The 72,089-nt window shown below is 46.7% G+C and overlaps 2 pseudogenes; one reads left to right on the top strand and one right to left on the bottom strand.

The window, feature by feature from the left end:
* LOC142281000 (U2 spliceosomal RNA) overlaps positions 1-175 on the top strand; it is a 205-nt pseudogene extending 30 nt beyond the window's left edge.
* Positions 176-37,010: 36,835 nt separating this feature from the next.
* Positions 37,011-37,217, bottom strand: LOC142281002 (U2 spliceosomal RNA; annotated as a pseudogene).
* Positions 37,218-72,089: the final 34,872 nt, after the last annotated feature.

The raw sequence follows: 72,089 nt of genomic DNA, 5'->3' as shown, positions 1-72,089 counted from the left end.
AAACAGAAAAAAAAAAAATTAAATCTGTTCTTATCAGTTTAATATCTGATACGTCCCCTCTCTGGGGACCATATATTAAATGGATTTTTAGAACAAGGAGATGGAAAAAATCTTGCTCTGTCCACTCCACGCATTGACCTGGTATTGCAGTACCTCCAGGACCGGTGCACCCCTTCTTAACCCAGTTTCCAAAAGCAGAACTCAATTCACCTGATTCAAATGAGCCCCATTAGTGAATTGAAAGAAAGCAAAAACTTTATATGCACCTCAATTTGGCCAATTCACTTTACACACTTTCACCCTTTTTTTTATCTTTCACACCTTTTACTTGCTTTATTGATGCAAAAAGCTGTGCCAAATAGCAAACTCATCTCCACTCAACTTGACCAACTCTGCTATGTCCCGTGCAGTATCTTATTCTCAGTCTTATCTAGATCATTTGCAATTGAATAGAATAGATCCCTTTTGGCTGCTTATGACTGTGTAAAATATGTAGTTTTACTGGGCTGGGATGAGAGAATCCATTGAAGCATGGTGTAGGGATTGTGGTTCCTGTGTGCTAAGAAGAGAGGCTGGCACCAGCCAGAAAGCCCCATTGCAGCCAATAATCACTTAATAACTTTTTCAACTTGTCATCATATGGGAGGCCTTCCATTCCTTGTAGTAGTCTAGTTGCCCACCTTTGAACTGACTCTAACTTCTGAATGTCCTTTTTAAAATGTGGAGCCCAAAACTGGTTCCCATATTCCAGATGTAGCCTTACAAGTGATTTATAGAGGTGTAACAATACGTTGGGATCACGGGATCTAATCTCCCTTTTTATACACCCTAAAATCTTGTCCCAAGCAGCATTCCATCAGCCTCTGGAAGGTTCCTGGTGCATTGCACAGCTCGAAGGGCATGCTTTTGAACTCGCAGAGACCCATAGGGGTGGCGAAGGCGGTCTTCTCCCGGTCTGCCTCAGCAACGGACACTTGCCAATAGTGACTAGTGAGATCAAGGGTAGAAAAATAATTTGCAGTTCTCAATGCAGCTAGCGATTCCTCAATACGGGGAGTGGTGCCGTCCTTCTTTTTTAACAGGATCAACAGAGCTGCCCAAAGGCTACAACTGTCACGGATAACCCCAGCCGCCTTCATGTTGCTCAACATGTCCTTGGTACACTGGCAATGTGAAGGTGGTATTGGCTTATAGCTCTCTTTGATGGGTGGGTATGCACCTGTGGGGATGTGGTGTTGGACCCCTTTTATTCCCCCAAAATCTAGCGGGCTTCCCACCGGTAACCCGCTCCCCAGCTTGGATGGATGCTGAGGGAGCCCCTTTTGCCCGCAGGCTCTGGCCCTGGGAACTGTAGCCTTGGCGGTGACTGTGCTTCCCTCTACGGTGTGAGCTGTTGCCTTCAATCGGGTCTTGACTGCTGGGAAACCCTGGAGGTTCCTGTCGCTAACGGATTTGACCGGTTTTACGGCGACTCCTAGCCTGGTCGGGGTCCGTAGGCCCTGCCGGATGGTGCTGGCTTCTCTTCACTCCCCGATCTGGTACCGGCGGGCCACCGCCCATCCCCGGTCCGTACGGTTCACTCCAATCAGCCTCTCCTGCAGAAGGTCACCACCGTCTGCCAACCTTGCTGAGTGCCCGGGCCACACACCCGGACACGGTCAGCCTCCTCTCCTCTTCACTTCTCTAACTCCAAAACTGATCTCTAATCTGACTCCTTTTCCCGCCTCCAGGACTGTGAACTCCTCGGTGGGTGGGATCAACCGCCTGGCCCACCCCCTGGTGTGGACATCAGCCCCTGGAGGAAGGCAACTAGGATTTGTGTTTAGCTTCGGTGTGCCTAGCCGGAGTGTAGAGTGTGTTGGTGTAGTACCTGTGACGACCTGGCTTGTCCAGGGCGCCACATTCCCCTATAGTAAAATGCAGACCGTCCGCGGGCTGCCCGTCCATCACCGGTTTTATTTTCACAACTGAAAAAGAATAAAACGGTAAAACATGTAAAAGCATCATAAACATTTTACAACGGTACAGCTTCCGCTCTTCTCCCACCCAAACAACCTGGCCCTGATGCTGCCCCTAAGAAGCGGGCAGCACCCCTTGACCCCAGTCCAGCACCAAGTTGCCCGAGCGGGTTCTGTGTCTTTCAGGGGGCCCACGTCCAAGGGGACCCCTGAACCCCCGGAGGATCGCCACCGGTTACGGTAGTGGCGGGCCTAGGCCATCCCTTTCCTCCAGGCCCATCCTCCCAAATCAGCCTCTCCGGAGGCGGTAACGGTGTCAAGCCAACAAACATTTTTATTTACATTGCACTAAGTTTGTGGTTGCCCTGCAAGTTCTCGGGCTTGTCCGTAAGCAGTTCCTTACGCAATGGTTGCACAGTCCCTACGGGGACAACAGTTGCCGGCAACGGCCGGTTTAATCACGGTTCAATCAGGTAAACTTCTTTGGTTGATCATCTTTACTTATCATTTAAAACTTTCAAACTGGTACACTCAACACATAAAGCCCCCCCCTTTTAAAGAGTAGTTTCCCTGTACCTAAGTGGGGGTCTACCTAGGTTGGGGCGAGTGGACCTTCGGGGTCCGGTGTCAGTGGTGACAGGCAGTGGGGCAGAGGGAACAGTCAGTTCCTCCTCCCTGCTATCATGTGGGGCAGGCGGAGGCGTAGGGGAGCTGGGTACAGGTACATCCCTGGGCACTGGCTCGCGGTTAACCGTTTCCATCATTTCTTCATCCACGGGTTGTGGGAACAGTATCACTGGAAGGATCACCGCACCGTTCTGTGTAGGCCAGTCTGCTGGAAAATCACCCATCATGGTGTGGATTACCTCTTTTTCCTTCTCCACTGGACTGGGAACTGGAGCCTCATCCGCTACTCTCAATGCTGGTGGGCACTTCTTCAGGTGGTCTCGGGAAACCGTGGCCAAAGTCCCCCCCTGGTCACGGCTGATCTGGTAGGCCTTCCCATTCTCCCATCCTGTGGGCTGGACTAGATACGGGGTTTTTTCCCATTGATCATCCAGCTTGTGGGCCCTTCTTTTCCGCTTCAGCACTACATCCCCAGGTTGGAAGGAACCGGCAGGCGCCTTCTTGTTGAAGCACTGCTCCTGTTGTCCCCGACTCCGGCACAAGTTCTTTTCAACATACTCCTGGACCTGTCGGTACTGTGTCCTCCGCCGAGTGTCCCATTCAGCTGTCGACAGGAGTGCTTCTGAAGCTTCCAAGCCCATTTCCAGATCCACTGGTAGCCGGCCGGGACGAGCTCTCATCAGGTATGCTGGAGTGCATTTCGTAGAGCTGGAAGGGATGTTGTTGTACATATCGACCAGGTCAGGTAGCTTCTCCAGCCACAGGTTCCGCTCTTCCAGTGGTAACGTCTTGAGGAGGCCCAGGACCAAGTGGTTCATCTTTTCACAAATGCCATTGGTTTGGGCGTGGTAAGGCGTGGTCCGGATTTTCTTGCAGCCGTACAACTGGCAGAATTCCTGGAATACCTCTGCTTCAAAGGCCGGACCCTGGTCGGTAAGCACCCTCTCCGGGTACCAATGCGGTCAACAGAAATAAGCCTGGAAAGCCTTAGCAGCGGTGCGGCCGGTTAAGTCCTTAACTGGGACAACCACCAGGAACCTCGAGTAGTGGTCTACGATGGTCAGAGCGTAGGTGTACCCACTTCGGCTGGGGGTGAGCTTTACATGGTCAAGGGAAACCAGCTCCAGCGGTTGGTGTGTAATGATCGGGTGTAGGGGTGCCTTCTGGCTGGCCTCGTCCTTCCTTCTCAATGCGCAATGGCCACATTCTCGGCACCAGGCCTCCACAGATTCCCGCATTCCACTCCAATAGAACCGCTCTCTTAACAACATCTCTAGCTTCTTCCACCCGAAGTGCACTGCACCATCATGGTATGCTTGCAGGACGGTGGGCACGTTAGCCTGGGGAATCACCAGCTGGCGGATCTTCTCGTGAGTCTTTGGATTAATCAGCTCGCGATACAACTTCTCCTGGTGTAGGTATAGCCGGGTCCGTTCTTGCCACAGACGTTGGGCTTCGGCAGGGGAAGCAGGGTCTATCCCAGCAGAACCCTGTTCCACTAGAGTCTTGACCAGGCGGACAGCAGGTGCCTGGTCCTGAGCTTCCTGCCAGTCCTGTCGGGGCAGCGGATCCAGGTTCACCCGTTGTTGGTAGACGTGCACCTTCTCAGTGAATGGCCGGTGAAATGCAGGCAACTCGATCTCTTCGAGGTCATCATCCTCTGGCCCCTCTTCCGACAGGTGGGGCATCCGGGAGAGTGCATTGGCATTGACGTTGGTACGGCCGGCCCGGTACTTGATGGTGAAATCGTAGTTGGCTAACCTGGTCACCCACCGCTGCTCCAACGCGCCCAGCTTGGCCGTATCTAGATGGGTCAGCAGGTTATTGTCTGTGTACGCGGTGAACTTGGCTGCTGTCAGGTAATGGCGGAACCGCTCGGTGATAGCCCACACCAGTGCCAAGAGCTCAAGCTTGAAGGAGATGTAGTTCTCAGGGTTCCTCTCAGTCGGTCGGAGTTTTCGGCTAGCATAAGCTATTACCTTTTCCCTTCTGTCTTGGACCTGGGATAGAACAGCCCCCAAGCCCACATTGCTGGCGTCGGTGTAGAGGATGAATGGGCGGCTGTAGTCAGGGTACGCTAGGATTTCCTCTCCGGTCAGGGCTGTTCTCAGCTGGCGGAAGGATTCCTCATGCTTTTCTTCCCACACCAATGGGGCTACTAGGGATCTACCACCCTTGGTCTGTCCTACGAGGAGGTCTTACATGGGGGCAGCCATCTTTGTGTACCCCTTAATGAAGCGACGGTAATATCCCACCAGGCCCAGAAACTGCCTCACTTCCCTCACTGTGGTCGGTCTCGGCCAGTCATCATAGTATCAGAGTTTTAAGGTTGAAGGGAGACTCTAAGTCCATCTAGTTCAACCCGTAGCCTAACATGTTGATCCAGAGGAAGGCAAAAAACCCCAATGTGGCAAACAAGTTCCAATGGGGAAAAAATTTCCTTCCTGACTCCACATCCAGCAATCAGACTAGTTCCCTGGATCAATACCCTGTCATAAAATCTAATATACATAACTGGTTATATTAAATTTTTCAAGAAAGGCATCCAGGCTCTGCTTAAATGTTAGTAGTGAATCACTCATTACAACATCATGCGGCAGAGAATTCCATAGTCTCACTGCTCGTACAGTAAAGAATCCTCGTCTGTGATTATGATTAAACCTTCTTTCCTCAAGACGTAGCGGATGCCCCCGTGTTCCAGTCGCAGGCCTAGGTGTAAATAGATCTTTGGAAAGGTCTCTGTACTGTCCCCTCATATATTTATACATTGTGATTAGATCTCCCCTAAGCCTTCGTTTTTCCAGACTAAATAACCCCAAGTTTAATAACCTGTCTTCGTATTGCATCCCCCCCATTCCTCTAATAATCTTGGTCGCTCTTCTTTGCACCCTCTCCAGTTCAGCTATGTCCTTCTTATATATCGGTGACCAGAATTGTACACAGTATTCTACGTGCGGTCGCACTAGTGACTTGTACAGAGGTAGAACTATATTTTTTTCATGAACACTTATACCTCTTTTAATACATCCCATTATTTTATTAGCCCTGGCAGCAGCTGCCTGACACTGTCCACTAAAGTGAAGTTTACCATCCACCCATACACCCAAGTCTTTTTCTGTGTCTGTTTTACCCAGTGTTCTACAATTAAGTACATAATCATAAATGTTATTTCCTCTACCCAAGTGCATGACCTTACATTTATCTACATTAAACTTCAATTGCCACTTCTCAGCCCAATCCTCCAATTTACATAAATCTCCCTGTAATATAAAATTATCCTCCTCTGTATTGATTACCCTGCAGAGTTTAGTATCATCTGCAAATATTGAAATTCTACTCCGCATGCCCCCAACAAGGTCATTTATAAATATGTTGAAAAGAAGCGGGCCCAATACTGACCCCTGTGGTACCCCACTATGAACTGAGACCCAGTCCGAGTACGTACCATTAATAACCACCCTTTGTTTCCTATCACTGAGCCAGTTTTTAACCCAGTTACACATATTTCCCCTATCCCCATTATTCTCATTTTATGTACCTTTTATGTACCTTATGTAGTCTTGGATGGCGGTGATCTTCTCGGGGTTGGGGGCGACACCTTCCGCACCAACCACATGTCCTAGGTACTGCACTCTGGGTTTCAGCAGATGACACTTTGAGGGCTTCAACTTCATCCCATACTTGGCAAGGGACGCGAACACCTCGGCTAGGTGCTCCAGGTGGGCTTCATACATCTGTGAGTACACAATCACATCATCCAAGTACAGCAAAACGGTCCCATAGGCAGTCTTCTCTCGGTCTTCCGGTGCCACGGCCACCTGCCAGTACCCGCTGGTGAGGTCAAGGGTGGAGAAGTAGTTAGCGGTTCTCAGCGAGGCCAGGGACTCTTTGATGCGGGGCAGAGGGTAAGCATCCTTATGCGTTATCTGGTTAATCTTCCGGTAATCCACACACATCCGCATGGTGCCATCCTTCTTCTTAACCAGCACCAACGGAGCGGCCCAGGGACTACAGCTGTCCCTAATAACCCCTGCCTCCTTCATGTTCCTCAACATGTCTTTGGCGCATTGGTAGTGCGCAGGGGGAATAGGCCTGTATCTCTCTTTAATAGGGGAGTGTGTACCGGTAGGGATGTGGTGTTGAACCCCTTTAATCTGCCCAAAATCTAGAGGGTGCTTGCTAAAAACCCGCTCATACTCCTGTACCACCCGGTATACCCCTTCCTTGTGGTGTATGGGGGTATCATCAGTGCCGACATGTAGCTCTCGATACCACTCGCCTAACTCCCCCAGGGATGAGTGGGAACCGGCAGCAGGCGGTGTGACCGGGGGAACGGCTTCATGGATCGTGTGGGGATCTAGAGTGAGCAATTTGGCAAGGGTAGCGTACTGGGTGGTGCATGAATGCACACATATTGGTTTTATAATCTTATTGTATTACTTTATATTCTTATTTCACTTGTGCATATCTCCACCATAATCCTGGCTAAGAAATATAGCTTTTTTTGGGGTACACAGGTAGTAAGGTCTTCTTTCTATTTCTTTAGGGGTGATATAGCCTGGTGGAACTCTAGACCTCTAACATTATATATGCACCCTTTTTCTTTATGGTTCTTGGACACCTTATAACATTCTTCCATACATATATATCTTTCTCATAAATTATAAATAATTAGGCATTTTTATATATTTTATTACATTTTCATAAATAACTTTTTACAAAGCATGGGGGACATTCTCACATACATATAATTTTCATGTACGCATTCTGAAAATTTACGCATAAACCGTACACACTCCTTTTTGTAACAATTTCTATAACTCATTCGCTGAACTCTCATCCCGGATATTCATTCTTACACCGAATTTCCTGTTATAACACAACATTCATGATTTTTATTCAATTTATTTTTATTTTTAGGTTTATTAGTAGTGATGAGCGAGTACTAAAAAGCTCGGGTGCTCGAAGCTCGGGCCGAGCCTCCCAAGATACTCGTGTACTCGGCCCGAGCACCGAGCCCAATGTTATCCTATGGGAGACCCGAGTATTTTTGTGAAATGACCACCGGCAGCATGTAGAAACCCTAAAAATGGCACAAAAGTCTCCGAAGAGTGCTCAAATGACATGGCACAGCATGGGGAAGACCCCTTGAAGCATTTATCACTCAAAAGTCACAGCTGTGAATAATTTTGTCCGCGTTTTACGCCATTTTTACGGACTCACCAGAAAACCTTCCAAAATGACACCAAAATGATTTTTCATAGCGGAAATGTTAAGGGCACATACCCAATAGTGAGATAGAGCTAATGTATGTTACTTTTTGAGATCAATACATGAAAGATTTTACGTAAAACATTGTGTGGCACTCCGATGTCCCTGAGAAGAGACGTACATAAAGGCCTCTGAGTCTAATGTGCCCATTTTGAGGAACTGAGTCTTTGTAGTATTTTCCTTTGCCAGGGCAGTCCAAAATTGTGAGGTTCACCAATGCCCCTGCATACAGACGTGCATGATGGCCTGTAAACCTGAAGTGCCCATTGTAAGGAAGTGGGTCTATTGTAGTATAGCCCAAAGGCAGGGCAGCCAAAAATTGGGAGGCTCCACGTTGTCCCTGGATAGAGACGTGCATGAGGGCCTCAAAACATTAAGTGTCCAGTGTCAGGAAGTGGGTGTATTATAGTATAGCCCTTAGGCAGGGCAGCCAAAAATTGGGAGGCTCCACGTTGTCCCTGGATAGAGACGTGCATGAGGGCCTGTAAACCTGAAGTGCCCATTGGAAGGAAGTGGGTCTTTTGTAGTATAGCCCTTTGGCAGGGCAGCCAAAAATTGGGAGGCTCCACGTTGTCCCTGGATAGAGACGTGCATGAGGGCTTGTAAACCTGAAGTGCCCATTGGAAGGAAGTGGGTCTTTTGTAGTATAGCCCTTTGGCAGGGCAGCCAAAAATTGGGAGGCTCCACGTTGTCCCTGGATAGAGACATGCATGAGGGCCTCAAAACATTAAGTGTCCATTGTCAGGAAGTGGGTGTATTATAGTATAGCCCTTAGGCAGGGCAGCCAAAAATTGGGAGGCTCCACGTTGTCCCTGGATAGAGACGTGCATGAGGGCCTGTAAACCTGAAGTGCCCATTGGAAGGAAGTGGGTCTTTTGTAGTATAGCCCTTTGGCAGGGCAGCCAAAAATTGGGAGGCTCCACGTTGTCCCTGGATAGAGACGTGCATGAGGGCCTCAAAACATTAAGTGTCCATTGTCAGGAAGTGGGTGTATTATAGTATAGCCCTTTGGCAGGGCAGCCAAAAATTGGGAGGCTCCACGTTGTCCCTGGATAGAGACGTGCATGAGGGCCTCAAAACATTAAGTGTCCATTGTCAGGAAGTGGGTGTATTATAGTATAGCCCTTAGGCAGGGCAGCCAAAAATTGGGAGGCTCCACGTTGTCCCTGGATAGAGACGTGCATGAGGGCCTCAAAACATTAAGTGTCCATTGTCAGGAAGTGGGTCTTTTGTAGTATAGCCCTTTGGCAGGGCAGCCAAAAATTGGGAGGCTCCACGTTGTCCCTGGATAGAGACGTGCATGAGGGCCTCAAAACATTAAGTGTCCATTGTCAGGAAGTGGGTCTTTTGTAGTATAGCCCTTTGGCAGGGCAGCCAAAAATTGGGAGGCTCCACGTTGTCCCTGGATAGAGACGTGCATGAGGGCCTCAAAACATTAAGTGTCCATTGTCAGGAAGTGGGTGTATTATAGTATAGCCCTTAGGCAGGGCAGCCAAAAATTGGGAGGCTCCACGTTGTCCCTGGATAGAGACGTGCATGAGGGCCTCAAAACATTAAGTGTCCATTGTCAGGAAGTGGGTCTTTTGTAGTATAGCCCTTTGGCAGGGCAGCCAAAAATTGGGAGGCTCCACGTTGTCCCTGGATAGAGACGTGCATGAGGGCCTCAAAACATTAAGTGTCCATTGTCAGGAAGTGGGTGTATTATAGTATAGCCCTTTGGCAGGGCAGCCAAAAATTGGGAGGCTCCACGTTGTCCCTGCATAGAGACGTGCATGAGGGCCTCAAAACATTGTTCCCATTGCAAAGGAGCGGGTCTCCTGTCGTTGTAATGTCCATTCTGCAAAGAATGGGCGAAAAAATTTACCACTGGGGGTATACCTGAAACAAAGGCCTAACTCTTGTAACGGTCATCATGGTGGCGCATGAGGAGAAGGAGGAGCAGTCCAGCGATTATCCAAAGTCCAGAAGTGTGTACCCATGGGTGACTGGAGGTACATGGCAAATTCCCGTTACAAACTTTAAATTCCGCTCTCATTTGCTGGTGGTGTGGTGAAGTCTGGCCCAATCCAACCCTTGTTCATCTTGATCAGAGTCAGCCTGTCAGCATTTTCAGTTGACAGGCGGGTGCGTTTATCTGTAATGATTCCACCTGCGGCACTAAAAACACGCTCTGACAAAACGCTAGCGGCAGGGCAGGCCAGGACTTCCAAGGCGTAGAGAGCCAATTCATGCCACGTGTCCACCTTGGATACCCAATAATTGTAAGGCACAGAGGAATGTCGGAGTACAGTTGTTCGATCTGCAAGGTACTCCTTGAGCATCTGGGCAAACTTAGGATTTCTTGTGGCACTACCCCGCACCTCAGGGGCTGTGGTACGTGAGGGGCTGAGAAAACTGTCCCACATCTTAAAGACTGTTCCCCTACCTCTGGCGGATTGGACTTGTGCCTCTCTCGGCTGTACGCCTTGGTTGTCCACTGATTCCTGACCTATGCCGCTAGCGTTTTGTGAGGGGAATGCTTTGCCTACTTCCGTGACTATGGCCTTCCGGAACTGCTGCATTTTGGTTGACCTCTCCGCCTCGGGAATAAGAGACATAAAGTTCTCCTTGTAGCGTGGGTCTAACAGTGTTACCAACCAGTAATGATTGTCGGCCAAGATGTTCTTAACGCGAGGGTCACGAGACAGGCAGCTTACCATAAAGTCAGCCATGTGCGCCAGACTCTTAACAGCCAGGACTTCAGTAGCCTGACCAACACGTTGACTGAACATGCTGTCCTCCTCCTCCTCCTCCTCCTCCTCATCTACCCTGTCCTCTGGCCAGCCACGCTGAACCGAGGATATGACTGGTGTGCATGTCATATCCTCAATTTGGCCGAGATTTGCTCCATGTCTTCATCCTCCTCCTCGTCATAGTCCTCCACTGCACGTTGTGATGAGACGAGGCTGGGCTGTGTGTTATCACCCACACCCACTACTGTTTCTTGCTGCAACTCATCGCGCTCCGCCTGCAATGCATCATGTTTGGTTTTGAGCAGAGACCGTTTTAGAAGGCAGAGTAGCGGTATGGTGACGCTAATAATGGCGTCATCACCACTCACCATCTTGGTGGAGTCCTCAAAGTTTTGGAGGATGGTACATAGGTCGGACATCCATCTCCACTCCTCAGGTGTTATGTGTGGAGTTTGACCCATTTCCCGACGGCTTAGGTGATGCAGGTACTCAACAACTGCCCTCTTCTGCTCACATATCCAGACCAACATGTGCAGAGTTGAATTCCAACGCGTGGGGACATCACACACCAGTCTGTGAGCCGGAAGATGCAAACTGCGCTGAAAGCCGGCAAGGCCGGCTGAAGCAGTAGGTGACTTTCGAAAATGTGCAGACAGGCGGCGAACTTTTACCAGCAGATCAGACAGCTCTGGGTATGACTTTAGAAACCGCTGAACCACGAGGTTGAGCACATGGGCCACGCATGGAACATGTGTCAGCTGGCCTCGCCTCAAAGCCGCCACCAGGTTCCGGCCATTGTCACACACGACCTTTCCTGGCTTTAGGTTCAGAGGTGTGAGCCAGTGATCTGCCTGCTGTTTCAGAGCTGTCCACAGCTCTTCTGCATTGTGGGGTTTGTCACCTATGCAGATTAGCTTCAGCACAGCCTGTTGCCGCTTCGCCGAGGCAGTGCTGCAGTGCTTCCAGCTTGGGACTGGTGTGGAGGGTACAGTGGATGAGGATGCGCAGGAGGAGGAGGAGGCTGAAGAGCATGACATTCCGGAGCTGTAGAGTGTGGGTGAAACACTGACTGAGGTAGGGCCTGCAAACCTTGGTGTGGGAAGGACGTGTTCCGTCCCTCGCTCAGACTGGGTCCCAGCTTCCACAATATTAACCCAGTGTGCCGTCAACGAGATGTAGCGGCCTTGCCCACAAGCACTTGTCCACGTGTCTGTGGTTAGGTGGACTTTGGGTGAAACAGCGTTGTTCAGGGCACGTGTGATGTTTTGTGACACGTGGTTATGCAACGCGGGGACGGCACACCGGGAGAAATAGTGGCGGCTGGGGACCGAGTAACGTGGGACAGCTGCCGCCATCAGGTCGCGGAATGCTTCTGTCTCCACCAGCCTTAAAGGCAACATTTCCAGCGCAAGCAGTCGCGAAATGTTAGCATTTAGAACTGTGGCATGTGGGGTGTTGGCAGTGTATTTGCGCCTGCGTTCAAAGGTTTGCTGAATGGATAACTGAACGCTGCGCTGGGACAAGGACGTGCTTGATGATGGTGTTATTTCTGAGTAGGCAACTGCAGGTGCAGGACCGGAGGAGGCTTGTTCGCAGGCAGCATGGACAGGGGATTGGCTCGCATGCACAACCAGCGAAGACGTAGCAGTGACATTAGCAAGCACTGCTCCTCGACTCTGTTGTACTTCCCACAAAGTCGGGTGCTTGGCTGACATGTGCCTGATCATGCTGGTGGTGGTCAGGCTGCTAGTTTTGGTACCCCTGCTGATGCTGGCACGGCAGGTGTTGCAAATGGCCTTTTTAGAATCATCTGGATCCAACTTAAAAAACTGCCAGACTCGGGAAGACCTAACATTTGTACAGGCACCTTGTGTCGTGTTGTTGTTCCGGGGAACGGTTGCCTGACTTCTGCCTGGAGCCACCACCCTGCTTCTTACTGCCTGTTGGGATGCTACGCCTCCCTCCCCCTGTGCACTGCTGTCCTCGCTCTGCATATCCTCCTGCCAGGTTGGGTCAGTTACTGGATCATCCACCACGTCGTCTTCCTCTTCCGCACCCTGCTCCTCCTCCTGACTTCCTGACAATTGTGTCTCATCATCGTCCACCCCTTGTTGAGACACGTTGCCAACTTCGTGAGAACGTGGCTGCTCAAATATTTGGCCATCTGTACATACGATCTCCTCATGACCCACTTCAACATGAGCTGGCGAGAGGCCAGAATGTGCGAATGGAAACGTGAACAGCTCTTCCGAGTGTCCAAGTGTGGGATCATTAATGTCCGAGGACGTGTACTCAGCCTTGTGGTAGGAAGGAGGATCAGGTTCTGAAATGTGCGGTGCAGTATCACGGCTACTGACACTTGACCGTGTGGAAGACAGAGTGTTTGTGGTGGTGCCAATCTGACTGGAAGCATTATCCGCTATCCAACTAACAACCTGTTGACACTGGTCTTGGTTCAAGAGCGGTGTACTGCTGCGGTCCCCAAGAATTTGGGACAGGACGTGCGAGCGACTAGATGTGGCCCTTTGTTGTGGCAAAATTAGAGCTTGCCCACGACCTCGGCCTCTGCCTGCACCACCATCACGTCCACTTCCTTGTTCCTTGCCAACGCCCTTGCGCATTTTGCAATGCTTTGCTGACGTGTATTCACTAGACTTGGGCGTTATATCAAAGTTTGTGCAAATTGTGCACCTGTACGCTGCCACCGACAGGCACACACGTGCGGTTTTTAAATGCAAGCACGGACGCACTAAGAACCTAACAGGTTTTAGGAGCAAAAATTAATGACGAGAACTCTGACACTATCAGCCACTGCTGACTGACGTGTATTATACACTACACTTGTGCGTTATATAATAGTTTGGTAAAAACGCACACAAGTGCACCTGTACGCTGCCACCGACAGGCACACACGTGCGGTTTTTAAATGCAAGTACGGACGCACTAAGAACCTAACACAGGTTTTAGGAGCAAAAATTAATGACGAGAACTCTGACACTATCAGCCACTGCTGACTGACGTGTATTATACACTACACTTGTGCATTATATAATAGTTTGGTAAAAACGCACACAAGTGCACCTGTACGCTGCCACCGACAGGCACACACGTGCGGTTTTTAAATGCAAGCACGGACGCACTAAGAACCTAACACAGGTTTTAGGAGCAAAAATTAATGACGAGAACTCTGACACTATCAGCCACTGCTGACTGACGTGTATTATACACTACACTTGTGCGTTATATAATAGTTTGGTAAAAACGCACACAAGTGCACCTGTACGCTGCCACCGACAGGCACACACGTGCGGTTTTTAAATGCAAGCACGGACGCACTAAGAACCTAACACAGGTTTTAGGAGCAAAAATTAATGACGAGAACTCTGACACTATCAGCCACTGCTGACTGACGTGTATTATACACTACACTTGTGCGTTATATAATAGTTTGGTAAAAACGCACACAAGTGCACCTGTACGCTGCCACCGACAGGCACACACGTGCGGTTTTTAAATGCAAGCACGGACGCACTAAGAACCTAACAGGTTTTAGGAGCGACAATTGCTGAGAAGTCTGACACTATCAGGACTGTTTTAGACTGTGTACACCAGCCCCAGATATGATGAAGGCTGGTATACGGTCACCACTAGGAATGACTATATACCCTGCCTGCCTGCCTGCCTGCCTGTATACTGCTACAATAGTCCTGACAAGGACTCTTTTGGTCACTAGCCTGTATTCCAACCTGGCTATACCCTGCCTGTATACAGCAACAATAGTCCTGAGAAGGACTCTGCTACTGTACTCCGACCTGGCTATACCCTGCCTGCCTGTATACAACTAGAATAGTCCTGAGAAGGACTTTTGGTCACACTGTTTGCAGCCCTGCTACGGAAATAGCTATAAAGGGCCGCAAACCTTTCCCTGAAGCAGCGACCCTCTCCCTGCACTGACTGTCTGGATAGCTGTGAGCAGAGCACAGCGCGCCCGCCGGTATAAAGGCTCGGTCACGCTGTGCAGGCCGGCCAATCACTGCAATTCCACAACTAACAGGGCTGTGGCATTGCAGTGGTCTGCCAGCCAATCCCTGCATGAGGGCTGGCTCTCAAAAGAGCGCCAACATGCAGGGATGAAGACCACGAGTACAGCACGAGTATCGCGAGATTACTCGGTCCCCGTCGAGTAGACCGAGTACAGTGATACTCGTGCGAGTACCGAGTAGTAACAAGCATGCTCGCTCATCACTATTTATTAGTAAAATGGCTTACACTCCCCTTTTCTCCACTTTTTTCTTCACTACTTTTATAAAGAAATTTTTCCTTTCTTTATTCTTAATGCAATTTTATATAGCAACACCACCATTTTTTGCCACGAACATAATTTTTCTTGTCCGTCATCCCGTTCACCCTTACAGGGTTGTGGACAGATGCACTTGTCACTACACTTCTAAGACTCAATACAGGGTCTGGAGCTCAATGCTCCCTTTTTGTTTTTTTTTTCTTCTTTTTTTTCTTTTTTTCATTTTGTCCTTCTTCTTCTTCTTTTTCTGATTTTTGTCTCAAAAAGCTGATGAAATTTGAAACACTATACCCCAGTGATTTTATAAATGTTTCTCAATATATCACTTGAGAACTTTTATGGCCGGTATTGTAACAGTTGACCATCCCGGCAGTATTTGAAATACAGCAGTCAGTCCTCTGACGTAGCTCCATATGTGTATATATAGAGGTTCTTCCTCCTTTGATTGCATACTGTTCTTTTTTTGCCCTGATGAAGGAGACAGTGATCTCTGAAACACATTGACCGGAAAAAAGAATAAAGAGATGAAATAATTAACATCAGTTTCCTTTGGTGACAGCGCGGCACGCACCCGATTTTCCTCCTATACGTTATTGCTCTTCTACTAGGGGCTGCGGCTGTCGCCATTTGTAACGTGCATTTAGGGGTTGTGACTGGCACAACCTTAATAGGTGAGTGCAACTACTATTAATTATTTGTTACCTTACCAGGTAAGACCCTAATTTGTGCGTCTGCTCCAGAGTTATTTCCCTGATTATTAATATCTGACAGGCAGTGATTGATCCTGCATTCTCACCTTCCTCTCTGTTGCACATTCTTATTGTTCCTATATGCTCTCTATTTCCATCAGACTTTTTTTGTCCTTCGGTGGGGCTCTAACATATGTGCACCATTTATTATTTATTTTTATGGATTCCTTTCTTTTTTCATGCTAGCGTTCATTATGCAGTAGTCATTCATGATATATCTTATATTTGTGAATCCATTAGGGCTCTATATGTCTGGTGCATCACATTGGGTCTTTTCAGTGCACAATAGGCACCTTTTTCTGTTATGCTCTGCTGCCACCTTATGGACATCCTATCAGTGATGCCAGAAAAAAATGGACATGTCTCCGTGCAGCAATCACGGACACGCGGGTACGCCGCACGGAGACACGTGCAGTGAAAAATCACTGATGTGTGAGCAGACCCATTCATTATAATGGATCTGCGTATCTCAGTGATTCTGTTATGTTTAAAAAAAAGCACAAACGTACCAGAATCACTGACGTGTGAAACAGGCCTTATAGTGTTTTGATTTATGTATGTATTATACAACTTCTGTGGATCTTGTATGAGTGACTTTTCTTCATTTTATTGGATTGTTTTAAAATATTGAAATAAAGTCACGCTTCCTATGCATCCTTTTGTATTCTGATTGGCTACTATAATACAGTTTTTAGGCACTGAGATCGATACCAGAGGCATGGTCTTCCGCTTACCAGAGGATAAGCTCAAAAGGCTAAGGGACATAATAGAAGGGTTTAGTGCTGTTAATAAGGTGGCATTAAGATAAATGAAATATATCTTCTCGGTCTTCTCGTTTTCTTGCTGAGTTGTGCCAATGGACAGAGTTTTTTCTAGACATTTGCTATTGGAAACTCAGGGAACCAAAGCTCCTGGATAGAGTTGAGCGCGGTTCGTGGTTCGTGGTTCTCCAGTTCTAGGCTCGAGTGATTTTGGGGCATGTTCTAGATCGAACTAGAACTCGAGCTTTTTGCAAAAGCTCGATAGTTCTAGAAACGTTCGAGAACGGTTCTAGCAGCCAAAAAACAGCTAAATCATAGCTTGGTTTCTGCTGTAATAGTGCAAGTCACTCTGTGAATCAAACTATTATCACATTTCAGTGTATAGTGTGCGTGAACAGCGCCTTCAGATCACTGCTGTTTCTATAATGGCGATCGCCATTTTTTTTTTTTTTTTCTTGTCTTCCTTCCCTAAGTGCGCGCGTCTTGTGGGGCGGGCCAGCATGTCAGCCAATCACAGACACACACACAGCTAAGTTGACTTTGAGCCAGAGAAGCAACGGCATGTGTGATAGGATCTGCATGTCACATGTCCCTGCATTATAAAACCGGACATTTTCTTCACGGACGCCATTATCTGCCTTCTGCGTCTTTGGTGTCAGACATCACTGTCGCAGCTCCGTCCTCCTGAGTCCTATAGCCGATACAGCTGTATGCGCTGCATACACAGCGTTAGACAGCATAGGGAGAGCACTTTATAGCAGTCCTTTTAAGGGCTCAAACCGGCAGGGTCAGAGAGCCATAGGTGACAGGTCCTGCAAACAGCAACAGCATCTGTGTAGCCAAGGTCAGGGATTTCCTCCCTGCATTTCACCATTAGGAGGGAATAGAAAGGCAGGCTTCCATTCCTCTACCCAGAGCACCACAATCCTGCCACTGTACCCTCCTGTCCTCTGCACACTCCAACTCATTATAACTAAGCCATTATACTAGCAAACACTCAGTGTACCTAGTGGCATCCTATCTGTGGCTATTGGACTTTGCTATAGTCCCACTAGTGCAAAGACATTTGCAGAGCACGTCTGCCTGCATTGCACACTCCAACTTTTTTAAACTAAGCAATTTTACTAGCAAACACTCAGTGTACCTAGTGGCATCCTATACGTGGCTATTGGACTTTGCTATAGTCCCACGAGTGCCAAGACATTTGCAGAGCGCATCTGCCTGCGTTGCACACTCCAACTAATTTTAACTTAGCCATTATACTAGCAAACACTCAGTGTACCTAGTGGCATCCTATACGTGGCTATTGGACTTTGCTATAGTCCCACTAGTGCCAAGACATTTGCAGAGCGCATCTGCCTGCGTTGCACACTCCAACTAATTATAAGTAAGCCATTATACTAGCAAACACTCAGTGTACCTAGTGGCATCCTATCTGTGGCTATTGGACTTTGCTATAGTCCCACTAGTGCAAAGACATTTGCAGAGCACGTCTGCCTGCATTGCACACTCCAACTTTTTTAAACTAAGCAATTTTACTAGCAAACACTCAGTGTACCTAGTGGCATCCTATACGTGGCTATTGGACTTTGCTATAGTCCCAGTAGTGCCAAGACATTTGCAGAGCGCATCTGCCTGCGTTGCACACTCCAACTAATTATAAGTAAGCCATTATACTAGCAAACACTCAGTGTACCTAGTGGCATCCTATCTGTGGCTATTGGACTTTGCTATAGTCCCACTAGTGCAAAGACATTTGCAGAGCACGTCTGCCTGCATTGCACACTCCAACTTTTTTAAACTAAGCAATTTTACTAGCAAACACTCAGTGTACCTAGTGGCATCCTATACGTGGCTATTGGACTTTGCTATAGTCCCACTAGTGCCAAGACATTTGCAGAGCGCATCTGCCTGCGTTGCACACTCCAACTAATTATAAGTAAGTCATTATACTAGCAAACACTCAGTGTACCTAGTGGTATCCTATCTGTGGCTATTGGACTTTGCTATAGTCCCTCTAGTGCCAAGACATTTGCAGAGCGCATCTGCCTGCGTTGCACACTCCAACTAATTATAAGTAAGCCATTATACTAGCAAACACTCAGTGTACCTAGTGGCATCCTATACGTGGCTATTGGACCTTGCTATAGTCCCACTAGTGCCAAGACATTTGCAGAGCGCATCTGCCTGCGTTGCACACTCCAACTAATTATAAGTAAGCCATTATACTAGCAAACACTCAGTGTACCTAGTGGCATCCTATACGTGGCTATTGGACCTTGCTATAGTCCCACTAGTGCCAAGACATTTGCAGAGCGCATCTGCCTGCGTTGCACACTCCAACTAATTATAAGTAAGCCATTATACTAGCAAACACTCAGTGTACCTAGTGGCATCCTATCTGTGGCTATTGGACTTTGCTATAGTCCCACTAGTGCCAAGACATTTGCAGAGCGCATCTGCCTGCGTTGCACACTCCAACTAATTATAAGTAAGCCATTATACTAGCAAACACTCAGTGTACCTAGTGGCATCCTATACGTGGCTATTGGACCTTGCTATAGTCCCACTAGTGCCAAGACATTTGCAGAGCGCATCTGCCTGCGTTGCACACTCCAACTAATTATAAGTAAGCCATTATACTAGCAAACACTCAGTGTACCTAGTGGCATCCTATACGTGGCTATTGGACCTTGCTATAGTCCCACTAGTGCCAAGACATTTGCAGAGCGCATCTGCCTGCGTTGCACACTCCAACTAATTATAAGTAAGCCATTATACTAGCAAAAACTCAGTGTACCTAGTGGCATCCTATCTGTGGCTATTGGACTTTGCTATAGTCCCACTAGTGCAAAGACATTTGCAGAGCACGTCTGCCTGCATTGCACACTCCAACTTTTTTAAACTAAGCAATTTTACTAGCAAACACTCAGTGTACCTAGTGGCATCCTATACGTGGCTATTGGACTTTGCTATAGTCCCACTAGTGCCAAGACATTTGCAGAGCGCATCTGCCTGCGTTGCACACTCCAACTAATTTTAACTTAGCCATTATACTAGCAAACACTCAGTGTACCTAGTGGCATCCTATACGTGGCTATTGGACTTTGCTATAGTCCCACTAGTGCCAAGACATTTGCAGAGCGCATCTGCCTGCGTTGCACACTCCAACTAATTATAAGTAAGCCATTATACTAGCAAACACTCAGTGTACCTAGTGGCATCCTATACGTGGCTATTGGACCTTGCTATAGTCCCACTAGTGCCAAGACATTTGCAGAGCGCATCTGCCTGCGTTGCACACTCCAACTAATTATAAGTAAGCCATTATACTAGCAAACACTCAGTGTACCTAGTGGCATCCTATACGTGGCTATTGGACTTTGCTATAGTCCCACTAGTGCCAAGACATTTGCAGAGCGCATCTGCCTGCGTTGCACACTCCAACTAATTATAAGTAAGCCATTATACTAGCAAACACTCAGTGTACCTAGTGGCATCCTATCTGTGGCTATTGGACTTTGCTATAGTCCCACTAGTGCAAAGACATTTGCAGAGCACGTCTGCCTGCATTGCACACTCCAACTTTTTTAAACTAAGCAATTTTACTAGCAAACACTCAGTGTACCTAGTGGCATCCTATACGTGGCTATTGGACTTTGCTATAGTCCCACTAGTGCCAAGACATTTGCAGAGCGCATCTGCCTGCGTTGCACACTCCAACTAATTATAAGTAAGCCATTATACTAGCAAACACTCAGTGTACCTAGTGGCATCCTATCTGTGGCTATTGGAATTTGCTATAGTCCCACTAGTGCCAAGACATTTGCAGAGCGCATCTGCCTGCGTTGCACACTCCAACTAATTATAAGTAAGCCATTATACTAGCAAACACTCAGTGTACCTAGTGGCATCCTATACGTGGCTATTGGACCTTGCTATAGTCCCACTAGTGCCAAGACATTTGCAGAGCGCATCTGCCTGCGTTGCACACTCCAACTAATTATAAGTAAGCCATTATACTAGCAAACACTCAGTGTACCTAGTGGCATCCTATACGTGGCTATTGGGCCTTGCTATAGTCCCACTAGTGCCAAGACACTGAGTGTTTGCTAGTATAATGGCTTACTTATAATTAGTTGGAGTGTGCAACGCAGGCAGATGCGCTCTGCAAATGTCTTGGCACTAGTGGGACTATAGCAAGGTCCAATAGCCACGTATAGGATGCCACTAGGTACACTGTTTGCTAGTATAATGGCTTACTTATAATTAGTTGGAGTGTGCAACGCAGGCAGATGCGCTCTGCAAATGTTTTGGCACTAGTGGGACTATAGCAAAGTCCAATAGCCACAGATAGGATGCCACTAGGTACACTGAGTGTTTGCTAGTATAATGGCTTACTTATAATTAGTTGGAGTGTGCAACGCAGGCAGATGCGCTCTGCAAATGTCTTGGCACTAGTGGGACTATAGCAAAGTCCAATAGCCACGTATAGGATGCCACTAGGTACACTGAGTGTTTGCTAGTAAAATTGCTTAGTTTAAAAAAGTTGGAGTGTGCAATGCAGGCAGACGTGCTCTGCAAATGTCTTTGCACTAGTGGGACTATAGCAAAGTCCAATAGCCACAGATAGGATGCCACTAGGTACACTGAGTGTTTGCTAGTATAATGGCTTACTTATAATTAGTTGGAGTGTGCAACGCAGGCAGATGCGCTCTGCAAATGTCTTGGCACTAGTGGGACTATAGCAAAGTCCAATAGCCACGTATAGGATGCCACTAGGTACACTGAGTGTTTGCTAGTAAAATTGCTTAGTTTAAAAAAGTTGGAGTGTGCAATGCAGGCAGACGTGCTCTGCAAATGTCTTTGCACTAGTGGGACTATAGCAAAGTCCAATAGCCACAGATAGGATGCCACTAGGTACACTGAGTGTTTGCTAGTATAATGGCTTACTTATAATTAGTTGGAGTGTGCAACGCAGGCAGATGCGCTCTGCAAATGTCTTGGCACTAGTGGGACTATAGCAAAGTCCAATAGCCACGTATAGGATGCCACTAGGTACACTGAGTGTTTGCTAGTATAATGGCTAAGTTAAAATTAGTTGGAGTGTGCAACGCAGGCAGATGCGCTCTGCAAATGTCTTGGCACTAGTCGGACTATAGCAAAGTCCAATAGCCACGTATAGGATGCCACTAGGTACACTGAGTGTTTGCTAGTAAAATTGCTTAGTTTAAAAAAGTTGGAGTGTGCAATGCAGGCAGACGTGCTCTGCAAATGTCTTTGCACTAGTGGGACTATAGCAAAGTCCAATAGCCACAGATAGGATGCCACTAGGTACACTGAGTGTTTGCTAGTATAATGGCTTAGTTATAATGAGTTGGAGTGTGCAGAGGACAGGAGGGTACAGTGGCAGGATTGTGGTGCTCTGGGTAGAGGAATGGAAGCCTGCCTTTCTATTCCCTCCTAATGGTGAAATGCAGGGAGGAAATCCCTGACCTTGGCTACACAGATGCTGTTGCTGTTTGCAGGACCTGTCACCTATGGCTCTCTGACCCTGCCGGTTTGAGCCCTTAAAAGGACTGCTATAAAGTGCTCTCCCTATGCTGTCTAACGCTGTGTATGCAGCGCATACAGCTGTATCGGCTATAGGACTCAGGAGGACGGAGCTGCGACAGTGATGTCTGACACCAAAGACGCAGAAGGCAGATAATGGCGTCCGTGAAGAAAATGTCCGGTTTTATAATGCAGGGACATGTGACATGCAGATCCTATCACACATGCCGTTGCTTCTCTGGCTCAAAGTCAACTTAGCTGTGTGTGTGTCTGTGATTGGCTGACATGCTGGCCCGCCCCACAAGACGCGCGCACTTAGGGAAGGAAGACAAGAAAAAAAAAAAAAAATGGCGATCGCCATTATAGAAACAGCAGTGATCTGAAGGCGCTGTTCACGCACACTATACACTGAAATGTGATAATAGTTTGATTCACAGAGTGACTTACACTATTACAGCAGAAACCAAGCTATGATTTAGCTGTTTTTTGGCTGCTAGAACCGTTCTCGAACGTTTCTAGAACTATCGAGCTTTTGCAAAAAGCTCGAGTTCTAGTTCGATCTAGAACATGCCCCAAAATCACTCGAGCCTAGAACTGGAGAACCACGAACCACGAACCGCGCTCAACTCTATCCAGGAGCTTTGGTTCCCTGAGTTTCCAATAGCAAATGTCTAGAAAAAACTCTGTCCATTGGCACAACTCAGCAAGAAAACGAGAAGACCGAGAAGATATATTTCATTTATCTTAATGCCACCTTATTAACAGCACTAAACCCTTCTATTATGTCCCTTAGCCTTTTGAGCTTATCCTCTGGTAAGCGGAAGACCATGCCTCTGGTATCGATCTCAGTGCCTAAAAACTGTATTATAGTAGCCAATCAGAATACAAAAGGATGCATAGGAAGCGTGACTTTATTTCAATATTTTAAAACAATCCAATAAAATGAAGAAAAGTCACTCATACAAGATCCACAGAAGTTGTATAATACATACATAAATCAAAACACTATAAGGCCTGTTTCACACGTCAGTGATTCTGGTACGTTTGTGCTTTTTTTTAAACATAACAGAATCACTGAAATACGCAGATCCATTATAATGAATGGGTCTGCTCACACATCAGTGATTTTTCACTGCACGTGTCTCCGTGCGGCGTACCCGCGTGTCCGTGATTGCTGCACGGAGACATGTCCATTTTTTTCTGGCATCACTGATAGGATGTCCATAAGGTGGCAGCAGAGCATAACAGAAAAAGGTGCCTATTGTGCACTGAAAAGACCCAATGTGATGCACCAGACATATAGAGCCCTAATGGATTCACAAATATAAGATATATCATGAATGACTACTGCATAATGAACGCTAGCATGAAAAAAGAAAGGAATCCATAAAAATAAATAATAAATGGTGCACATATGTTAGAGCCCCACCGAAGGACAAAAAAAGTCTGATGGAAATAGAGAGCATATAGGAACAATAAGAATGTGCAACAGAGAGGAAGGTGAGAATGCAGGATCAATCACTGCCTGTCAGATATTAATAATCAGGGAAATAACTCTGGAGCAGACGCACAAATTAGGGTCTTACCTGGTAAGGTAACAAATAATTAATAGTAGTTGCACTCACCTATTAAGGTTGTGCCAGTCACAACCCCTAAATGCACGTTACAAATGGCGACAGCCGCAGTCCCTAGTAGAAGAGCAATAACGTATAGGAGGAAAATCGGGTGCGTGCCGCGCTGTCACCAAAGGAAACTGATGTTAATTATTTCATCTCTTTATTCTTTTTTCCGGTCAATGTGTTTCAGAGATCACTGTCTCCTTCATCAGGGCAAAAAAAGAACAGTATGCAATCAAAGGAGGAAGAACCTCTATATATTCACATATGGAGCTACGTCAGAGGACTGACTGCTGTATTTCAAATACTGCCGGGATGGTCAACTGTTACAATACCGGCCATAAAAGTTCTCAAGTGATATATTGAGAAACATTTATAAAATCACTGGGGTATAGTGTTTCAAATTTCATCAGCTTTTTGATACAAAAATCAGAAAAAGAAGAAGAAGAAGGACAAAATGAAAAAAAGAAAAAAAAGAAGAAAAAAAAAACAAAAAGGGAGCATTGAGCTCCAGACCCTGTATTGAGTCTTAGAAGTGTAGTGACAAGTGCATCTGTCCACAACCCTGTAAGGGTGAACGGGATGACGGACAAGAAAAATTATGTTCGTGGCAAAAAATGGTGGTGTTGCTATATAAAATTGCATTAAGAATAAAGAAAGGAAAAATTTCTTTATAAAAGTAGTGAAGAAAAAAGTGGAAAAAAGGGGAGTGTAAGCCATTTTACTAATAAATAGTGATGAGCGAGCATGCTTGTTACTACTCGGTACTCGCACGAGTATCACTGTACTCGGTCTACTCGACGGGGACCGAGTAATCTCGCGATACTCGTGCTGTACTCGTGGTCTTCATCCCTGCATGTTGGCGCTCTTTTGAGAGCCAGCCCTCATGCAGGGATTGGCTGGCAGACCACTGCAATGCCACAGCCCTGTTAGTTGTGGAATTGCAGTGATTGGCCGGCCTGCACAGCGTGACCGAGCCTTTATACCGGCGGGCGCGCTGTGCTCTGCTCACAGCTATCCAGACAGTCAGTGCAGGGAGAGGGTCGCTGCTTCAGGGAAAGGTTTGCGGCCCTTTATAGCTATTTCCGTAGCAGGGCTGCAAACAGTGTGACCAAAAGTCCTTCTCAGGACTATTCTAGTTGTATACAGGCAGGCAGGGTATAGCCAGGTCGGAGTACAGTAGCAGAGTCCTTCTCAGGACTATTGTTGCTGTATACAGGCAGGGTATAGCCAGGTTGGAATACAGGCTAGTGACCAAAAGAGTCCTTGTCAGGACTATTGTAGCAGTATACAGGCAGGCAGGCAGGCAGGCAGGGTATATAGCCATTCCTAGTGGTGACCGTATACCAGCCTTCATCATATCTGGGGCTGGTGTACACAGTCTAAAACAGTCCTGATAGTGTCAGATAGTGTCATTAATTTTTGCTCCTAAAACCTGTGTTAGGTTCTTAGTGCGTCCGTGCTTGCATTTAAAAACCGCACGTGTGTGCCTGTCGGTGGCAGCGTACAGGTGCACTTGTGTGCGTTTTTACCAAACTATTATATAACGCACAAGTGTAGTGTATAATACACGTCAGTCAGCAGTGGCTGATAGTGTCAGAGTTCTCGTCATTAATTTTTGCTCCTAAAACCTGTTAGGTTCTTAGTGCGTCCGTGCTTGCATTTAAAAACCGCACGTGTGTGCCTGTCGGTGGCAGCGTACAGGTGCACAATTTGCACAAACTTTGATATAACGCCCAAGTCTAGTGAATACACGTCAGCACAGCATTGCAAAATGCGCAAGGGCGTTGGCAAGGAACAAGGAAGTGGACGTGATGGTGGTGCAGGCAGAGGCCGAGGTCGTGGGCAAGCTCTAATTTTGCCACAACAAAGGGCCACATCTAGTCGCTCGCACGTCCTGTCCCAAATTCTTGGGGACCGCAGCAGTACACCGCTCTTGAACCAAGACCAGTGTCAACAGGTTGTTAGTTGGATAGCGGATAATGCTTCCAGTCAGATTGGCACCACCACAAACACTCTGTCTTCCACACGGTCAAGTGTCAGTAGCCGTGATACTGCACCGCACATTTCAGAACCTGATCCTCCTTCCTACCACAAGGCTGAGTACACGTCCTCGGACATTAATGATCCCACACTTGGACACTCGGAAGAGCTGTTCACGTTTCCATTCGCACATTCTGGCCTCTCGCCAGCTCATGTTGAAGTGGGTCATGAGGAGATCGTATGTACAGATGGCCAAATATTTGAGCAGCCACGTTCTCACGAAGTTGGCAACGTGTCTCAACAAGGGGTGGACGATGATGAGACACAATTGTCAGGAAGTCAGGAGGAGGAGCAGTGTGCGGAAGAGGAAGACGACGTGGTGGATGATCCAGTAACTGACCCAACCTGGCAGGAGGATATGCAGAGCGAGGACAGCAGTGCACAGGGGGAGGGAGGCGTAGCATCCCAACAGGCAGTAAGAAGCAGGGTGGTGGCTCCAGGCAGAAGTCAGGCAACCGTTCCCCGGAACAACAACACGACACAAGGTGCCTGTACAAATGTTAGGTCTTCCCGAGTCTGGCAGTTTTTTAAGTTGGATCCAGATGATTCTAAAAAGGCCATTTGCAACACCTGCCGTGCCAGCATCAGCAGGGGTAGCAAAACTAGCAGCCTGACCACCACCAGCATGATCAGGCACATGTCAGCCAAGCACCCGACTTTGTGGGAAGTACAACAGAGTCGAGGAGCAGTGCTTGCTAATGTCACTGCTACGTCTTCGCTGGTTGTGCATGCGAGCCAATCCCCTGTCCATGCTGCCTGCGAACAAGCCTCCTCCGGTCCTGCACCTGCAGTTGCCTACTCAGAAATAACACCATCATCAAGCACGTCCTTGTCCCAGCGCAGCGTTCAGTTATCCATTCAGCAAACCTTTGAACGCAGGCGCAAATACACTGCCAACACCCCACATGCCACAGTTCTAAATGCTAACATTTCGCGACTGCTTGCGCTGGAAATGTTGCCTTTTAGGCTGGTGGAGACAGAAGCATTCCGCGACCTGATGGCGGCAGCTGTCCCACGTTACTCGGTCCCCAGCCGCCACTATTTCTCCCGGTGTGCCGTCCCCGCGTTGCATAACCACGTGTCACAAAACATCACACGTGCCCTGAACAACGCTGTTTCACCCAAAGTCCACCTAACCACAGACACGTGGACAAGTGCTTGTGGGCAAGGCCGCTACATCTCGTTGACGGCACACTGGGTTAATATTGTGGAAGCTGGGACCCAGTCTGAGCGAGGGACGGAACACGTCCTTCCCACACCAAGGTTTGCAGGCCCTACCTCAGTCAGTGTTTCACCCACACTCTACAGCTCCGGAATGTCATGCTCTTCAGCCTCCTCCTCCTCCTGCGCATCCTCATCCACTGTACCCTCCACACCAGTCCCAAGCTGGAAGCACTGCAGCACTGCCTCGGCGAAGCGGCAACAGGCTGTGCTGAAGCTAATCTGCATAGGTGACAAACCCCACAATGCAGAAGAGCTGTGGACAGCTCTGAAACAGCAGGCAGATCACTGGCTCACACCTCTGAACCTAAAGCCAGGAAAGGTCGTGTGTGACAATGGCCGGAACCTGGTGGCGGCTTTGAGGCGAGGCCAGCTGACACATGTTCCATGCGTGGCCCATGTGCTCAACCTCGTGGTTCAGCGGTTTCTAAAGTCATACCCAGAGCTGTCTGATCTGCTGGTAAAAGTTCGCCGCCTGTCTGCACATTTTCGAAAGTCACCTACTGCTTCAGCCGGCCTTGCCGGCTTTCAGCGCAGTTTGCATCTTCCGGCTCACAGACTGGTGTGTGATGTCCCCACGCGTTGGAATTCAACTCTGCACATGTTGGTCAGGATATGTGAGCAGAAGAGGGCAGTTGTTGAGTACCTGCATCACCTAAGCCGTCGGGAAATGGGTCAAACTCCACACATAACACCTGAGGAGTGGAGATGGATGTCCGACCTATGTACCATCCTCCAAAACTTTGAGGACTCCACCAAGATGGTGAGTGGTGATGACGCCATTATTAGCATCACCATACCGCTACTCTGCCTTCTAAAACGGTCTCTGCTCAAAACCAAACATGATGCATTGCAGGCAGAGCGCGATGAGTTGCAGCAAGAAACAGTAGTGGGTGTGGGTGATAACACACAGCCCAGCCTCGTCTCATCACAACGTGCAGTGGAGGACTATGACGAGGAGGAGGATGAAGACATGGAGCAAATCTCCGGCCAAATTGAGGATATGACATGCACACCAGTCATATCCTCGGTTCAGCGTGGCTGGCCAGAGGACAGGGTAGATGAGGAGGAGGAGGAGGAGGAGGAGGAGGACAGCATGTTCAGTCAACGTGTTGGTCAGGCTACTGAAGTCCTGGCTGTTAAGAGTCTGGCGCACATGGCTGACTTTATGGTAAGCTGCCTGTCTCGTGACCCTCGCGTTAAGAACATCTTGGCCGACAATCATTACTGGTTGGTAACACTGTTAGACCCACGCTACAAGGAGAACTTTATGTCTCTTATTCCCGAGGCGGAGAGGTCAACCAAAATGCAGCAGTTCCGGAAGGCCATAGTCACGGAAGTAGGCAAAGCATTCCCCTCACAAAACGCTAGCGGCATAGGTCAGGAATCAGTGGACAACCAAGGCGTACAGCCGAGAGAGGCACAAGTCCAATCCGCCAGAGGTAGGGGAACAGTCTTTAAGATGTGGGACAGTTTTCTCAGCCCCTCACGTACCACAGCCCCTGAGGTGCGGGGTAGTGCCACAAGAAATCCTAAGTTTGCCCAGATGCTCAAGGAGTACCTTGCAGATCGAACAACTGTACTCCGACATTCCTCTGTGCCTTACAATTATTGGGTATCCAAGGTGGACACGTGGCATGAATTGGCTCTCTACGCCTTGGAAGTCCTGGCCTGCCCTGCCGCTAGCGTTTTGTCAGAGCGTGTTTTTAGTGCCGCAGGTGGAATCATTACAGATAAACGCACCCGCCTGTCAACTGAAAATGCTGACAGGCTGACTCTGATCAAGATGAACAAGGGTTGGATTGGGCCAGACTTCACCACACCACCAGCAAATGAGAGCGGAATTTAAAGTTTGTAACGGGAATTTGCCATGTACCTCCAGTCACCCATGGGTACACACTTCTGGACTTTGGATAATCGCTGGACTGCTCCTCCTTCTCCTCATGCGCCACCATGATGACCGTTACAAGAGTTAGGCCTTTGTTTCAGGTATACCCCCAGTGGTAAATTTTTTCGCCCATTCTTTGCAGAATGGACATTACAACGACAGGAGACCCGCTCCTTTGCAATGGGAACAATGTTTTGAGGCCCTCATGCACGTCTCTATGCAGGGACAACGTGGAGCCTCCCAATTTTTGGCTGCCCTGCCAAAGGGCTATACTATAATACACCCACTTCCTGACAATGGACACTTAATGTTTTGAGGCCCTCATGCACGTCTCTATCCAGGGACAACGTGGAGCCTCCCAATTTTTGGCTGCCCTGCCAAAGGGCTATACTACAAAAGACCCACTTCCTGACAATGGACACTTAATGTTTTGAGGCCCTCATGCACGTCTCTATCCAGGGACAACGTGGAGCCTCCCAATTTTTGTCTGCCCTGCCTAAGGGCTATACTATAATACACCCACTTCCTGACAATGGACACTTAATGTTTTGAGGCCCTCATGCACGTCTCTATCCAGGGACAACGTGGAGCCTCCCAATTTTTGGCTGCCCTGCCAAAGGGCTATACTACAAAAGACCCACTTCCTGACAATGGACACTTAATGTTTTGAGGCCCTCATGCACGTCTCTATCCAGGGACAACGTGGAGCCTCCCAATTTTTGGCTGCCCTGCCTAAGGGCTATACTATAATACACCCACTTCCTGACAATGGACACTTAATGTTTTGAGGCCCTCATGCACGTCTCTATCCAGGGACAACGTGGAGCCTCCCAATTTTTGGCTGCCCTGCCAAAGGGCTATACTATAATACACCCACTTCCTGACAATGGACACTTAATGTTTTGAGGCCCTCATGCACGTCTCTATCCAGGGACAACGTGGAGCCTCCCAATTTTTGGCTGCCCTGCCAAAGGGCTATACTACAAAAGACCCACTTCCTTCCAATGGGCACTTCAGGTTTACAGGCCCTCATGCACGTCTCTATCCAGGGACAACGTGGAGCCTCCCAATTTTTGGCTGCCCTGCCTAAGGGCTATACTATAATACACCCACTTCCTGACAATGGACACTTAATGTTTTGAGGCCCTCATGCATGTCTCTATCCAGGGACAACGTGGAGCCTCCCAATTATTGGCTGCCCTGCCAAAGGGCTATACTACAAAAGACCCACTTCCTTCCAATGGGCACTTCAGGTTTACAGGCCCTCATGCACGTCTCTATCCAGGGACAACGTGGAGCCTCCCAATTTTTGGCTGCCCTGCCAAAGGGCTATACTACAAAAGACCCACTTCCTTCCAATGGGCACTTCAGGTTTACAGGCCCTCATGCACGTCTCTATCCAGGGACAACGTGGAGCCTCCCAATTTTTGGCTGCCCTGCCTAAGGGCTATACTATAATACACCCACTTCCTGACACTGGACACTTAATGTTTTGAGGCCCTCATGCACGTCTCTATCCAGGGACAACGTGGAGCCTCCCAATTTTTGGCTGCCCTGCCTAAGGGCTATACTACAATAGACCCACTTCCTTACAATGGGCACTTCAGGTTTACAGGCCATCATGCACGTCTGTATGCAGGGGCATTGGTGAACCTCACAATTTTGGACTGCCCTGGCAAAGGAAAATACTACAAAGACTCAGTTCCTCAAAATGGGCACATTAGACTCAGAGGCCTTTATGTACGTCTCTTCTCAGGGACATCGGAGTGCCACACAATGTTTTACGTAAAATCTTTCATGTATTGATCTCAAAAAGTAACATACATTAGCTCTATCTCACTATTGGGTATGTGCCCTTAACATTTCCGCTATGAAAAATCATTTTGGTGTCATTTTGGAAGGTTTTCTGGTGAGTCCGTAAAAATGGCGTAAAACGCGGACAAAATTATTCACAGCTGTGACTTTTGAGTGATAAATGCTTCAAGGGGTCTTCCCCATGCTGTTGCCATGTCATTTGAGCACTCTTCGGAGACTTTTGTGCCATTTTTAGGGTTTCTACATGCTGCCGGTGGTCATTTCACAAAAATACTCGGGTCTCCCATAGGATAACATTGGGCTCGGTGCTCGGGCCGAGTACACGAGTATCTTGGGAGGCTCGGCCCGAGCTTCGAGCACCCGAGCTTTTTAGTACTCGCTCATCACTACTAATAAACCTAAAAAATAAAAATAAATTGAATAAAAATCATGAATGTTGTGTTATAACAGGAAATTCGGTGTAAGAATGAATATCCGGGATGAGAGTTCAGCGAATGAGTTATAGAAATTGTTACAAAAAGGAGTGTGTACGGTTTATGCGTAAATTTTCAGAATGCGTACATGAAAATTATATGTATGTGAGAATGTCCCCCATGCTTTGTAAAAAGTTATTTATGAAAATGTAAATAAAATATATAAAAATGCCTAATTATTTATAATTTATGAGAAAGATATATATGTATGGAAGAATGTTATAAGGTGTCCAAGAACCATAAAGAAAAAGGGTGCATATATAATGTTAGAGGTCTAGAGTTCCACCAGGCTATATCACCCCTAAAGAAATAGAAAGAAGACCTTACTACCTGTGTACCCCAAAAAAAGCTATATTTCTTAGCCAGGATTATGGTGGAGATATGCACAAGTGAAATAAGAATATAAAGTAATACAATAAGATTATAAAACCAATATGTGTGCATTCATGCACCACCCGGTACGCTACCCTTGCCAAATTGCTCACTCTAGATCCCCACACGATCCATGAAGCCGTTCCCCCGGTCACACCGCCTGCTGCCGGTTCCCACTCATCCCTGGGGGAGTTAGGCGAGTGGTATCGAGAGCTACATGTCGGCACTGATGATACCCCCATACACCACAAGGAAGGGGTATACCGGGTGGTACAGGAGTATGAGCGGGTTTTTAGCAAGCACCCTCTAGATTTTGGGCAGATTAAAGGGGTTCAACACCACATCCCTACCGGTACACACTCCCCTATTAAAGAGAGATACAGGCCTATTCCCCCTGCGCACTACCAATGCGCCAAAGACATGTTGAGGAACATGAAGGAGGCAGGGGTTATTAGGGACAGCTGTAGTCCCTGGGCCGCTCCGTTGGTGCTGGTTAAGAAGAAGGATGGCACCATGCGGATGTGTGTGGATTACCGGAAGATTAACCAGATAACGCATAAGGATGCTTACCCTCTGCCCCGCATCAAAGAGTCCCTGGCCTCGCTGAGAACCGCTAACTACTTCTCCACCCTTGACCTCACCAGCGGGTACTGGCAGGTGGCCGTGGCACCGGAAGACCGAGAGAAGACTGCCTATGGGACCGTTTTGCTGTACTTGGATGATGTGATTGTGTACTCACAGACGTATGAAGCCCACCTGGAGCACCTAGCCGAGGTGTTCGCGTCCCTTGCCAAGTATGGGATGAAGTTGAAGCCCTCAAAGTGTCATCTGCTGAAACCCAGAGTGCAGTACCTAGGACATGTGGTTGGTGCGGAAGGTGTCGCCCCCAACCCCGAGAAGATCACCGCCATCCAAGACTGGCCGAGACCGACCACAGTGAGGGAAGTGAGGCAGTTTCTGGGCCTGGTGGGATATTACCGTCGCTTCATTAAGGGGTACACAAAGATGGCTGCCCCCATGCAAGACCTCCTCGTAGGACAGACCAAGGGTGGTAGATCCCTAGTAGCCCCATTGGTGTGGGAAGAAAAGCATGAGGAATCCTTCCGCCAGCTGAGAACAGCCCTGACCGGAGAGGAAATCCTAGCGTACCCTGACTACAGCCGCCCATTCATCCTCTACACCGACGCCAGCAATGTGGGCTTGGGGGCTGTTCTATCCCAGGTCCAAGACAGAAGGGAAAAGGTAATAGCTTATGCTAGCCGAAAACTCCGACCGACTGAGAGGAACCCTGAGAACTACATCTCCTTCAAGCTTGAGCTCTTGGCACTGGTGTGGGCTATCACCGAGCGGTTCCGCCATTACCTGGCAGCAGCCAAGTTCACCGCGTACACAGACAATAACCTGCTGACCCATCTAGATACGGCCAAGCTGGGCGCGTTGGAGCAGCGGTGGGTGACCAGGTTAGCCAACTACGATTTCACCATCAAGTACCGGGCCGGCCGTACCAACGTCAATGCCAATGCACTCTCCCGGATGCCCCACCTGTCGGAAGAGGGGCCAGAGGATGATGACCTCGAAGAGATCGAGTTGCCTGCATTTCACCGGCCATTCACTGAGAAGGTGCACGTCTACCAACAACGGGTGAACCTGGATCCGCTGCCCCGACAGGACTGGCAGGAAGCTCAGGACCAGGCACCTGCTGTCCGCCTGGTCAAGACTCTAGTGGAACAGGGTTCTGCTGGGATAGACCCTGCTGCCCCTGCCGAAGCCCAACGTCTGTGGCAAGAACGGACCCGGCTATACCTACACCAGGGGAAGTTGTATCGCGAGCTGATTAATCCAAAGACTCACGAGAAGATCCGCCAGCTGGTGATTCCCCAGGCTAACGTGCCCACCGTCCTGCAAGCATACCATGATGGTGCAGTGCACTTCGGGTGGAAGAAGCTAGAGATGTTGTTAAGAGAGCGGTTCTATTGGAGTGGAATGCGGGAATCTGTGGAGGCCTGGTGCCGAGAATGTGGCCCTTGCGCATTGAGAAGGAAGGACGAGGCCAGCCAGAAGGCACCCCTACACCCGATCATTACACACCAACCGCTGGAGCTGGTTGCCCTTGACCATGTAAAGCTCACCCCCAGCCGAAGTGGGTACACCTACGCTCTGACCATCGTAGACCACTACTCGAGGTTCCTGGTGGTTGTCCCAGTTAAGGACTTAACCGGCCGCACCGCTGCTAAGGCTTTCCAGGCTTATTTCTGTTGACCGCATTGGTACCCGGAGAGGGTGCTTACCGACCAGGGTCCGGCCTTTGAAGCAGAGGTATTCCAGGAATTCTGCCAGTTGTACGGCTGCAAGAAAATCCGGACCACGCCTTACCACGCCCAAACCAATGGCATTTGTGAAAAGATGAACCACTTGGTCCTGGGCCTCCTCAAGACGTTACCACTGGAAGAGCGGAACCTGTGGCTGGAGAAGCTACCTGACCTGGTCGATATGTACAACAACATCCCTTCCAGCTCTACGAAATGCACTCCAGCATACCTGATGAGAGCTCGTCCCGGCCGGCTACCAGTGGATCTGGAAATGGGCTTGGAAGCTTCAGAAGCACTCCTGTCGACAGCTGAATGGGACACTCGGCGGAGGACACAGTACCGACAGGTCCAGGAGTATGTTGAAAAGAACTTGTGCCGGAGTCGGGGACAACAGGAGCAGTGCTTCAACAAGAAGGCGCCTGCCGGTTCCTTCCAACCTGGGGATGTAGTGCTGAAGCGGAAAAGAAGGGCCCACAAGCTGGATGATCAATGGGAAAAAACCCCGTATCTAGTCCAGCCCACAGGATGGGAGAATGGGAAGGCCTACCAGATCAGCCGTGACCAGGGGGGGACTTTGGCCACGGTTTCCCGAGACCACCTGAAGAAGTGCCCACCAGCATTGAGAGTAGCGGATGAGGCTCCAGTTCCCAGTCCAGTGGAGAAGGAAAAAGAGGTAATCCACACCATGATGGGTGATTTTCCAGCAGACTGGCCTACACAGAACGGTGCGGTGATCCTTCCAGTGATACTGTTCCCACAACCCGTGGATGAAGAAATGATGGAAACGGTTAACCGCGAGCCAGTGCCCAGGGATGTACCTGTACCCAGCTCCCCTACGCCTCCGCCTGCCCCACATGATAGCAGGGAGGAGGAACTGACTGTTCCCTCTGCCCCACTGCCTGTCACCACTGACACCGGACCCCGAAGGTCCACTCGCCCCAACCTAGGTAGACCCCCACTTAGGTACAGGGAAACTACTCTTTAAAAGGGGGGGGCTTTATGTGTTGAGTGTACCAGTTTGAAAGTTTTAAATGATAAGTAAAGATGATCAACCAAAGAAGTTTACCTGATTGAACCGTGATTAAACCGGCCGTTGCCGGCAACTGTTGTCCCCGTAGGGACTGTGCAACCATTGCGTAAGGAACTGCTTACGGACAAGCCCGAGAACTTGCAGGGCAACCACAAACTTAGTGCAATGTAAATAAAAATGTTTGTTGGCTTGACACCGTTACCGCCTCCGGAGAGGCTGATTTGGGAGGATGGGCCTGGAGGAAAGGGATGGCCTAGGCCCGCCACTACCGTAACCGGTGGCGATCCTCCGGGGGTTCAGGGGTCCCCTTGGACGTGGGCCCCCTGAAAGACACAGAACCCGCTCGGGCAACTTGGTGCTGGACTGGGGTCAAGGGGTGCTGCCCGCTTCTTAGGGGCAGCATCAGGGCCAGGTTGTTTGGGTGGGAGAAGAGCGGAAGCTGTACCGTTGTAAAATGTTTATGATGCTTTTACATGTTTTACCGTTTTATTCTTTTTCAGTTGTGAAAATAAAACCGGTGATGGACGGGCAGCCCGCGGACGGTCTGCATTTTACTATAGGGGAATGTGGCGCCCTGGACAAGCCAGGTCGTCACAGGTACTACACCAACACACTCTACACTCCGGCTAGGCACACCGAAGCTAAACACAAATCCTAGTTGCCTTCCTCCAGGGGCTGATGTCCACACCAGGGGGTGGGCCAGGCGGTTGATCCCACCCACCGAGGAGTTCACAGTCCTGGAGGCGGGAAAAGGAGTCAGATTAGAGATCAGTTTTGGAGTTAGAGAAGTGAAGAGGAGAGGAGGCTGACCGTGTCCGGGTGTGTGGCCCGGGCACTCAGCAAGGTTGGCAGACGGTGGTGACCTTCTGCAGGAGAGGCTGATTGGAGTGAACCGTACGGACCGGGGATGGGCGGTGGCCCGCCGGTACCAGATCGGGGAGTGAAGAGAAGCCAGCACCATCCGGCAGGGCCTACGGACCCCGACCAGGCTAGGAGTCGCCGTAAAACCGGTCAAATCCGTTAGCGACAGGAACCTCCAGGGTTTCCCAGCAGTCAAGACCCGATTGAAGGCAACAGCTCACACCGTAGAGGGAAGCACAGTCACCGCCAAGGCTACAGTTCCCAGGGCCAGAGCCTGCGGGCAAAAGGGGCTCCCTCAGCATCCATCCAAGCTGGGGAGCGGGTTACCGGTGGGAAGCCCGCTAGATTTTGGGGGAATAAAAGGGGTCCAACACCACATCCCCACAGGTGCACACCCACCCATCAAAGAGAGCTATAAGCCAATACCACCTTCACATTGCCAGTGTACCAAGGACATGTTGAGCAACATGAAGGCGGCTGGGGCTATCCGTGACAGTTGTAGCCTTTGGGCAGCTCTGTTGATCCTGTTAAAAAAGAAGGACGGCACCACTCCCCGTATTGAGGAATCGCTAGCTGCATTGAGAACTGCAAATTATTTTTCTACCCTTGATCTCACTAGTCACTATTGGCAAGTGTCCGTTGCTGAGGCAGACCGGGAGAAGACCGCCTTCGCCACCCCTATGGGTCTCTGCGAGTTCAAAAGCATGCCCTTCGAGCTGTGCAATGCGCCAGGAACCTTCCAGAGGCTGATGGAATGCTGCTTGGGACAAGATTTTAGGGTGTATAAAAAGGGAGATTAGATCCCGTGATCCCAACGTATTGTTACACCTCTATAAATCACTTGTAAGGCTACATCTGGAATATGGGAACCAGTTTTGGGCTCCACATTTTAATAAGGACATTCAGAAGTTAGAGTCAGTTCAAAGGTGGGCAACTAGACTACTACAAGGAATGGAAGGCCTCCCATATGATGACAAGTTGAAAAAGTTATTAAGTGATTATTGGCTGCAATGGGGCTTTCTGGCTGGTGCCAGCCTCTCTTCTTAGCACACAGGAACCACAATCCCTACACCATGCTTCAATGGATTCTCTCATCCCAGCCCAGTAAAACTACATATTTTACACAGTCATAAGCAGCCAAAAGGGATCTATTCTATTCAATTGCAAATGATCTAGATAAGACTGAGAATAAGATACTGCACGGGACATAGCAGAGTTGGTCAAGTTGAGTGGAGATGAGTTTGCTATTTGGCACAGCTTTTTGCATCAATAAAGCAAGTAAAAGGTGTGAAAGATAAAAAAAAGGGTGAAAGTGTGAAAAGTGAATTGGCCAAATTGAGGTGCATATAAAGTTTTTGCTTTCTTTCAATTCACTAATGGGGCTCATTTGAATCAGGTGAATTGAGTTCTGCTTTTGGAAACTGGGTTAAGAAGGGGTGCACCGGTCCTGGAGGTACTGCAATACCAGGTCAATGCGTGCAGTGGACAGAGCAAGATTTTTTCCATCTCCTTGTTCTAAAAATCCATTTAATATATGGTCCCCAGAGAGGGGACGTATCAGATATTAAACTGATAAGAACAGATTTAATTTTTTTTTTTTTCTGTTTATCAGTAGGACTTCAAAATAACAAAGGTGATCGCCTCCCGTTGCCTGGGAACCGTCCAGGCACAAGAGGGCTATGTGTCACCAGAAGGCGCACACACTTCCTCAAGGCCGGCAGACGTGCAATCCCAGGCACCTTCCAGTACCGACCAAGGTAGCGTCCTCCAAAACTACACTTGATCTTAGCCAAAAGGCCGAGAAGCTATAACCCGAATTGGTTACGGCCTTGAGTGGCACCCTGGCCTATACCGGACACATCTTAGGGAGAGGGAGACAAACCCACGCCTACAGAAGACATTTTGTCACCCAAGCCAACCCTTGAAAAGGCTGTTTTGCAGAGCAAAAACAAGAAGAATGGTGCTTTTTGCAGCCGCCGCCCACTGCAATGAATCTGAATAACTCCTCCTTTTGGACACAAGCACCTCCCCTCCCCCTTGCAGTCTTTCCAATTCATGATACAAAAAGACGGACGGACAGGACAGGACAGGACAGGCTGCCTGACTTTCCGTCACTGCCACCCTTTGCCATCCTTGCCCGTAGAAAGCCCTTTCATCATCCCCAAACCCTAATCTTTTCCCTTCTCTTCCCAGATGCGTCTCACTCCCTTTCATTAGGAAGTGAGCGCAGCCTTTTCTCCGTTCTGCACATGCGCGACGTTAAACACAAATGCGCAGGCGTGCGTTCCATTACTCTCACTGCATTCCACTCCCATACAGGAAGTGGGCGCAGCTATTACTACGGTCGCACATAAAAGAACCCACGGCCACCACTGCACATAGCTGACTCCACCACAGGACACCCACTTCTACACCAACGCAGGTAAGACAGGATCGGCACCTCTATGCTCCCGTTACAATCAGGCTCAGTCACCATGTGATAACGCTCTCAACTCTTTAGTTGCAGGCTCCCCTTGCTTCACCTCCACTGGCTGTGCTGCCATTTCCTCTCCCACCTGGAAGGTATACTTTATTCCACTATTTTCCTGTTTCTCTCTTCCCCCTTTTCCCATAACCTACTTTTATCTGCATTTGTGGGGTATCTATATGCTATTTACATCATAGTTTTATTCATTAATATGGAAGGGAAGAGTGCCCATGAGAGTGTTGAACTGCGGAGAGCAAGAGATTAAGCTGCTCCGATTTGCCACCATTGATAAGCTGTTCTCAGTAGATACACATGCTATCCAAACAGCAGCATCCACCATTGCTTCAGCCCACCCATTCAGTGACAGCTCACCAAGTCAGCCAGAGGAGTGGTGTAAGGAATTACACGTAGGCACTGACTCCACACCTTCACATCACAAGAAGGGGGTCTACAGGCTAGTGCAAGAATACGAGCAAGTCTTCAGCAAACATCCGCTAGACTTTTGAAGAATAAAAGGGGTCAAACACTACATCCCCACAAGTGCACACCCACCCATCAAAGAGAGATATAAGCCAAAACTACCTGCACATTACCAGTGTACCAAGGACATGTTGAGCAACATGAAGGAGGCTGGGGTTATCCGTGACAGTTGTAGCCTCTGGGCAGCTCCGTTGGTCCTGTTAAAGAAGAAGGACAGCACCACTCCCCTGTATTGAGGAATAGCTAGCTGCATTGAGAACTGCAAATTATTTTTCTACCCTTGATCTCACTAGTCGCTATTGGCAAGTGTCCGTTGCTGAGGCAGACCGGGAGAAGACCGCCTTTGCCACCCCGATGGGTCTCTGCGAGTTCAAAAGCATGCCCTTCGAGCTGTGCAATTTGCCAGGAACCTTCCAGAGGCTGATGGAATGCTGCTTGGGACACCGAAACTTTGAAACGGTACTGCTATACCTTTATGATGTTATTGTTTATTCTAAAGCAAACAAGATTTTAGGGTGTATAAAAAGGGAGATTAGATCCGGTGATCCCAACGTATTGTTACCCCTCTATAAATCACTTGTAAGGCCACATCTGGAATATGGGGTAAAGTCCTGAGCAGGTTGATAACCATTGGTTTGAGCATGGTAGGGTGTAGTGCGCATCTTCCTGCATCGGTAAAAGCTGCAGAAGTCCTTGAAGATTTCCGCTTCAAAGGCTGTGCCTTGATCTGTGAGGACTCTCTCTGAGTAGCCATGAGGTCTGCATAAGTGTGCTTGGAAGACCTTCGCTGCAGTATGGGCCATTAGATCTTTGACTTGTACCACAACCATAAATCTCGAGTAGTTGTCTACCATCGTAAGTGCATACGTGAGCTCGCCTCGATATTCTGCAACAAAACTCCCTTTTTCGATTTCAGTTTCAGCAAACACTCCTCTTCCTGTAGAAAATATTTATCATTACCTAAGACAGTCATTCTAATGCATGACAATATTAAGGCAATTTAGTTAAAACTTGTTTTAACTCACCTTTAAGGGGATTGATGTATTTCATGGTCAATCCAGGTTTGTCAGTGATGGCACTGACATAATGTATGGCGTCTTTTTCGGGCGTTATCCTTTGCCTTTTCATTGTGAAAATCCAGTTGCCTATATCAAAGCAAATTCTACTACTTGTAAAGTATGCAGAAAATGAAATGTAGAACATATAACATCAACTGCTTAGGAACGCATCATAGGTTAGTACTTAAAAGGATATTGTCATGTTCTAGTCATAATGCAAGCTGGACATTTTTCATGTTACCCTGTAATCGCCGGCCTGTTCTAATGCTCACAAGCCAAGATATAGGCTCAGCTGCTAAGGCTTCCCTCTGCCTTCTGAATGAAACTTGAATATGTCTGGGTCACTGTGTATATAGCAGGTGCTCAGAAAAAATAAGAGTCAATTCAATAGAAATAGCTCTGGCACACTATAGTGATCAATAACGTAAGAAAAGAACTCTTGGAATGCTGAAAATTCTTTATTTGTGCAAAAGGATAATTCATCCAACGTTTCGACCTTGTTTTTAGGTCTTTATCAAGGATAAAGTTATCTAAGATCATAAAGGGTTACAAAACCATATAAACACGTAATTAGTACATAGTACAACATAACAGTACAATATATTGCTACTTGAGAGTACAATGGGTCAAATGACCATGATGCACATACAAAAAATTTTTCCAAAGCCATAGTGAAAACATTTGTACTGAGGAAAGAAAATTTCCACATGACCTATCTGGAGAAACATTCTGGATCAAACAACCAAAAATAGTCAAGCAGGTAAATACACACCTATATGGATAACAGGATGATATGTGTTCAATTGTATAGCGTCATTGCCATTAAGGTACAAATGGAAAACTTGCAATCCTATATAGTGAAGGAAATGAACACATATCATATCAAAGAACACAGGAACATGGGTGTGAGAAAAACCTCAATGTTTATACTTTGTTCTTTATAATGGTGTGAACATGTATATGTCTCAGTACCTTATGCACTTGAGAATTCTAGTGAGTAGATCATGAAAGCCTATTTCAGAACTGGAATCGGTAAATAATTGTAGGTGGAATCTAAATGAAAAGATGGTACAAGTGTTATCATGACACGTGGGCTATAACACAATGGACCGTGTGACAAAGAAGAAAGGAGAGAAAGAAGAGGAAGAAAATGCAACTACCTGTAACATTACGTGATAGTCACTGGTAAGTATCACTTGACAATTCAAGTGAAAAAGGATTCCTTTATTAAAGGGTTCTCAGTCGCCTCAGGATCATGAAATACTAGGGTAAATGATATGAGAATGGGTAAGAAGCACCACTAAAGGAAATATGAGATGCAGGACATATATCTATAAACCCCTGAACTACATGATAGAAATAAAAAGAAGAAAAAAGAAAAAAAAGAAGAAAAGAAGAACACATAGAATGCGGAAAGAGAATGGGTACAACTACCTGAGTTACTGCAGGGAGGCCCCTGGTTGGTATTGTGAGGGTTAGTGGAATTCCTTCACTGAAGGGTTCTCAGTTGCCTCAGGTTCGTGAAAAATGCTATAGACAAATAATGCCCGGAGAAAAGGGGTTCATATACAGCGAATAATGGTAATACAAGGTACATGTGTCACATGTAATAGTATATATATATATATATATATATTGTACTAAGCTCTACACCAGAAATAGAAAGTAGTCCCTCTGCCTTCTGTCTAGGTGCCCTGAGTTATGTCCTGTAAACTGTCACAGGGACCCAGACACACATGTGTAGTAGGGGAATATCCCTGCTGAGATGCCAGTGCTAGAGCACTCGTTTGCTGTGGAGTTGAACGCTATGTGAGCAGTTCTTACCTTCAATGAGCAGAAGTCTCTTTTTTCAGATTTCAATATCTCTGTGGGTATCTGGCAGAAATATGGAATACTCTTTACTGCTAAGACCCTGTACACCACTCCCACTAAAGGGGGCTTTACACGCTGCGACATCGCTAATGCGGAGTCGTTGGGGTCACGGAATTTGTGACGCACATCCGGCCGCATTAGCGATGTTGCTGCGTGTGACACCGATGAGCGATTTTGCATCGCTGCAAAAACGTGCAAAATCGCTCATCGGTGACATGGGTCTCCATTCTCGATTATCGTTACTGCAGCAGTAACGATGTAGTTCGTCGCTCCTGCGGCAGCACACATCGCTCCGTGTGACACCGCAGAAACGAGGAACCTCTCCTTACCTGCCTCCCAGCCGCTATGAGGAAGGAAGGAGGTGGGCGGGATGTTCCGGCCACTCATCTCCGCCCCTCCGCTGCTATTGGGCGGTCGCTCAGTGACGTCGCTGTGACGCCGCACGGACCGCCCCCTTAGAAAGGAGGCGGTTCGCCGGTCACAGCGACGTCGCCGGGCAGGTAAGTATGTGTGACGGGTCTGGTCGGTGTTGTGCAGCATGGGCAGCGATTTGCCCGTGTCGCGCAACAGATGGGGGCGGGTATCCACACTAGCGATATCGGGACCGATATCGCAGTGTGTAAAGTAGCCTTTAATAAACTGTGTAAAGGATTTTAAGTAAAAATCCACAATAAACCAGCGCTAGATGGGTTTTTATAATTTTATTAATAGACCACAAATAAAAAAATTTTTGCTATCCTTGTTTCAAGACAGAGTATTTGATAATATACAATACACTGATTATTACTAAAACCAAGGACCACATAAAACAAGGACCACATAAAATAAAAAATGAAAGTAATGAGAATAAAATTCTTTTGTATAACCAATTAACTTCGAGGTGATACAATATTCACATTGATTTAGTTTTACCAGTCTAATGTAATGCCCCGGCCGGTGGCATATATTTTGTTTGGTTAATAATTTAGACTTATACAATGAAAGATGTACTATACCACCCCTGGCTAACTTACAAGTTTTAAGTTGTACAATATAAGTTTGCGACGTTATATTCGCCCCCAGGGCCTGGGGGAATAAACCTCACAACAACTTGACCGCAAAAAACACCCCGGATTTCTCCGTTGATTAGGCTGGAACCGCTATGTACAGGATTGACCTGTTAGACTTCCAGAGCGGACGTTTTGAGGCCAGTGGCCGCGACTAGTGCTGGCTCTGGGGGAGATGTATGGTTACCGACATCCCTCTTTACAGAGCCTTTATAACACTTCACAAGGCCACAAACCAGCCGGTCCCGTATTCTCCCAAATGTACTTTCGAAATCAAGCAGTACGAAGCCACTGAAAGCACCAAGATGTTGGCTGCGGACAACAATAAGATCAGCGGTAACTACTCAGCCTCTCCGGCGGGCAGTCCAGACCGTATCCAGTGTCAGCTGACTGATTCCACACAGGAGGAAGTTGCTTGGCAGGTTAGCACCACACAAGGCTCCGATCCGCTTCCAAACGAGCAATGCAGAACCGCTGGAGGTACCAATGTATCCTGGTTGCAGACAAAGGAAATGTCAGCGGTAACCTCTCAACCTCTCCAGCAGGCAATCCGTACCGTGTCCAGTGGAAGCCGGTTGATTCCACACGAGGGAGAGATTACTTGGCAGGTTATCACCGCACAGGTGAGGTAGGCAAAAACAGAGTCCTGATCCGACGCGCGTTTCGGGGGCGTGTAACGGCCCCCTTCCTCAAGGATAACTCAGCTGTTGCCTAGAGCACTATTTATGCATATATTTAATTGGTTATAATTTGCATAAAATTAAACAATGTTTAAATTCAACCAACATTCAATGACCACTACATATATCAATTTGTGAAAGACCGTTCATAATAGCCATATAATATAATTATGTGCAAAGGTTTTTCTAAAGGTTTTTCTAAAAAGACCTATATATAGCCTTGCTTGTATCATCATATACTGGGAAGACAATGTGTATATATGCATATGCTTTTTTTCAACAATAAATTTAACAAAAGGACATCATAAAGGTGTAATATAAATTTGCTATAATATGAAAAGCCCCTTATATCTACATCAACCTTGGGCAAGTGAAGCACCAATTTATATCATATCAAAGAACACAGGAACATGGGTGTGAGAAAAACCTCAATGTTTATACTTTGTTCTTTATAATGGTGTGAACATGTATATGTCTCAGTACCTTATGAACTTGAGAATTCTAGTGGTAGATGATGAAAGCCTATTCCAGAACTGGAATCGGTAAATAATTGTAGGTGGAATCTAAATGAAAAGATGGTACAAGTGTTATCATGACACGTGGGCTATAACACAATGGACCGTGTGACAAAGAAGAAAGGAGAGAAAGAAGAGGAAGAAAATGGAACTACCTGTAACATTACGTGATAGTCACTGGTAAGTATCACTTGACAATTCAGGTGAAAAAGGATTCCTTTATTAAAGGGTTCTCAGTCGCCTCAGGATCATGAAATACTAGGGTAAATGATATGAGAATGGGTAAGAAGCACCACTAAAGGAAATATGAGATGCAGGACATATATCTATAAACCCCTGAACTACATGATAGAAATAAAAAGAAGAAAAAAGAAAAAAAAGAAGAAAGAAGAACACATAGAATGCGGAAAGAGAATGGGTACAACTACCTGAGTTACTGCAGGGAGGCCCCTGGTAGGTATTGTGAGGGTTAGTGGAATTCCTTCACTGAAGGGTTCTCAGTTGCCTCAGGTTCGTGAAAAATGCTATAGACAAATAATGCCCGGAGAAAAGGGGTTCATATACAGCGAATAATGGTAATACAAGGTACATGTGTCCCATGTAATAGTATAAATATATATATATTGTACTAAGCTCTACACCAGAAATAGAAAGTAGTCCCTCTGCCTTCTGTCTAGGTGCCCTGAGTTATGTCCTGTAAACTGTCACAGTGACCTAGACACACATGTGTAGTAGGGGAATATCCCTGCTGAGATGCCAGTGCTAGAGCACTCGTTTGCTGTGGAGTTGAACGCTATGTGAGCAGTTCTTACCTTCAATGAGCAGAAGTCTCTTTTTTCAGATTTCAATATCTCTGTGGGTATCTGGCAGAAATATGGAATACTCTTTACTGCTAAGACCCTGTACACCACTCCCACTAAAGGGGGCTTTACACGCTGCGACATCGCTAATGCGGAGTCGTTGGGGTCACGGAATTTGTGACGCACATCCGGCCGCATTAGCGATGTTGCTGCGTGTGATACCGATGAGCGATTTTGCATCGTTGCAAAAACGTGCAAAATCGCTCATCGGTGACATGGGTCTCCATTCTCGATTATCGTTACTGCAGCAGTAACGATGTAGTTCGTCGCTCCTGCGGTAGCACACATCGCTCCGTGTGACACCGCAGAAACGAGGAACCTCTCCTTACCTGCCTCCCAGCCGCTATGAGGAAGGAAGGAGGTGGGCGGGATGTTCCGGCCACTCATCTCCGCCCCTCCGCTGCTATTGGGCGGTCGCTCAGTGACGTCGCTGTGACGCCGCACGGACCGCCCCCTTAGAAAGGAGGCGGTTCGCCGGACACAGCGACGTCGCCGGGCAGGTAAGTATGTGTGACGGGTCTGGTCGGTGTTGTGCGGCATGGGCAGCGATTTGCCCGTGTCGCGCAACAGATGGGGGCGGGTACCCACACTAGCGATATCGGGACCGATATCGCAGTGTGTAAAGTAGCCTTTAGTCACATGACCAAGACTGTATCTGTGTCCCTACAACACACTTGAGACAAATGTGTGTGTGAGCCTGCATTGTGGGGTATATATAATATATTATAGAGCTGGGAAGGATCATTCTAAGCAGTGAGCTGTTCCAGTATTTGTAGGAAAATACCCAGTAGAAGCATCAAACACAGCACCAATACCTCCCATCAGTATTCCACCACAGTGCCATGTAACCCATGCCCTACACTCCCATCTACACCAATACTATACAGGCACAAACTAGTATATCTGACTAAAAGCCCCCAAAATATGAAGAACGGCCTATAGTTGAGTGTGGATATAAAATCTATGTGAGCAGAGCTAGAATAGAAATCACTGACCGCATTGAAGTCATTCTGACCATAAATCACCATGATATCAAGGTGAGGAGTTGTGTGTTACTGCTGGGAGGAAAGGGTTAACAGTGGAATATTAAGGTGCATTTCTGTGTTACTAGTCAATGTAACAATTCAGTATGAGCTGCTCTTGGTGCCGGGGGAGGGAGATGCTCTCCTGAGCAAGATAGATGGGGAATGAACATGATATCTATATAGTGTAAGGCAGGAGGTCTCAAACCAGGTGATCATGTCTGATCAACTGGTTACATTATGTCTGATTACCTTGTCTAACAGTTTTTTCTCCCCTTTCTTTACCTTCCAGGTTCCCATAGTCACGTGAAATATCCCTGTTGCACTTGATTACGGCTCACTATTCACTATAGGATGTCTTATATCTAACATCACACTCTCACCCATCAGCACTCTATAGGTTTGTATAAGGTATGCGCTTACACATCCGGTCCTCCATAGGTATTTCCACTTATGTAACACTATCCCTATGATCACTCATAACTCATACCCTTGTAGTCAATTACAGCCTCCTCTCTCCCCCCTCCCCTTCTCCCTTTCCATCTATAATTTTGCCAGTACAATATTAGTTTACATTAGGCACACACTCACATATTCCTTTCCTTAGTGATTTATTGTAATTCACATTCACATACAATTCTCTATGCCTGCCCCATTACTACATTCATACCTACTTGACCCTATCCTGATACCCCTTGTCTCACCTTGTTGGTCCCTACACCTGTTATCATGTCCTTTCCTGTGTCTGTCTTGTCACACAACACATTTTAGCATATAACTTGTGCTCCTTATTACCTGTCCTGCCTATTAGAATTATGTCCATTATGTCCATGCATGGCCCAATGAATCAAGTCTGTACTTCATATTCATGGTTTAAGCCTTTGGGTTCCAATGTGCCCAGAGTATATATCCAGAAAGATTCCCTTTCTTTGAGCTTCCTAATTCTATTGCCTCCTCTGCGTATGGCTTGGACATGTTCGATGACTTGGAATCTTAATTGGATCACTGTGTGATTATGCGTCACAAAATGGTGTGGGACTGGTAATAGAATCTGCTTACAATGTATTGTTGACTTGTGTTTAGCTCAAAGAAAGAGAATCTTTCTGGATATGTACTCTGGGCACATTAGAACCCAAGGGCTTAAACCGTGAATATGAAGTAAAGACTTGATTCATTGGGCCGTGCACCATGTCACCAAGTGTCCAATTGCATTGTCCAATGGCTCACAATGGTTATGCGTTTTCATTGGATGGATAATCGAAGCCATGTTTTTTTCCTTTCTGTTGGGTTTGTTGTGTGAGTAGCCTATAGGATTAAGTTGGTTACCGCAGGCAGTGGATTTAACTTCCTGTCTTTGGTCCAGTGGTAGATGGATTGTCTGGTCTATGAGCTGTTATTGGTTTGAATGCAGGTGAATGCCCATGGGCTGCTTATGACTGTGTAAAATAGTATTGATTCATGATGGATTTCAGACTACATGTAGATATCTTCAGTCTTTCTATCCACATCATTTAAATGAACATTACCCATGCAGCTTGAAATTCATCCAATAAGAGAAGCAACCTTGTACAACCAATCTGATAAGGGCACAGTATATCCTAAGGGAAGGTTATGGCTATAAAAGGGGACTTCTTGGAGTCACCAGGTTGTTGATGGATGTTGCATGATCTAGTCTAAGCTCTTAGGGGCTGGCTAGGGGATCAGAACCAGGATGCCTTGTGGACTCGGTCTAGGGACTTTGGCTTCAACTAGAGGATCACTTGGCTACATGGCTTCAATCTAGGGGCTCCAATTCCGATTGGAGATCATAACCGCAATCTAGGGATTTCGACTCCGGCTGCCAGGATTATACCATATCATCATACCAGAGACTACTTAAGGAAGAAACCCAGGTTGGACAATTTTGTCACCTGGCTACAGACTTTGCAGACCTCAGCCAGCTTCCTAAATCTGGCGCTATTCTATTGTCGGTGGGTGCCCGACAAATTACACAGCTATGTAAAATTTTGGTTTATGAAACTTCAAATCCAGTGACTGATTATTATGTTTTCTAATGTCCTGATTTAAAAAAAAAAAAAATATTTTTTTTTAACCATCAAATATTGATTTTGTACAATCCATGTGTGAAGTTACATACAAGTGACATGAACAAGAAAAATACTTATTGTAACCAAAAATATTCACAATTTTATATATAAAATACATTTATTTATTGTACAGTCATTCTGCAACTTTATTAGAAATTTATTCTTGCACTTTTTCCTTTTCTCTAGATCCCCCTTTTCTCTTATAGAAGGCCTGTGGATCTTCTCTGTGAAGCATCCGGCAATCATGTTCACGTTTCATTTACTTTGGTATCGTCGTTCCATCTCCTTGATATTCCGATGAAAACCTTCTTGTTCTTCCCACCAGCACCAAGGTTTTCAGACAAGTAGTCCAAATAGGAATGTAAAAAATGTAACTTCAAATTCATTAGACAACCCAAGGCTTTGAAACGTTTCAGCATGTTCTCCACGATGGACTTAAATTTTGATTCTTTGTTGTTACCTAGAAACGTATTTATTGCTTCTTTCAAAGAGTCCCAAGCCCTTTTTTCAACAGTTTTCATTATTGTTTAAAACACGTCATCCTTCATTCATGGGTTTCTGAATATCCGAACCCACAAAAATGCTTTTGTGCTGCCCCTGTGCCAGCAGCCGCCGTTGGTCGGATCCAGACCTTCTAAGAGAGTGGCTCGACCCGGGGGTCTCGCGGACATGTCGAATAAAAGGAGGAATGTAGATGTATGGGCTAGGCCGTATTAAGTTTGTGACGCCACCAACGGTGTGTGGTGAGGTGGGACACCACCGCTGCCGTTATGGGATACCCGGGAGAGATGTAGTGGCAGCTGGATGTTAACCCCTCCGTGTGTAGGGATGATTGCCCCGGGGCCCAGTGTCTTTGTGCAGGGTATGGTGATGGCAAGGGCCGGCGCGCCTGAGCAAGCAGGGGGATGTTTGGTTACTCACAGTAAATGAATCACACGAGTCTTTCGGTAAACCAAAGGTGCTGGTGGCCTGCCGCCCCGGCCGGTTGCATTCAGGTCCCCCACCCAGGCTGGTGGTCGCTGTCCTTTACTCTGCACTTGTTTTTGTGTATGGTGGACTGCCTGGTCTGGAACTCAGGAGTCCGCTCCCGGCTGGATATGGCCTAAGGAGCCGTGCCCGCAGGCGCTGGCCCGTGGGATCTAAGGGCCCTGGCGGTGGCCTTATCCCTATCAGTGGGCTGTTGTCTTCTTTGAGGGACTTTAGGTGGGATAGGACCTATAATCCTGCCCTCAATCATTTAATTAGCTAGGCCGCTGGTTTCGGTCCTGGCTTCAGGGTCCTAGGTGACTAGGGTTTCAGGTCGGCTGTGTGTTTCCTAAGTGAGGAAAGGTGTTGTGCGGGGGCCTATCTGTAACTACCTGGTTTTGCCAGGGCATCACACCTTCCTTCAGACTTGATTCTGACAGTCCCTGAAACTTGGTACACAGGTACTTAAACATCTCTCCTTCTTTCAGTAGCGCTTTCACAAACAGCTTCATCAGTCCAAGCTTACAGTGGAGTGGTGGCAAGAGAACTTTAGGTGGGATCAACTAAGCTTTATGCAACAATGTTCTTGAGTCCCGGTTACAAAGATGTTCTTGTTGGCCAATTTTTTTTGCTCCAGTGAAGAGTCCTAACCTGGCTTTCCAATTCACACAAAAAGCATGTGTTCTGCCTTCTTTTACGTAATGCTGTGAATCTCTAGCATACAGCTAAACCCTAGTTCACATTTCAAATAAACAGACTGTGGAGTTCAATAGCCTTGATTTATTAGCTGGTAACGTGAACTTGATTGCAGTATACATGGAATATACAGTGAATATAGGAATATCCAAGATGCAGTTGAAGACAGAATACGGTATATCCAAGATACTGTTTTATACGGGTAAAAACTATAACAAGAAAATGATTACAGTCAGTACAGTGTTAATACAGAGTTAACATAGCATAACAGTACATGAGATGCAGTTCTTACGAGAATGTAGGTGAAAGGTCACTGCATCTGCAATACATAGAAATCTTATCTAGACAAACAAGACAGGGATGACACTAAAGGTGTAGAAGTACAATGTACAATGCATTTACTACACTCTTCCATCTAGGATTCTATCACTAACACATGTAATTTGCTTTGCTCACCGGATTACACTAGGCAGGGGTGAATGTACAGAGAGGTAAGTCGGCATGTCCTTTCCTGACAAATCCAAAGAGAAAATGGCTGCAGGCTTCTTCTCAGCTCAGGGAGGCATTCCTTACCCAGAATACATTTAGCTTAAAGGGAAACTCAGCAATTCAAAAGAATAACAATGACCTCTAGGGGTTGTAACAGAAATTTCAATGAATGACTATTAGCAGGCTGCCATGAGGCAGAACAGCATGGGTATTTAATATATCCTCCTTGCTGCCCAAGAAGCAATGAGAACATTTTTAGACCACCACATATTGACCATCCATGCTCCTTGTAGTTAAGTTTCTTGAGAATAAAGTCTAAATTCTCACAGCTTTCTTCCAAGTGCATAGCATGTGTGACGCCCTGGACTAGCCAGGTAGTCACAAACACAAAATCACACACACCCCCTCCCCTGGATAGTCTACATCAGTCACACAAAATCCTTGTTGCCTCCTCCAGGGTCTGATGTCCACACCAGGTGGGGCGGAGCCAGGCGGTTGGCCCCACCCACCGAGGAGTTCACAGGCCTGGAGGCGGGAAAAAGCAGTTAGTTTAGTTTTGTAGTGGAAAGTGAGAGGACAGAAACTGTTAGTGTCTGGGTAGGAGCCCAGGCACTGTCAGCAAGGTCGGCAGACGGTGGTGGCCGTCTGCAGGAGGTGGTACAAGTCAGCTGAACCGTAGGACCGGGGACGGGCGGTGACCCGAGGGGAACTGAACCGGTGAGCGGATCTGTACCAAGCACAAAGGCAGGGCCATTGGACCCTGACCAGGCTAGGAGCCGCCGACAATGGTCAAATCCGAGAGTGACCGGAATCCCAGGGGTTCCCTAACACCCAAGACCCGACAGAAGGCAACCGTCCACACCGTGAGGATAAAAAGCCACCACCATAGGCTAGAGATCCAAGGGCCAGCGCCTGCGGGCAAACGGGCTCCCTCGGTACGTACACCCCAGCCATCCAGCCTCCCCGTACCGCCACCGGGCCCCGGGATCACCAACCCCTACCCACGGAGGGGGAACCAACATCCTAGCTGCTCCCTGCCATCGCTCCCGGGATCCCCGTCACCAGCAGTGGTGGTGCCCATTATCACCACGACCTGTGGGTGACGTCACTAACTATCTCCCCAAACAAACCACCCCCTTTTCACTCGTGGGCGAGGAGCGCTGCTCGAGTCCCCGGATCTGGCCCTCCGCTCGAGCCACCGAGCAGCAGCAGCAGCAGAAGTCCCCGAACCCGAGCGTAGCGTGCGTGGCCCCTCTGCCCGCGACACATGCCCTACACACACTGAAGAATACTTACTGCCATTGAGCAGTAGCACAGCTTTCAGACTTTTTGGATGAAACAATGACGTGTCTCCACTCGCTCACATTGTACTTAATGTTACATTTTCCATCAGCACAGGAACATCGCTTGAATACACTAGAGCACCATCTTCAGAAAAGTATGGAGGGAATCTTTTCAGAATTCTAACCTTTTGGAAACCTATTGTCACGCTCTCCGGGTCCCCTGCTCTGCCCCCCGGCTCACCTGCCACGCTCCACGGCTTCCCTGCTTCGCTCCCCGGCTCCTCTGGCAGACATCCCCCGCTCCACGGTCTCCAGCCTCCACCACCTGCGGTCCCCAGGCGGCCCGGTCCCCGCTCCCGGCGCCCGTCGGCAGCCCTGCTCCAGGCCGGCTCCCCTGCTTCCTATACACCGCTCCATGCCCTGGCTTCTGGCACCCGGGCCTCGCGCATGCGCATTAGGGCGCGCGCGCGGTCATTGACCCTCTCTTAAAGGGCCAGCGTCCACTGACAGGAAATTGAACACACAGGTACAGGGTATAAAGGGGTTTAATGTCCAAGTGGGCGGGGCCTGTTCTTCGTGTTTCCTAAGCTAGGAGTCAGGTCTCCTTGTGTCTCTGTGATATACTTACCTATCTCTCTTCTAGAGCCGCTCCTGCCTCGCCATCCGGTCCTGCCGATTCCCGAACCCCGAACGCTGACTATCTGCCATCCCGTCAGTCCGTACCATCTCTGATCCCTGTGGTGACCCGTCCTCTCGCTCCATCGGTTCCGGACTCTGCCTGACATCTCGGCCTCCGAACCTGAGCTCCGTCACCCGGACTACCATCAGTGACTCCGTGGTCCCAGGGACTTCTCCATTCCACTCTTTTGCACGGACTGTCCTGCTACCCGTAGTGCTCCGGCTACCGGACCCCTTGCCTTCATTAAGGTGTTCGGCCCAGTAGATCCACCTCCTGGGTCTGCCCGTCCACCTGGCCCTAACACCTATAGAATCAGTGTTTGTGAAAAAACTGTACGTGATGATATTTTTTCAATATTTTTACTGAGTCCAATGATCGAAAGTATGAAAAAAATCACATCTTTCAAAAATTTTTACCCTTGGAAACCTGTGTTATTATTACTATGCACGAGCCCTAAATTGTCTGAAAAACAACAAATATGCTGGTTGGATAGACCTTGACCCCACAATTCAACGGCCACAATTAAGGAGAAAAGTGCTAAGAGAGTTAAATTTGCCCCTGAAATAACCCATGATACGGGCCAAGGAGGGACACACCATTTTGATCCGAAAATAGCCCAACACCATGAGAGACGGGCAAATCCGTGAAAAGACAAAGTTCCAAGCTACAACTGACGCAGGATCTACAGCACATACGCCCATTGTAATTGTTCATGATTTCCGGCCACTACGCATTTCAGCCTTCAGGGACCTGGTAATTCGAATGCTATGTCCAGGAGTAGAGATGAGCGAACCGGTCCCGGTTCGGCTCGAGGTCGGTTCGCCGAACGGAGCTCCCGTTCGAGTTCGGCTCGTCGAACGTTCGACGAACCGAACTCGAGCCAATAGGAAACAATGGCAGGCAATCACAAACACAGTAAAACACCTAGAAAACACCCTCAAAGGTGTCCAAAAGGTGACAAACAACTCACAACACAACACAAACACATGGGAAAGTGACAAGGACATATACTCATGCGAAAACAAAACAGCTGGACAAGGAAAAAGAGGAGGACACACAGATATAGGCATGGCACGCCATTCTAAAATCATGTAAAACACCGCAAGGTGACTCCAAGCGGAGTCTCCCTTTTTTCCAAAAATTGGGCCCCACACACACCCACCCCTTCAGTGGCAGCAGTTGTGCCCCAGTTGTACACTTCACAGCTACATTTGCATCAAGCACATTCAAAAATACGCTATTCTTAACCGTCCCCAGGATGACACCGGGGTAGGTAGCAAAGTCTTTCCTGATCCCAGCTCTGTTCATCTTGGCTTCTTTTAAAAACACAGCAAGCAAGGGTTACTCCAAGCGGAGTCTCCCTTTTTTCCAAAAATTGGGCCACACAGACACCCACCCCATCAGTGGCAGCACTTGGGCCCTAGTTGCAAACAGGATGTTTTGATTTGCATCAAGCAAATTCAAAAATACGCCATAATTAACCGTCCCCAGGATGACACCGGGGTAGGTAGCAAAGTCTTTCCTGATCCCAGCTCTGTTCATCTTGGCTTCTTTTAAAAACACAGCAAACAAGGGTTACTCCAAGCGGAGTCTCCCTTTTTTCCAAAAATTGGGCCACACAGACACCCACCCCATCAGTGGCAGGACTTGGGCCCTAGTTGCAAACAGGATGTTTTGATTTGCATCAAGCACATTCAAAAATACGCCATTCTTATCCGTCCCCAGGATGACACCGGGGTAGGTAGATAAAGTCTTTGCTGACCCATGACTTGTTCATCTTGGCTTCTTTTAAAAACACAGCAAGCAAGGGTTACTCCAAGCGGAGTCTCCCTTTTTTCCAAAAATTGGGCCCCACAGACACCCACCCCATCAGTGGCAGCACTTGGGCCCTAGTTGCAAACAGGATGTTTTGATTTGCATCAAGCACATTCAAAAATACGACATAATTAACCGTCCCCAGGATGACACCGGGGTAGGTAGCAAAGTCTTTCCTGATCCCAGCTCTGTTCATCTTGGCTTCTTTTAAAAACACAGCAAGCAAGGGTTACTCCAAGCGGAGTCTCCCTTTTTTCCAAAAATTGGGCCACACAGACACCCACCCCATCAGTGGCAGCACTTGGGCCCTAGTTGCAAACAGGATGTTTTGATTTGCATCAAGCACATTCAAAAATACGCCATAATTAACCGTCCCCAGGATGACACCGGGGTAGGTAGCAAAGTCTTTCCTGATCCCAGCTCTGTTCATCTTGGCTTCTTTTAAAAACACAGCAAGCAAGGGTTACTCCAAGCGGAGTCTCCCTTTTTTCCAAAAATTGGGCCACACAGACACCCACCCCATCAGTGGCAGCACTTGGGCCCTAGTTGCAAACAGGATGTTTTGATTTGCATCAAGCACATTCAAAAATACGCCATTCTTATCCGTCCCCAGGATGACACCGGGGTAGGTAGATAAAGTCTTTGCTGACCCATGACTTGTTCATCTTGGCTTCTTTTAAAAACACAGCAAGCAAGGGTTACTCCAAGCGGAGTCTCCCTTTTTTCCAAAAATTGGGCCACACAGACACCCACCCCATCAGTGGCAGCACTTGGGCCCTAGTTGCAAACAGGATGTTTTGATTTGCATCAAGCACATTCCAAAATTCGCCATAATTAACCGTCCCCAGGATGACACCGGGGTAGGTAGCAAAGTCTTTCCTGATCCCAGCTCTGTTCATCTTGGCTTCTTTTAAAAACACAGCAAGCAAGGGTTACTCCAAGCGGAGTCTCCCTTTTTTCCAAAAATTGGGCCACACAGACACCCACCCCATCAGTGGCAGCACTTGGGCCCTAGTTGCAAACAGGATGTTTTGATTTGCATCAAGCACATTCAAAAATACGCCATAATTAACCGTCGCCAGGATGGCACCGGGGTAGGTAGCAAAGTCTTTCCTGATCCCAGCTCTGTTCATCTTGGCTTCTTTTAAAAACACAGCAAGCAAGGGTTACTCCAAGCGGAGTCTCCCTTTTTTCCAAAAATTGGGCCACACAGACACCCACCCCATCAGTGGCAGCACTTGGGCCCTAGTTGCAAACAGGATGTTTTGATTTGCATCAAGCACATTCAAAAATACGCCATAATTAACCGTCCCCAGGATGACACCGGGGTAGGTAGCAAAGTCTTTCCTGATCCCAGCTCTGTTCATCTTGGCTTCTTTTAAAAACACAGCAAGCAAGGGTTACTCCAAGCGGAGTCTCCCTTTTTTCCAAAAATTGGGCCCCACACACACCCACCCCTTCAGTGGCAGCAGTTGTGCCCCAGTTGTACACTTCACAGCTACATTTGCATCAAGCACATTCAAAAATACGCTATTCTTAACCGTCCCCAGGATGACACCGAGGTAGGTAGCAAAGTCTTTCCTGATCCCAGCTCTGTTCATCTTGGCTTCTTTTAAAAACACAGCAAGCAAGGGTTACTCCAAGCGGAGTCTACCTTTTTTCCAAAAATTGGGCCACACAGACACCCACCCCATCAGTGGCAGCACTTGGGCCCTAGTTGCAAACAGGATGTTTTGATTTGCATCAAGCACATTCAAAAATACGCCATAATTAACCGTCCCCAGGATGACACCGGGGTAGGTAGCAAAGTCTTTCCTGATCCCAGCTCTGTTCATCTTGGCTTCTTTTAAAAACACAGCAAGGAAGGGTTACTCCAAGCGGAGTCTCCTTTTTTTCCAAAAATTGGGCCCCACACACACCCACCCCTTCAGTGGCAGCAGTTGTGCCCCAGTTGTACACTTCACAGCTACATTTGCATCAAGCACATTCAAAAATACGCTATTCTTAACCGTCCCCAGGATGACACCGGGGTAGGTAGCAAAGTCTTTCCTGATCCCAGCTCTGTTCATCTTGGCTTCTTTTAAAAACACAGCAAGCAAGGGTTACTCCAAGCGGAGTCTCCCTTTTTTCCAAAAATTGGGCCACACAGACACCCACCCCATCAGTGGCAGCACTTGGGCCCTAGTTGCAAACAGGATGCATCAAGCACATTCCAAATCAACAAGCATTTACTCTCCCCAGGATGACACAGGGGTAGTAAATTCCTTCTGGATCCATGACTTGTTCATTTTGATGAACGTCAGTCTGTCCACATTGTCACTGGACAGACGCGTGCGCTTATCTGTCAGCACACACCCAGCAGCACTGAATACACGTTCAGAGACAACGCTGGCAGCTGGACACGACAAAATCTCCAAGGCGTAACTGGAGAGCTCTGGCCATTTTTCTAGGTTTGAAGCCCAAAAGGAGCAAGGCTCCAGTTGCACAGTCATGGCATCGATGTTCATTTGGAGATACTCCTGTATCATCCTCTCCAGCCGTTGAGTATGTGTCAGACTTGTTGTCTCTGGTGGCCTTGCAAAAGAGGGTCTAAAAAAATTATGAAAAGATTCCATAAAATTGCTGTTACCGGCACCAGATACGGTCCTACTGGTACGGGTAGACTGTTGAAGATGACGAGACCGTCCCATGTTTGTCAAGTTACAACTGGGAGATTCCCTCCCTGCACCTGCACGGTTGTTTGGTGGAAAAGCCGAGCTAAGATCGAGTAACAGCTTCTGCTGATACTCCTGCATACGTGCGTCCCTTTCTATGGCTGGAATTATGTCACAAAATTTGGACTTGTACCGGGGATCTAATAGTGTGGCAATCCAGTAGTCATCATCACTTCTAATTTTGACAATACGACTGTCATGTTGGAGGTAGTGCAACAAAAAGGCACTCATGTGTCTTGCGCAGCCATGCGGACCAAGTCCACGCTGTGTTTGTGGCATAGAGGTGCTACCCGTTCTTTCTTCCTCTGACATCTCCCCCCAACCTCTTTCAACTGAAATTTGACCAAGGTCTCCCTCATCCGCTGAGTCTTCCATGTCCATGGACAGTTCGTCCTCCATTTCTTCATGTTCTCCTGCACCTTGCTCAACATTTCGCCTGCTACTATGCGCCCTTGTCGATCCCTGTTCCCCATGGTCCCATGCCTGCTGCGTTGGTGATGATGAACGTCTGGACCTTGGTGATGTTGTTGTCCCTTGCGCATATGAATCCTCCTGTAGTTCCTCCCCTTCATGTTGTCCCACCCCCTGACTCCGAATAGTGTTTAGCGTGTGCTCCAGCATGTAAATGACTGGAATCGTCATGCTGATAATGGCATTGTCAGAGCTAAACATATTCGTCGCCATGTCGAAACTGTGCAGAAGGGTGCATAGGTCCTTGATCTGAGACCACTCCATCAGGGTGATCTGCCCCACCTCTGCATCTCGTTGGCCCAGGCTATACGTCATGACGTATTGCACCAGGGCTCTGCGGTGCTGCCACAGTCGCTGTAACATGTGGAGAGTTGAATTCCAGCGTGTCGCCACATCGCATTTCAGGCGATGAACCGGCAGGCCGAAAGACTTCTGGAGCGATGCAAGTCGCTCTGCTGCGGCGCTTGAACGGCGGAAGTGAGCTGACAGTTTTCGTGCCCTGTTCAGAAGGCCATCTAGGCCGGGATAGTGTGTTAAAAATTGCTGGACGACAAGGTTCAACACGCGAGCCATACAAGGTACGTGTGTCACAATGCCCAGGCGAAGTGCCGCACCCAGGTTTGCAGCATTGTCGCACACGGCCTTACCAGGCTGCAGGTTGAGTGGAGACAACCATTTATTAAACTCGGACCGCAGAGCTGACCACAACTCCTCAGCTGTGTGACTCTTATTCCCAAGACATGTCAAGCTAAAGACCGCCTGATGCCATTGCGCTCTGCTGCCAGCATAGTAATGAGGCGTGCGTGATTCCTTCTGCGCAGTGAGAACGCTGGTGGCCTGACAAGGCAGGCTTGGGGCGGAGGTGGAGGACCCAGATGAGGTGGAGGATGCAGAAGCTGTGGCGGAACTTGGACAGACAGAGGATTGACACACAAGTCGTGAGGACGGCAAGACTTGTGCAGCAGACCCTTCACCATCTATCACCATAGTTACCCAGTGCCCAGTCAGCGACATGTAACATCCCTGTCCATGCTTACTGGTCCAAGTATCGGTGGTGAAATGCACCCGTTCACATACAGAGTTTCTCAAGGAAGCGGTGATGTTGTGTGCGACATGCTGGTGTAGCGCGGGCACACCTTTCTTAGAGAAGTAGTGGCGACTAGGCATCTGGTACTGGGGCACAGCGACAGACATAAGGTCTCTAAAATCCTGTGTGTCCACTAGGCGGAAAGGCAGCATTTCGGTAGCCAACAGCTTACAGAGGGATAGAGTCAACCTCTTAGCTTTGTCATGGGTCGGAGGAAGTGGCCTTTTATTTGACCACATCTGAGGGACAGAGATCTGGCTGCTGTGTGTAGACGGTGTTGAGTAGGGTGTCCCTGGAAAAATGCAGGTTTGTGAGGAAAGTGCAGGCGGAGACATGATGTTGCCTTCATCCAACGTTGGTGCTATCGATGTCTGAGAGAGCTGTACACACTCACTTGTTTCCCCTTCCAAACCAACTGACGACCTTACAAGCAAACTGCCTGTTGCGGTTACAGTGGTGGAAGTTTGGCGTGGAAAAACAGGTGTGACAGCTGTCCCCACAGTCCTAGAAGATGAAGAGCACGCGGATGCACTGGAAGGGGCGGGCGGTGGATGGTTCGCTCTTGCAGCATTGCAGCACAGTGAGCTTCCCACCGGGACCTATGATATTTATTCATGTGACGATTCATGGAAGAAGTTGTCAAACTGCTGAGGTTTTGACCTCTACTAAGAGAATCATGACAAATTTTACATATCACATGATTTGGGCGATCTTTTTCTATGTCAAAAAAGGACCAGGCTAGGCAAGGCTTAGAGGCCATGCGACCTGTTGATCCACCCCGAATAATGCTCATAGGCAGAGTGGTGGCTGAGGATGCAGTTGTAGACGTGCTACCAGTGCTCCGACTCTGTCCAGGAAGGCGCAAGGTAACTTCGTCGTCGGTTGCATCCTCCTCCACCGCCTCTGTTGACCTCCTCGAGTGCCTGACTGGGGGTTGACAGTAGGTGGGATCTAGAACTTCATCATCAATTGTTGTGTTTGCACTCCCCTCCCCCTCAGACCGAGCCTCTTCTTGCCCTGACCGAATATTTAAGTTGTCATCCCAATCGGGTATCTGCGTCTCATCTTCATCAGTATGTTCCTCATTGTCTATAACCACAGGTGTTACAGTTTGTGACAAAGGGTCAACATTATGCTCAGAAACTTGGTCCTCACGGCCTGAATCAGAGTCACAAAGGTTCTGGGCATCACTGCAGACCATTTCCTGTTCTGTACTCACTGTAGCTTGGGAGCAGACCTCTGATTCCCAGGCTATAGTGTGACTGAACAGCTCTGCAGACTCAGCCATCTCAGTTCCACCATACTGTGCAGGGCTGATGGAGACTTCAGAGCTGGGAGAAATCAAGTGTGATTGGGATGACAACTCAGAGGACTGGTGTTTTTTGGATGCGGTACTTGAAGTGGCTGAGAGGGCACTTGTTGGACCACTTGAGATCCATTCAAGCATTTTCCTTTTTTGCCCATCATCTACCTTTCTTCCTGTTGTTCGTGTCCGTAAAAAAGGGAGCACATCGGATTGTCCACGGTAAGTAGTAGACATCTTACTTTTGCTGGTAGATGGTCTATCTTCAGCAGATGATAATGGAGCTTTGCCACTTTCCCCACAGACAAAACCTTTTTTGCCTTTTCCACCACGCCTCTTCCCCTTTCCACCAGCATCTGTCATTTTGCCACTCATGTTGATTGCGACAAGATTGTGGACTGAAAATGTGGTAGTAAAAATTGAGAGGTGGTGAAGATTGCAGTGGTGGTCTAGCTTTATTAACAGCAGAATAATAAAGAATAAATATCCCTGACAATGCAACTTAGTTATAATGAGTTGGAGTGTGCAACGCAGGCAGATGCGCTCTGCAAATGTCTTGGCACTAGTGGGACTATAGCAAAGTCCAATAGCCACGTATAGGATGCCACTAGGTACACTGAGTGTTTGCTAGTATAATGGCTAAGTTAAAATTAGTTGGAGTGTGCAACGCAGGCAGATGCGCTCTGCAAATGTCTTGGCACTAGTGGGACTATAGCAAAGTCCAATAGCCACGTATAGGATGCCACTAGGTACACTGAGTGTTTGCTAGTATAATGGCTTACTTATAATTAGTTGGAGTGTGCAACGCAGGCAGATGCGCTCTGCAAATGTCTTGGCACTAGTGGGACTATAGCAAAGTCCAATAGCCACGTATAGGATGCCACTAGGTACACTGAGTGTTTGCTAGTATAATGGCTAAGTTAAAATTAGTTGGAGTGTGCAACGCAGGCAGATGCGCTCTGCAAATGTCTTGGCACTAGTGGGACTATAGCAAAGTCCAATAGCCACGTATAGGATGCCACTAGGTACACTGAGTGTTTGCTAGTATAATGGCTTACTTATAATTAGTTGGAGTGTGCAACGCAGGCAGATGCGCTCTGCAAATGTCTTGGCACTAGTGGGACTATAGCAAAGTCCAATAGCCACGTATAGGATGCCACTAGGTACACTGAGTGTTTGCTAGTATAATGGCTTACTTATAATTAGTTGGAGTGTGCAACGCAGGCAGATGCGCTCTGCAAATGTCTTGGCACTAGTGGGACTATAGCAAAGTCCAATAGCCACAGATAGGATGCCACTAGGTACACTGAGTGTTTGCTAGTATAATGGCTTACTTATAATTCGTTGGAGTGTGCAACGCAGGCAGATGCGCTCTGCAAATGTCTTGGCACTAGTGGGACTATAGCAAGGTCCAATAGCCACGTATAGGATGCCACTAGGTACACTGAGTGTTTGCTAGTATAATGGCTTACTTATAATTAGTTGGAGTGTGCAACGCAGGCAGATGCGCTCTGCAAATGTCTTGGCACTAGTGGGACTATAGCAAAGTCCAATAGCCACGTATAGGATGCCACTAGGTACACTGAGTGTTTGCTAGTATAATAGCTTACTTATAATTAGTTGGAGTGTGCAACGCAGGCAGATGCGCTCTGCAAATGTCTTGGCACTAGTGGGACTATAGCAAGGTCCAATAGCCACGTATAGGATGCCACGAGGTACACTGAGTGTTTGCTAGTATAATGGCTTACTTATAATTAGTTGGAGTGTGCAACGCAGGCAGATGCGCTCTGCAAATGTCTTGGCACTAGTGGGACTATAGCAAAGTCCAATAGCCACGTATAGGATGCCACTAGGTACACTGAGTGTTTGCTAGTATAATGGCTAAGTTAAAATTAGTTGGAGTGTGCAACGCAGGCAGATGCGCTCTGCAAATGTCTTGGCACTAGTGGGACTATAGCAAAGTCCAATAGCCACGTATAGGATGCCACTAGGTACACTGAGTGTTTGCTAGTAAAATTGCTTAGTTTAAAAAAGTTGGAGTGTGCAATGCAGGCAGACGTGCTCTGCAAATGTCTTTGCACTAGTGGGACTATAGCAAAGTCCAATAGCCACAGATAGGATGCCACTAGGTACACTGAGTTTTTGCTAGTATAATGGCTTACTTATAATTAGTTGGAGTGTGCAACGCAGGCAGATGCGCTCTGCAAATGTCTTGGCACTAGTGGGACTATAGCAAGGTCCAATAGCCACGTATAGGATGCCACTAGGTACACTGAGTGTTTGCTAGTATAATGGCTTACTTATAATTAGTTGGAGTGTGCAACGCAGGCAGATGCGCTCTGCAAATGTCTTGGCACTAGTGGGACTATAGCAAGGTCCAATAGCCACGTATAGGATGCCACTAGGTACACTGAGTGTTTGCTAGTATAATGGCTTACTTATAATTAGTTGGAGTGTGCAACGCAGGCAGATGCGCTCTTCAAATGTCTTGGCACTAGTGGGACTATAGCAAAGTCCAATAGCCACAGATAGGATGCCACTAGGTACACTGAGTGTTTGCTAGTATAATGGCTTACTTATAATTAGTTGGAGTGTGCAACGCAGGCAGATGCGCTCTGCAAATGTCTTGGCACTAGTGGGACTATAGCAAGGTCCAATAGCCACGTATAGGATGCCACTAGGTACACTGAGTGTTTGCTAGTATAATGGCTTACTTATAATTAGTTGGAGTGTGCAACGCAGGCAGATGCGCTCTGCAAATGTCTTGGCACTAGTGGGACTATAGCAAGGTCCAATAGCCACGTATAGGATGCCACTAGGTACACTGAGTGTTTGCTAGTATAATGGCTTACTTATAATTAGTTGGAGTGTGCAACGCAGGCAGATGCGCTCTGCAAATGTCTTGGCACTAGAGGGACTATAGCAAAGTCCAATAGCCACAGATAGGATGCCACTAGGTACACTGAGTGTTTGCTAGTATAATGGCTTACTTATAATTAGTTGGAGTGTGCAACGCAGGCAGATGCGCTCTGCAAATGTCTTGGCACTAGTGGGACTATAGCAAAGTCCAATAGCCACGTATAGGATGCCACTAGGTACACTGAGTGTTTGCTAGTAAAATTGCTTAGTTTAAAAAAGTTGGAGTGTGCAATGCAGGCAGACGTGCTCTGCAAATGTCTTTGCACTAGTGGGACTATAGCAAAGTCCAATAGCCACAGATAGGATGCCACTAGGTACACTGAGTGTTTGCTAGTATAATGGCTTACTTATAATTAGTTGGAGTGTGCAACGCAGGCAGATGCGCTCTGCAAATGTCTTGGCACTAGTGGGACTATAGCAAAGTCCAATAGCCACGTATAGGATGCCACTAGGTACACTGAGTGTTTGCTAGTAAAATTGCTTAGTTTAAAAAAGTTGGAGTGTGCAATGCAGGCAGACGTGCTCTGCAAATGTCTTTGCACTAGTGGGACTATAGCAAAGTCCAATAGCCACAGATAGGATGCCACTAGGTACACTGAGTGTTTGCTAGTATATTGGCTTACTTATAATTAGTTGGAGTGTGCAACGCAGGCAGATGCGCTCTGCAAATGTCTTGGCACTAGTGGGACTATAGCAAAGTCCAATAGCCACGTATAGGATGCCACTAGGTACACTGAGTGTTTGCTAGTATAATGGCTAAGTTAAAATTAGTTGGAGTGTGCAACGCAGGCAGATGCGCTCTGCAAATGTCTTGGCACTAGTGGGACTATAGCAAAGTCCAATAGCCACGTATAGGATGCCACTAGGTACACTGAGTGTTTGCTAGTAAAATTGCTTAGTTTAAAAAAGTTGGAGTGTGCAATGCAGGCAGACGTGCTCTGCAAATGTCTTTGCACTAGTGGGACTATAGCAAAGTCCAATAGCCACAGATAGGATGCCACTAGGTACACTGAGTGTTTGCTAGTATAATGGCTTAGTTATAATGAGTTGGAGTGTGCAGAGGACAGGAGGGTACAGTGGCAGGATTGTGGTGCTCTGGGTAGAGGAATGGAAGCCTGCCTTTCTATTCCCTCCTAATGGTGAAATGCAGGGAGGAAATCCCTGACCTTGGCTACACAGATGCTGTTGCTGTTTGCAGGACCTGTCACCTATGGCTCTCTGACCCTGCCGGTTTGAGCCCTTAAAAGGACTGCTATAAAGTGCTCTCCCTATGCTGTCTAACGCTGTGTATGCAGCGCATACAGCTGTATCGGCTATAGGACTCAGGAGGACGGAGCTGCGACAGTGATGTCTGACACCAAAGACGCAGAAGGGAGATAATGGCGTCCGTGAAGAAAATGTCCGGTTTTATAATGCAGGGACATGTGACATGCAGATCCTATCACACATGCCGTTGCTTCTCTGGCTCAAAGTCAACTTAGCTGTGTGTGTGTCTGTGATTGGCTGACATGCTGGCCCGCCCCACAAGACGCGCGCACTTAGGGAAGGAAGACAAGAAAAAAAAAAAAAAAATGGCGATCGCCATTATAGAAACAGCAGTGATCTGAAGGCGCTGTTCACGCACACTATACACTGAAATGTGATAATAGTTTGATTCACAGAGTGACTTACACTATTACAGCAGAAACCAAGCTATGATTTAGCTGTTTTTTGGCTGCTAGAACCGTTCTCGAACGTTTCTAGAACTATCGAGCTTTTGCAAAAAGCTCGAGTTCTAGTTCGATCTAGAACATGCCCCAAAATCACTCGAGCCTAGAACTGGAGAACCACGAACCACGAACCGCGCTCAACTCTATCCAGGAGCTTTGGTTCCCTGAGTTTCCAATAGCAAATGTCTAGAAAAAACTGTGTCCATTGGCACAACTCAGCAAGAAAACGAGAAGACCGAGAAGATATATTTCATTTATCTTAATGCCACCTTATTAACAGCACTAAACCCTTCTATTATGTCCCTTAGCCTTTTGAGCTTATCCTCTGGTAAGCGGAAGACCATGCCTCTGGTATCGATCTCAGTGCCTAAAAACTGTATTATAGTAGCCAATCAGAATACAAAAGGATGCATAGGAAGCGTGACTTTATTTCAATATTTTAAAACAATCCAATAAAATGAAGAAAAGTCACTCATACAAGATCCACAGAAGTTGTATAATACATACATAAATCAAAACACTATAAGGCCTGTTTCACACGTCAGTGATTCTGGTACGTTTGTGCTTTTTTTTAAACATAACAGAATCACTGAGATACGCAGATCCATTATAATGAATGGGTCTGCTCACACATCAGTGATTTTTCACTGCACGTGTCTCCGTGCGGCGTACCCGCGTGTCCGTGATTGCTGCACGGAGACATGTCCATTTTTTTCTGGCATCACTGATAGGATGTCCATAAGGTGGCAGCAGAGCATAACAGAAAAAGGTGCCTATTGTGCACTGAAAAGACCCAATGTGATGCACCAGACATATAGAGCCCTAATGGATTCACAAATATAAGATATATCATGAATGACTACTGCATAATGAACGCTAGCATGAAAAAAGAAAGGAATCCATAAAAATAAATAATAAATGGTGCACATATGTTAGAGCCCCACCGAAGGACAAAAAAAGTCTGATGGAAATAGAGAGCATATAGGAACAATAAGAATGTGCAACAGAGAGGAAGGTGAGAATGCAGGATCAATCACTGCCTGTCAGATATTAATAATCAGGGAAATAACTCTGGAGCAGACGCACAAATTAGGGTCTTACCTGGTAAGGTAACAAATAATTAATAGTAGTTGCACTCACCTATTAAGGTTGTGCCAGTCACAACCCCTAAATGCACGTTACAAATGGCGACAGCCGCAGCCCCTAGTAGAAGAGCAATAACGTATAGGAGGAAAATCGGGTGCGTGCCGCGCTGTCACCAAAGGAAACTGATGTTAATTATTTCATCTCTTTATTCTTTTTTCCGGTCAATGTGTTTCAGAGATCACTGTCTCCTTCATCAGGGCAAAAAAAGAACAGTATGCAATCAAAGGAGGAAGAACCTCTATATATACACATATGGAGCTACGTCAGAGGACTGACTGCTGTATTTCAAATACTGCCGGGATGGTCAACTGTTACAATACCGGCCATAAAAGTTCTCAAGTGATATATTGAGAAACATTTATAAAATCACTGGGGTATAGTGTTTCAAATTTCATCAGCTTTTTGAGACAAAAATCAGAAAAAGAAGAAGAAGAAGGACAAAATGAAAAAAAGAAAAAAAAGAAGAAAAAAAAACAAAAAGGGAGCATTGAGCTCCAGACCCTGTATTGAGTCTTAGAAGTGTAGTGACAAGTGCATCTGTCCACAACCCTGTAAGGGTGAACGGGATGACGGACAAGAAAAATTATGTTCGTGGCAAAAAATGGTGGTGTTGCTATATAAAATTGCATTAAGAATAAAGAAAGGAAAAATTTCTTTATAAAAGTAGTGAAGAAAAAAGTGGAAAAAAGGGGAGTGTAAGCCATTTTACTAATAAATAGTGATGAGCGAGCATGCTTGTTACTACTCGGTACTCGCACGAGTATCACTGTACTCGGTCTACTCGACGGGGACCGAGTAATCTCGCGATACTCGTGCTGTACTCGTGGTCTTCATCCCTGCATGTTGGCGCTCTTTTGAGAGCCAGCCCTCATGCAGGGATTGGCTGGCAGACCACTGCAATGCCACAGCCCTGTTAGTTGTGGAATTGCAGTGATTGGCCGGCCTGCACAGCGTGACCGAGCCTTTATACCGGCGGGCGCGCTGTGCTCTGCTCACAGCTATCCAGACAGTCAGTGCAGGGAGAGGGTCGCTGCTTCAGGGAAAGGTTTGCGGCCCTTTATAGCTATTTCCGTAGCAGGGCTGCAAACAGTGTGACCAAAAGTCCTTCTCAGGACTATTCTAGTTGTATACAGGCAGGCAGGGTATAGCCAGGTCGGAGTACAGTAGCAGAGTCCTTCTCAGGACTATTGTTGCTGTATACAGGCAGGGTATAGCCAGGTTGGAATACAGGCTAGTGACCAAAAGAGTCCTTGTCAGGACTATTGTAGCAGTATACAGGCAGACAGGCAGGCAGGGTATATAGCCATTCCTAGTGGTGACCGTATACCAGCCTTCATCATATCTGGGGCTGGTGTACACAGTCTAAAACAGTCCTGATAGTGTCAGACTTCTCAGCAATTGTCGCTCCTAAAACCTGTTAGGTTCTTAGTGCGTCCGTGCTTGCATTTAAAAACCGCACGTGTGTGCCTGTCGGTGGCAGCGTACAGGTGCACTTGTGTGCGTTTTTACCAAACTATTATATAACGCACAAGTGTAGTGTATAATACACGTCAGTCAGCAGTGGCTGATAGTGTCAGAGTTCTCGTCATTAATTTTTGCTCCTAAAACCTGTGTTAGGTTCTTAGTGCGTCCGTGCTTGCATTTAAAAACCGCACGTGTGTGCCTGTCGGTGGCAGCGTACAGGTGCACTTGTGTGCGTTTTTACCAAACTATTATATAACGCACAAGTGTAGTGTATAATACACGTCAGTCAGCAGTGGCTGATAGTGTCAGAGTTCTCGTCATTAATTTTTGCTCCTAAAACCTGTTAGGTTCTTAGTGCGTCCGTGCTTGCATTTAAAAACCGCACGTGTGTGCCTGTCGGTGGCAGCGTACAGGTGCACAATTTGCACAAACTTTGATATAACGCCCAAGTCTAGTGAATACACGTCAGCACAGCATTGCAAAATGCGCAAGGGCGTTGGCAAGGAACAAGGAAGTGGACGTGATGGTGGTGCAGGCAGAGGCCGAGGTCGTGGGCAAGCTCTAATTTTGCCACAACAAAGGGCCACATCTAGTCGCTTGCACGTCCTGTCCCAAATTCTTGGGGACCGCAGCAGTACACCGCTCTTGAACCAAGACCAGTGTCAACAGGTTGTTAGTTGGATAGCGGATAATGCTTCCAGTCAGATTGGCACCACCACAAACACTCTGTCTTCCACCATGTCAAGTGTCAGTAGCCGTGATACTGCACCGCACATTTCAGAACCTGATCCTCCTTCCTACCACAAGGCTGAGTACACGTCCTCGGACATTAATGATCCCACACTTGGACACTCGGAAGAGCTGTTCACGTTTCCATTCGCACATTCTGGCCTCTCGCCAGCTCATGTTGAAGTGGGTCATGAGGAGATCGTATGTACAGATGGCCAAATATTTGAGCAGCCACGTTCTCACGAAGTTGGCAACGTGTCTCAACAAGGGGTGGACGATGATGAGACACAATTGTCAGGAAGTCAGGAGGAGGAGCAGGGTGCGGAAGAGGAAGACGACGTGGTGGATGATCCAGTAACTGACCCAACCTGGCAGGAGGATATGCAGAGCGAGGACAGCAGTGCACAGGGGGAGGGAGGCGTAGCATCCCAACAGGCAGTAAGAAGCAGGGTGGTGGCTCCAGGCAGAAGTCAGGCAACCGTTCCCCGGAACAACACGACACAAGTTTTGTTTGGTTATCTTGCAATCCCGAGATAATCGTCTCCATGCTCCAAATCCATTTTAAAGCCATTTTTAAGGCATTTCGCGCATACATGAAATGAACACATTTTTCTCCAAAACTATAACAGATGCAAGCTTGTCCTGTTTGGTGGAGATGATATTTAATAAAATAAGTAGAAATCCACTAAAAGTTTTGTTTGGTTATCTTGCAATCCCGAGATAATCGTCTCCATGCTCCAAATCCATTTTAAAGCCATTTCAAAGGCATTTTGCGCATACATGAAATGAACACATTTTTCTCCAAAACTATAACACATGCAAGCTTGTCCTGTTTGGTGGAGATGATATTTAATAAAATAAGTAGAAATCCACTAAAAGTTTTGTTTGGTTATCTTGCAATCCCGAGATAATCGTCTCCATGCTCCAAATCCATTTTAAAGCCATTTTTAACGCATTTCGCGCATACATGAAATGAACACATTTTTCTCCAAAACTATAACAGATGCAAGCTTGTCCTGTTTGGTGGAGATGATATTTAATAAAATAAGTAGAAATCCACTAAAAGTTTTGTTTGCTTATCTTGCAATCCCGAGATAATCGTCTCCATGCTCCAAATCCATTTTAAAGCCATTTTTAAGGCATTTCGCGCATACATGAAATGAACACATTTTTCTCCAAAACTATAACAGATGCAAGCTTGTCCTGTTTGGTGGAGATGATATTTAATAAAATAAGTAGAAATCCACTAAAAGTTTTGTTTGGTTATCTTGCAATCCCGAGTTAATCGTCTCCATGCTCCAAATCCATTTTAAAGCCATTTTTAAGGCATTTCGCGCATACATGAAATGAACACATTTTTCTCCAAAACTATAACAGATGCAAGCTTGTCCTGTTTGGTGGAGATGATATTTAATAAAATAAGTAGAAATCCACTAAAAGTTTTGTTTGGTTATCTTGCAATCCCGAGATAATCGTCTCCATGCTCCAAATCCATTTTCAAGCCATTTTTAAGGCATTTCGCGCATACATGAAATGAACACATTTTTCTCCAAAACTATAACAGATGCAAGCTTGTCCTGTTTGGTGGAGATGATATTTAATAAAATAAGTAGAAATCCACTAAAAGTTTTGTTTGGTTATATTGCAATCCCGAGATAATCGTCTCCATGCTCCAAATCCATTTTAAAGCCATTTTTAAGGCATTTCGCGCATACATGAAATGAACACATTTTTCTCCAAAACTATAACAGATGCAAGCTTGTCCTGTTTGGTGGAGATGATATTTAATAAAATAAGTAGAAATCCACTAAAAGTTTTGTTTGGTTATCTTGCAATCCCGAGATAATCGTCTCCATGCTCCAAATCCATTTTAAAGCCATTTTTAAGGCATTTCGCGCATACATGAAATGAACACATTTTTCTCCAAAACTATAACAGATGCAAGCTTGTCCTGTTTGGTGGAGATGATATTTAATAAAATAAGTAGAAATCCACTAAAAGTTTTGTTTGGTTATCTTGCAATCCCGAGATAATCGTCTCCATGCTCCAAATCCATTTTAAAGCCATTTTTAAGGCATTTCGCGCATACATGAAATGAACACATTTTTCTCCAAAACTATAACAGATGCAAGCTTGTCCTGTTTGGTGGAGATGATATTTAATAAAATAAGTAGAAATCCACTAAAAGTTTTGTTTGGTTATCTTGCAATCCCGAGATAATCGTCTCCATGCTCCAAATCCATTTTAAAGCCATTTTTAAGGCATTTCGCGCATACATGAAATGAACACATTTTTCTCCAAAACTATAACAGATGCAAGCTTGTCCTGTTTGGTGGAGATGATATTTAATAAAATAAGTAGAAATCCACTAAAAGTTTTGTTTGGTTATCTTGCAATCCCGAGATAATCGTCTCCATGCTCCAAATCCATTTTAAAGCCATTTTTAAGGCATTTCGCGCATACATGAAATGAACACATTTTTCTCCAAAACTATAACAGATGCAAGCTTGTCCTGTTTGGTGGAGATGATATTTAATAAAATAAGTAGAAATCCACTAAAAGTTTTGTTTGGTTATCTTGCAATCCCGAGATAATCGTCTCCATGCTCCAAATCCATTTTAAAGCCATTTTTAAGGCATTTCGCGCATACATGAAATGAACACATTTTTCTCCAAAACTATAACAGATGCAAGCTTGTCCTGTTTGGTGGAGATGATATTTAATAAAATAAGTAGAAATCCACTAAAAGTTTTGTTTGGTTATCTTGCAATCCCGAGATAATCGTCTCCATGCTCCAAATCCATTTTAAAGCCATTTTTAAGGCATTTCGCGCATACATGAAATGAACACATTTTTCTCCAAAACTATAACAGATGCAAGCTTGTCCTGTTTGGTGGAGATAATATTTAATAAAATAAGTAGAAATCTACTAAAAGTTTCGTTTGTTTGTATTGCCATCCTGAGATAATCGTCTCCATGCTCCAAATCCATTTTAAAGCCATTTCAAAGGCATTTTGCGCATACATGAAATGAACACATTTTTCTCCAAAACTATAACACATGCAAGCTTGTCCTGTTTGGTGGAGATGATATTTAATAAAATAAGTAGAAATCCACTAAAAGTTTTGTTTGGTTATCTTGCAATCCCGAGATAATCGTCTCCATGCTCCAAATCCATTTTAAAGCCATTTTTAAGGCATTTCGCGCATACATGAAATGAACACATTTTTCTCCAAAACTATAACAGATGCAAGCTTGTCCTGTTTGGTGGAGATGATATTTAATAAAATAAGTAGAAATCCACTAAAAGTTTTGTTTGGTTATCTTGCAATCCCGAGATAATCGTCTCCATGCTCCAAATCCATTTTAAAGCCATTTTTAAGGCATTTCGCGCATACATGAAATGAACACATTTTTCTCCAAAACTATAACAGATGCAAGCTTGTCCTGTTTGGTGGAGATGATATTTAATAAAATAAGTAGAAATCCACTAAAAGTTTTGTTTGGTTATCTTGCAATCCCGAGATAATCGTCTCCATGCTCCAAATCCATTTTAAAGCCATTTTTAAGGCATTTCGCGCATACATGAAATGAACACATTTTTCTCCAAAACTATAACAGATGCAAGCTTGTCCTGTTTGGTGGAGATGATATTTAATAAAATAAGTAGAAATCCACTAAAAGTTTTGTTTGGTTATCTTGCAATCCCGAGATAATCGTCTCCATGCTCCAAATCCATTTTAAAGCCATTTTTAAGGCATTTCGCGCATACATGAAATGAACACATTTTTCTCCAAAACTATAACAGATGCAAGCTTGTCCTGTTTGGTGGAGATGATATTTAATAAAATAAGTAGAAATCCACTAAAAGTTTTGTTTGGTTATCTTGCAATCCCGAGATAATCGTCTCCATGCTCCAAATCCATTTTAAAGCCATTTTTAAGGCATTTCGCGCATACATGAAATGAACACATTTTTCTCCAAAACTATAACAGATGCAAGCTTGTCCTGTTTGGTGGAGATGATATTTAATAAAATAAGTAGAAATCCACTAAAAGTTTTGTTTGGTTATCTTGCAATCCCGAGATAATCGTCTCCATGCTCCAAATCCATTTTAAAGCCATTTTTAAGGCATTTCGCGCATACATGAAATGAACACATTTTTCTCCAAAACTATAACAGATGCAAGCTTGTCCTGTTTGGTGGAGATAATATTTAATAACATAAGTAGAAATCTACTAAAAGTTTCGTTTGTTTATATTGCCATCCTGAGATAATCGTCTCCATGCTCCAAATCCATTTTAAAGCCATTTCAAAGGCATTTTGCGCATACATGAAATGAACACATTTTTCTCCAAAACTATAACACATGCAAGCTTGTCCTGTTTGGTGGAGATGATATTTAATAAAATAAGTAGAAATCCACTAAAAGTTTTGTTTGGTTATCTTGCAATCCCGAGATAATCGTCTCCATGCTCCAAATCCATTTTAAAGCCATTTTTAAGGCATTTCGCGCATACATGAAATGAACACATTTTTCTCCAAAACTATAACAGATGCAAGCTTGTCCTGTTTGGTGGAGATGATATTTAATAAAATAAGTAGAAATCCACTAAAAGTTTTGTTTGGTTATCTTGCAATCCCGAGATAATCGTCTCCATGCTCCAAATCCATTTTAAAGCCATTTTTAAGGCATTTCGCGCATACATAAAATGAACACATTTTTCTCCAAAACTATAACAGATGCAAGCTTGTCCTGTTTGGTGGAGATGATATTTAATAAAATAAGTAGAAATCCACTAAAAGTTTTGTTTGGTTATCTTGCAATCCCGAGATAATCGTCTCCATGCTCCAAATCCATTTTAAAGCCATTTCAAAGGCATTTTGCGCATACATGAAATGAACACATTTTTCTCCAAAACTATAACACATGCAAGCTTGTCCTGTTTGGTG

The sequence above is a fragment of the Anomaloglossus baeobatrachus genome, unplaced genomic scaffold (genome assembly GCF_048569485.1).
Source record: "Anomaloglossus baeobatrachus isolate aAnoBae1 unplaced genomic scaffold, aAnoBae1.hap1 Scaffold_466, whole genome shotgun sequence".
NCBI lineage: Eukaryota > Metazoa > Chordata > Amphibia > Anura > Aromobatidae > Anomaloglossus > Anomaloglossus baeobatrachus.
Note: the sequence above shows the minus strand (reverse complement) of the source record. Positions and strands in the feature narration are given on the sequence as shown.